The sequence below is a fragment of the Lacerta agilis genome, chromosome 8 (assembly GCF_009819535.1).
Source record: "Lacerta agilis isolate rLacAgi1 chromosome 8, rLacAgi1.pri, whole genome shotgun sequence".
In the NCBI taxonomy this organism is placed as follows: Eukaryota; Metazoa; Chordata; class Lepidosauria; order Squamata; family Lacertidae; genus Lacerta; species Lacerta agilis.
In genome coordinates this window covers 76278570-76349120 of record NC_046319.1, presented here as the reverse complement: position 1 = coordinate 76349120, position 70551 = coordinate 76278570, and the positions used below count along the sequence as shown (strand labels likewise).

Below are 70551 nucleotides of genomic sequence, written 5' to 3'. Positions count from 1 at the left end.
GAGCTTTCTATTGTCCTGACGCAGAAGAAACCTTCAATGTGTATTACACCCACCCTAGATCCATTCACCGGTTCCTGCCATCCTTCCTGTTATGCAAAACTTGTTTTTCCCCTATGCAAATCTTACTGTAACCTCCTCTCTCTCCTCCCATCTCTGACGTTTCTGTGATGTATTTCGCTATGTATTCTGGGCTACCGCGGGAACTTTTAAAAGTCCAGGACACCCTTTGTTCGGGGTTCGGATCCTCCTGAACCTTGTTGCGCAATAAACTCCTTTGCTTTTGCTCCAATCTCCGGCTGGTCTCCATTGCCTCCGCAGCGAACCACGGGCTTCCTCCGTAGGACCGGGAGCTGAGCCTTCTCGACCCGGTAATTTCCGTAACAGTCTTGGTGCCGAAACCCGGGACCTGCGTTCTCCCGTGGTGGCTGGGGACCCCCACCGAGCCTTCAGCCGGCAACGGGACCCTTTTCTCCCGTGGAGACTCGACGGATCCCTGGCCATCCTCCGGGCGGTAATTGCAGGTCTCAAGGGGAGCCAACCGGGGAGCAAAGGCAAAGTTCAGCCGGCTTCGTCTCCAACGATCCAGCGGATCGCGGTGGAAGACGCGTAAGTATAAATCCAGTGCACTGGTGATTGGGGGGAGGGGGGAGGTAAGCCTGGCAACCGCAATCTACTGCTCTCTTGCCTATCATTTCTTGCCTGTCTCTCAGTCTGTCCCGTGGACTGCTGCTCAACTCGAAAGGGGAGTCCTGAGCTCTATCTCTTTTTCTCCAATACCCAGTCAGCCGCCCCGTTAGCTGGTCTAACGAACGCAAGGGACTGGGCTCTTTTTCTACTTTGCCAGCCGCCCCGAGTAGGTGAAAGATCCTAACGAACGCAAGGGGCAAAGGACTTTTCTGCACTATCTTAAACCTCAGCCGCCCCGGTCGGGCCATGTAAAACACGCTGGTCGTGCGTGAGCCCGCTTCCGAACGCAAGGGAGGTTTTTCCGGACCGTTTAACCCTATCAAAAGGGCTGCCCGATCTGGCACTGCTGTGGCAGGCGTCCAGTAGGGCTCCCTTCCTTAGCTGTTAACGATAGGCAGGAGGTTGCCAGGTGGGGGTACCCTGTAATGGGTGGAAATGGGGGTTGATGAATAGGAATAGATGAGAAGAAACGGAAGAGAAAGGAAGAGGAAAAGGGAGCTCCAGAAAAAAGGAAAGGAAGAGGTAGTTTAGAGTAGATCCCCCTGGTCAGCCGCCCCGCTAGCCGAACTAGTGAACGCAAGGGACCAGGCTAGATTATTGGAACGTCGTGTACTGTACTTTGTTTATGTTAAGAAACCCCCTGTCCCACTCCCTTTGTGAGAAAACCCGACTTACTAAGATACCTTTCCCATCCCTCCTTTCCAAAACCCAGGTTCCTCTTAAAACCCCAAGGAACAATGGGTGCCAAGGCTTCGAAGCAGGGTCGCACTTCCACTGGGAAGAAGGCTTCACGGAAGCCTTCTTTTACCCAGCCGGAACCCGACTCTCCCCTCATGCTTGTCATGGATCATTGGAAGATAGTTCCGGACCATGAGACTTTGTCTAGACAGAAGTTGCAAGATCTTTGTAGGAATTCCTGGCCGTCTTTTACTGAAAGAGTACCATCTGAACTCCGCTGGCCACCGGAGGGATCCTTCCATCAGGATCAACTAAATACATTAAGGAAGCTCTTACTGGAGGAAAAGCCTCGTCAGCTTGATTATCTGAAGGCTTTCGAGACTGTGAATCAAGTCCTTAAGACTCTAAAGCCGTCCCTGTCGCTCCAGATGCCCACGATTGAAACCACTAGAAAAGATCTTAAGAAACCGAAGGAAGGTCATGCGCCACCCCCCTATGAGGAACCTTTGAATGAGGACTCCATGGATCAGGCCCCGGCACGTTCTTATAATCGTCCCGGGCCAGCCCCAACTGCTCCTTCAGCCCAGAATAAAATCCTGATGCAGAATCAGCCCCGGGGACTTGAAAACTATGCCAGTCCCAATAACCAAGCGAGGGCTCAGGATGGCCAGGCATTGGTTCACCCCGCCGGCCAGGAAGGGACTGTAGTGTTGCCCGGCGTGCTTATGCATCCCGACTCCACTCCATCTCCTGTCAGCGACCATAGCGCCTACCCCCCATCCGTTCACCGACAGTCCGTCAAAGCAAAGACCAAGAGCAATGGGGGAAACAGTCACCAGGCGACCTCCTTCCAGATGCCACTGAGGGCTTTCCCCATACCACCGACGGTCCCGGATGGGGCCCCACGTATGATCTATGCCCATCAACCCTTCCGTACTGCCGATCTGATTAACTGGGCTAACACGATGCCCTCTCTAAGAGATGACCCTGACAAGTGTCACCGGCAAATTGCTACCATTTTCTCTTCCCATCACCCTTCTTGGACTGATGTCCACGTACTCTTAAATGCCCTATTCAATGAGGCTGAAAAGGCTGACATCCTCAGTAAGGCTGAAGAAGCCCTAAATCAGGAGAATTACCAGGAAGGGAGACCTCAAGGGGTGGAGGCTTTAACACCTAGAGACCTCCGGAGCGAACCCAACCCTGCCTGGGACTATAATACCCCAAATGGTATCTGGTGCCTGAACCTGTTTAAAAGGGCCATCCTAGATGGTATCAAGGCTTCAGGACAGCGCACCATAAATTGGACAAGGGTCCAGACTGTAATACAGGGACCCAATGAACACCCTTCGGACTATTATTCTCGGTTGGTGGCGGCCATAAAAACGTGGGGTGGAATAGACCCTGAAAATCCTCACCACGAGATAATAGTAAAGGGTTTCTTTAAGGACCAAGCAACACCAGACATAAGGAAAACTTTGAATCTCCTAGTGGGTTACGACGGGAAAACCTTTAGTGAGATATTATCAATTGCAAAATCCGTCTTTAACAATCGAGACGAAAAGAAAAGGACGGACACCAGGACAGAGGAAGAGGGAGTGCTTGCCCTCAGTATGGAAACCCCTTGCTTCCCAGCTCCAGGGTTCCCGGCCAGGGGAGGAGGCAGGGGGCGAGAAAGAGGGGGAGGATTGAATGCAAGCCCATCCATGCCACGACCCTGGGGCCCATCCACTGGCCTTTGTCATCTGTGTTTTCAACCAGGGCACCTAAGACGAAACTGCCCATATTTATACCCGGGGAGCCCATGGGTTGAAACCAACTCTTACCCATTCCCCAGAGGAAACTCCCCATACTCCACCTTTCCTTCGCACCCCCCTTGGGCCCAGGGCTATGAGAACCAGCAAATGGTGCCACCTCATCCCCAAGGGAATTGGCCACCCCAAGGCACCCAGGTCTCGGTGGCCCAACCAACCGCAGAGTCACACCCTCCAAATCCTTTCCGTGCCCCTCTGCCAGCTCAAACTGACCCGCAATTCGTTCAAGCCCCTCCTTCCGACTTGAGAACATAAGGAGAGCCCCAACAGGACCTTGAAGCCCTTCCCCTTTGGACTGCGCTCAATTCCCACCCCTCGTATACCCGGGGGTACAGCCCACCGTACCCCAGCACCGCACCCCAGCATCGTACCCCAGTTCCTGTTCCTCGTACCCCAGCAACGCACCCCAGCAACGCACCCCAGTTCCTGTTCACCGCACCCCAGCATCGCACCCCAGTTCCTGGTCGTCGTACCCCAGTTCCTGCTCGTCGCACCCCAGTTCCTGTTCGTCGCACCCCAGTTCCTGTTCGTCGCACCCCAGTTCCTGTTCGTCGTACCCCAGTTCCTGCTCGTCGCACCCCAGTTCCTGCTCGTCGCACCCCAGTTCCTGCTCGTCGCACCCCAGTTCCTGTTCGTCGCACCCCAGTTCCTGTTCGTCGCACCCCAGTTCCTGTTCGTCGCACCCCAGTTCCTGCTCGTCGCACCCCAGTTCCTGCTCGTCGCACCCCAGTTCCTGCTCGTCGCACCCCAGTTCCTGTTCGTTGTACCCCAGATCCTGTCTACCGCGCCCCAGTCCCTGTGTCACCGTTCCCAAGTCTTCAGGCATCGTTCCTGCTTGTGTTTTTGGACTTGCCGCTATTGACAGCTTTTGACAGCTGTTTGACAGCTCTCCGTGTTTTGGACTTGCCGCTATTGACAGCTTTTGACAGCCTTTTGACAGTTCTCCACATTTTCGGACTTACCACTTTGACAGCTTGCCTTATTCTGACTGCTTGCCGTTTGACAGCCTTTTGACAGTTCACCACATTTTCGGACTCACCACTTTGACAGCTGTTTGACAGCTATTTGACAGCACATCCTGTCTCCTCGTTGGCCACCTTTGACAGTTCACCAGTGTGACTACCTGCTACTTTGACAGCCGTGTGACAGCTCATCATACTCTCCGATCAGCTGGCTTTTGACAACCCACCGTGCCTGCACCCGATGTTGGCATCTAACCATGACCGGCCCGCTCTCCCTGAATACGACCAGCCGAGGCGCGTGGGGAAGGTGAGTACCAAGTCTCGAAGGTGTAGGTGTGGAGAAAAGGATTTGTGGTTCTGCGAACCAGATACAAATCTTATCTCCAAATGCGGGACTGTTAGGGAAAAATTCCAGCCACCACCTTCCCCCACCGCGCAGCCTCCTCGCGGGACTCCCGCGCTGCCAAATGCGGGACCTGGAAGCCTCTTTTCTACCTTTCCCCCCCCCGACGATGAGCGGGTACCCCTTCACATAAGTCGCACAAGCACCACACAAGCCCTCGCGATAAAGGGCATCCCCAAAATGTTCCGATCTGCGCCCCGAAAACCCTCCGAGAAGCCTCCTGTCAAGCGCTCCTCGTATCGTCCATTTTCTCAATGAACGGCAAGCCGGCCAATCAGGAGCATGCATTCAGCTCAGCCTGCAAAATGGAACGTTCAGGTCAGCTACTATGATTCAATCATCACCTTCACGCTTGACTGAACACTAAGTGGGTTTTGACAGGCTCCCTGCTGGGAGAACAATGGAATCGAAACTAAAATGTAACCAGTTGAGGAAACTATTAATTATAACTTGCAACAATGTATCAAATGGACAATTTAGACGCTGGGTGGCCCCATTTTGACAGCTCGAAATATTTATTATTGTAAAAATCCACAACTCCTGAACGCAGTGTCCGATTTGCCTGGTTCGGGTGTCTATTTGCTCCTTGTAAAATAACCTTTCTAACCCCTCGGTCCCCGCCATCCTCCGATCATCGGAAGTATATTATTTCGATACTGCATAATTTTTGGACTCTCCACTCAGTGGCTTTCATAATCCCCTAAGCAGCGAGTCACGTCCGCAGGAGGAGATGCCCCCTCCCGATAATCCAGTCAAGCACCCATCCATCAGCTACCATGGCAGCAGACATCCTCCTAGGAGCTTTCTATTGTCCTGACGCAGAAGAAACCTTCAATGTGTATTACACCCACCCTAGATCCATTCACCGGTTCCTGCCATCCTTCCTGTTATGCAAAACTTGTTTTTCCCCTATGCAAATCTTACTGTAACCTCCTCTCTCTCCTCCCATCTCTGACGTTTCTGTGATGTATTTCGCTATGTATTCTGGGCTACCGCGGGAACTTTTAAAAGTCCAGGACACCCTTTGTTCGGGGTTCGGATCCTCCTGAACCTTGTTGCGCAATAAACTCCTTTGCTTTTGCTCCAATCTCCGGCTGGTCTCCATTGCCTCCGCAGCGAACCACGGGCTTCCTCCGTAGGACCGGGAGCTGAGCCTTCTCGACCCGGTAATTTCCGTAACAGAAACCTAGGGAAATAAGATAGCAAACTAAATAAACATTCTCTGATTTGGGAGTCTATTCCAATCGTTCTGTTGCTTTCGTTTTTTTCCCAGAGTTATCTGGAAATGGCTGGTAATTCCAGGGTCAACTACGGCTTGTTCCATACATTTGTATATCTCACCAGGGTTGTTGGAGGTTTATATTATATTATATTATATTATATTATATTAATTTCTTATGCCTCGCCTTACCCCTCAAGGCCCTCAAGGCAGCATAAACTTAAAAATTACAAATTATACAACCAGTGCAATAAAAAAATCCAGGAGATTTATAAGGAGGGATAAGGGAAGCCCTAGGCCAGAGGTAGGCAACCTAAGGCCCGGGGGCCGGATGCGGCCCATTCACCTTCTCAGTCCGGCCCACAGACAGTCCGGAAATCAGCGTGTTTTTACATGAGTAGAATGTGCCCTTTTATTTAAAACGTATATCTGGGTTATTTGTGGGGCATAGGAATTTGTTCATATTCCCCCCCCCCAAAAAAAAAAATATAGTCCGGCCCACCACAAGGTCTGAGGGACAGTGGACCGGCCCACGGCTGAAAAAGGTTGCTGACCCCTGCCCTAGGCAGTGGCGGAGCTAACCGCTCCTGTACCCGGAGTGGCACGGCGGTGCGATACTCCGGGGGGGGGGGAGTCTGATTGTGGTGTGGCGGCGCAATCCGGGGGGGGGGGGGAATTGTCACACCCCTCTGGGATGGCACCCAGATTTTTTTCCTTTATATTTTTTGAGGGCCCCCAAGAGAGTGGGGCCCTAAGCTATAGCTTGTTTGGCTTATACATAAATTCCGTGTTTAGCGGAAACCGCTTACAATCCCTTATCAGAACTTCCCTCTTAGGGTGGGGTGAAGGGGAGAGCACAGGCAATCCTATGCCTCTTTCATGGGCCTGCATTGAGCGCAATTTGTCACAGCATCACCTTCTGTGGTCTATGTGTCGAGCTGAATATTTGCAAATACAGTGGTACCTCGGGTTAAGAACTTAATTCGTTCCGGAGGTCCGTTCTTAACCTGAAACTGTTCTTAACCTGAAGCACCACTTTAGCTAATGGGGCCTCCCGCTGCCGCCATTCTGCTCTCATCCTGAGGTAAAGTTCTTAACCTGAAGCGTTATTTCTGGGTTAGCGGAGTATGTAACCTGAAGCGTATGTAACCTGAGGTACCACTGTATATAAATGAAAGGCTACACAGATCTGGAGCAGAGTCCTTAAGACGGTTGGAATTGGATGGCACCTTGTACGCCTCCTTCCAGAAACTTCTGCAGCCCAGCTGGTGCCAAACGTCTTGCTCTGCTTTCCTTTGGACCACATCTGTGAGGCCGAGGGGGAACGGGTCTTGTCGTGTGAACAGCCCAGCACCTCCATGCGCACCGACCAGGCTTGCACCCCAGAGAAGTCGCTTCAAAACCCAGCAAAAAACAACGCAGGGGGCATTGTCTCTGCAGACAAAGCAGGTGCTGCGATTCTCCGGCGGTCTTTCTTCACCCACAGAGCCGCATCTCTCGAGACAGACGGGTGCCAACAATAATCTATGTGGTGATGCAAGCTGACCGTAAGCAGTTTTGCACTGTGCTTTCTGCTGTGTAGTTCCTACAACTTTCTGCTTTCAACATCAATAAAGCTTTTTTGCTTTTTAATTTTTTTTTTTAAGAAGAGCCTCCGGGCAAAGTTAAGAGCAGAATGCAGCTTCCCTCCTGCACTGATCGGCTTGAGAAATGGGGGTAGCTGCATTCGGGCGGGTGGCACACATGGAAATTTGCTGTTTGCCTGCAGTCCTCCTGCTAATGATCTCTGGAGGACGGGGAGCCTGTTTGTTTCCTGTCCAAAATGGACCTGCCTTCAAACAATTGCTTGCCCTTCATCTCAGCCCGGGAAGGTGAAAAGTCAACAGGGCTTGTTTTCACCCCTGGCGCCATGCAGGGAACTGGCTTCTTCTCAAGTACTTATCCAAGAATAAAGCAAGAAGCAGAGGTGTGTGTGTGTGGCGGGGTGCGTTGTGTGCAAAGGACAGTCAATATTGATGGAGGCACTTGAAGATCTAAGCTCAGTGAGCTCATTACATTCTTCAGGGAGTGCAGAGGTACCCTGAGGTAAGGCCAGGATGAAAAGCCAGCACATTTTTTGTGGCTTCCTGGACACGTAATAGGGGTGACAACAGAAGTGAAGGCCGGCTATTTCAGGGCTGCGGGGTCGTCCGACACACACGCATTTGTATTTAAGGCCACAAGCAATTCTCATTTATGTAGGAACGTTTATATATAATATAGCGGGGTTAAACGTTTCCTCATTTAAATTTACACAGCGGCAAGCGGATTGCTGACTCGTTTTGAGTCCTTTTTAATAATTATTTCTTCTACCTTCCTGCCTTCTTGGTTGTTAATCCCTTTTGTCCCTCTTAAAAGAAAAATACACGTGAATCTGAATGATGACAATATAAACTAGTTTACTTTCAGACTCATTGAGTACATACTTAGGTTACAAAAGATATAATATATATATATTAGATATTAAAGGTAAAGGGACCCCTGAACATTAGGTCCAGTCGTGTCCGACTCTGGGGTTGCGGCACTCATCTCGCGTTACTGGCAGTTGTAAGAGGTGAAGTGTAAAAAAATAGCCAGGTGAGGAGAAAATGTTATATTTGCTTAAATAAATAAAAAACAACCCTCAGTATATTTCGTTATATTTGTTTCAGTTTTACCATTTAAAAGCAGCAAAGAAAACTAATAGAAATATGAAGGCAGACTTGTACCCAGTATTGTTTGGGAAGCCTAAGAAACAACAAAGTCTTGAAATCAGTGGTTAAAATAAGTGATTAGTGGTTAAAACCAGCGTAGCTTTGAGAGGTTCAGTCCGCCATCTTGATTCAAAATGTCACCCAATTCTACCCAAATGTCGACGAAAATCTGCTCCTTTATTTCAGGAACCACGATGCAAAATTCGGGAATGGGATCTTAAAGAGGTGTCCATATGTGTGGTGAGCAGGCAAACAACTTGCCAAAACATATAGTAAATTAGTGTAAATATGGAACACTTGATACAGCAAGCAGAAACTTGTGTGGTTGTGGTTCTATATTACCCACTGAAAAAAAATGTCATTCCTGGGGGGAAAAACCAATTTATTTGCTAAAATTTATGCACCACTTGATTGTAAACAAAAACAAAAACCTCAAAGCAGTATACAAAAGTAAAAGCAAGGAAAAAAATTCACAACTCTTCTTTAAAACATACAAAATTAAAATACTAAAACGGATTAAACCTTTTAAATATCTGAGAAGCACTCAGTCCTGTAGCTTTGATTTGTTATAATCCACACACAAAAAGCATTTTTGGTGGCTTTGGTTTGGCTCCTAGTTTACATACTTGTGCTAGTTATTCGTTAATGATCCTGATGTACTTATTATCAGCAGGGATTAAAGAGATACCAAAATGTGGATTATTCCCAGTTAGGGCTAATGATGCTGAACAAATGGTGACTATAAACGAAAGAGGGAGAGAGGTTCTGGGTCCGAACATTGGTCCTTCTGATTTGGAAGCACTTGCTCCTCAACCCAGATGGAATAGGCCTGGTTGCGATGACCCAGGAAAATGCACTCTGCACGTGTTCAGAAACACCTGCATTGCTTTATGTGTGCTCCGAAGTTGAGTCTGCTCACTGCGAAACAGGCTTCTGAGATGAGCTCTGACTTAAGGTAAGCCCTGCTGGCTTTCACCTTTACAAATGCGAAGAAAAACCTCTGAAATTCTGGCACAACAACATTTAAGGGCAGAGGGTAGCCATCGGCTGCTGCCCTGAGGCGTCGATCAGAGCTTCTGGATGTGAAATACTGTCTCCATTTCCTGCTTGGGTACATATTTGCCCGGAGGTTCAGAACAGCCCAGGTTCAACAAGATCGCTGCCGCAGTGGAGTTCGGAACGGGTATTTGCTAAAAGCTGCCCGTGCCAAATCATTCTAGATGCCATCAAAGAAGGCCGAGTCTTGGAGAGCAGAAGTCGGCTAAATATTTACTAGGCAGCAAAATTCTGGTAGACGCATCAGTCTCTGCTGAGGCGGCTGGTTTCTGAGCTCCTGGGGCTCAGACTTGGATTGCAGGACCCTGCAGGCTGCCTTTTGATCATTTGTCCATGATGATTTATGCAATTGATGGTAGTGGGACTATTATACGTGATCTTTCTTTTCCCCCCCTTTCTTTCTCTCTTTCGATAATAATTTTTATTAGTTTTCAATTGCAATCCAATAATAGCCTCATTATAAAAATGCCAAATTACAATACAATTACTAATACCAATCCTTCAGATACCAAATTATATAATTTAGGTGCGCCCCCCCCCCGCCCCCGCGTGCTATAATTGATGGTTTGATGATTTATTTCATTTCTGCGTTGCAAATTCTTATTAATTTCAATTACACTCTGGTCAAAATAGCAACCCCTTATGCAACAACTGCAATATTAACAACTTCCATCCGTGTTGACGCATTGAATGATTTGTAAAACTACAGGTGAGGCACTCAAACTATACCCTTGTTCTTCCGGTGTGTGGCAGTTATTCTGTCAGTAATGTTTCTTCCTGTCCTTGTAAAATATTATAGCTATATTTTCCCGGTTGTTGCTGCTTGATTCTGCTTTCAATACCGTTTATGCTGGTGTAAGTTTGAGGGCAGACACATTCCCTCGTTTCCAGTTGGCAAATGCCCCGTAATTTCTTGTTGATCGTGGAATCCTAGTGCTGTATAGAGTTGAAAGGGACCTCGAGGGTCATCCAATCCAACCCCCTGCCATGCCCAGCGTGGGACTGGAACCCACAACCCTGGGATTAAGAGTCTCCTGCTCTCCGGACTGAGCTACCCTGTAACTTTTCATTACCACACATGTTCCAGCAGGGCCGTGGCAAACCACAAAATGACCCCTCCCCTGGCAGGGAAGAAGGAGTGAGTGAATACACCGGGAACAAGGGTGGCAGGGGGCAAGCAGTAGCACCTCTTTGCCAAGAGGCTGCTGTTGAGGTGTCATGGGGTGCTGGTGAGGTGGCAGATGCGGCAGCAGGGAGCAATGCCTTCCTTGGAGGCCAGATCTGCTGGATCTTGCCGCCTGAGGCAGCCGCCTCACCTTGCCCCATGGGTGGGCCGGCCCTGTCTTCTAGGGTGTTGTGTTTTTTCATCCCACATCTGTTTGGTGCAAGAGTGCCTTTGGGGTGGCAATAATGGGACGCGGGTGGCACTGTGGTCTAAACCACTGAGCCTCTTGGGCTTGCCGATCAGAAGGTCGGCGGTTCGAATCCCTGCGACGGGGTGAGCTCCTGTTGCTCTGTCCCAGCTCCTGCCAACCTAGCAGTTCGAAAGCACGCCAGTGCAAGTAGATAAATAGGTACCATTGCGGTGGGAAGTCAAAAGGTGTTTCTGTGCGCTCTGGCTTCCGTCGCGGTGTCCCGTTGCGCCAGAAGCGGTTTAGTCATGCTGGCCACATGATCCGGGAAAGCTGTCTGTGGACAAACGCCGGCTCCCTCGGCCTGAAAGTGAGATGAGCGCTGCAACCCCATAGTCGCCTTTGACTGGACTTAACCGCCCAGGAGTCCTTCTCCTTTAAAAAAATCTTTTTAATGGGTATGAGTGGGACCTTCCAGATGGTAAGGCTGCAGAGCTGCTAATAAACTGGAATGGTGTTTGGACAGCATTGTAAACACATTCTACGATTCTAAATCCACCGCTGTTATTGCGTTGGTAGCATGTTGCAGGAAAACACCTGGAAGAACGTTACTCGCCCCAAAATGCAGAAGTACCAGCAAAGGAGGAATGGATACAAGAACTTATGGAATATGCAGAAATGGCGAAACTTACTGGAAGAATAAGAAATCAAGATAACAAACTTTTTATAAAAGAATGGGAACGGTTTATTGAATATTTACATATGAATTGTAAACGGATAAGGACATTTGGCAGGATTATTGTAATAACCTGCCTTTGATAACAGTATATATTTAAAGCAGATGAATAAATGAGCTAATTAAGTTAATTTGGTTATGCAGAAGATATTAAAAATAAATTTAAGGAACCGCAGAAAAGAGGGGCAAAGGACGTCGAGTTTTGAAATGTGAAAATGATTGTAAAATTTGTGAAATGTATAAACCTGAAAAGCATAAATAAAATTTAAAAAAGAAGGACTTCCGGCGGCGACGCAATCGCCGGGTGGTCGAGGGCTGCTTCGGGTCCGAAGCGCCCTGTCCATCCCGGGGGTCAGGAGCCCCGCTACCGCAAAGCGGGGCTCCGGTTGGGGTGCGGGAAGAGCGTCCCGCACCCTGGGCTCCCCGGCAGCGCCCGCGGAGGCTCCGAACCCTTCCCTCGCTCCCCCTGTAAAGGGGGAGTGGGGGTGAAGGGACAACCGGAGCCGGGCTTCGGGGACATGCCCCAACCGGGATGCAAATGCGGCGACAGAGCCCGCGGTGAGCGTCTAAGTTCTACCTGTGAAGAATGGAGCTAAAGGAACCCGGTGGTCGTGAGTAAAGAATTTGAGTAGAAATCGTGCTTTTGGGACGATCCGGGGGGAAGGAGAAGGGCAGCCTGCCTCCCTCCCTTCGAGCTCAAGAATCTAACCAATTTGAGTGATTACTGCTACAGAACTGGTTACAATGTATTTAAAATCGACACATGAGACTGGCAAACTTTTCTTTCGGGAAGTTAACTAGAGGAAAATATCTCCATTTAAAGTTGCGGTATTTGCGCTCCAGCTCAGGAAAATGGCGACGAACAAAGAGGGGAGTAGAAATATGACACCCACTTCCTCCTCCTCTGCCAGTATGTTGGGTTTCGTCCTTGAACTGGTATTGAACTCTGGACTAACGGATGAACAGAGACTCACTGCCTTGAAGGTGGAACTGCTTTGTAGAAAAGTCAAAGTCTTGTGTGGGGGTCTGAAATGGAACCAATTGCCCACAGAGGAGGCTTTTAAAACTTTTGACATTTTGGAAGAATGCCTTGCCAAGGAGCTGAGAGGGTTGATGCAAAGTTGGAGAGAAATGAGTGAGCTACTTCGGAGAAGAAATTCGCTTTCTGGGGGTGGCAGCCCCAAGGCGACGTCAAGATTTCTTATATCCAGTCCCCGAGGTGTGAGCTCGGGGGCCAGGGACAGAGAATTAAGGTATTTACAAGAAGAAAAGAAATGTTACAAAGAACCGAAGAAGCTGAGAGATGATGAGATGGATACCTCTGATCTCGTGGCAAGGAGAGATTTGGACTGTGCCTGGATCTGTGGACGTTTGGAGAGGGAAGCTACATGGAAGTTTAGTGCTGAAGCCACCAGGAGAAGAATAATGGACAGAGGGGGTGTGGGGTGAAGCATTAAGTAAAATTTAAGGTAGCCTGATATGGTAAACTGAAATCGGAGGGTGAATACTGTCAACAATTTTCTGTTATATTTTTTATTTGAACATGAAAGGAGATATTTCAAGTTATCATGTTATTAGCAGCAATCTTAAGGATAGAAGAGATAGATTTGATCGAATGAGTTGTGAAGATCTGTGAGGGGGAGTATAAGTAAAGTGAATTTAAGTGGATTATGTTTATGGATTAAGAGGATTGAGATCAAGATGTAGATTAAGATAAGAAATCGATAAGAATAAATGAAGAAGAATTATGACGAGGTATTATTATGATGATGTATTTTTAGTAAAATGTTGAAGATATAATTGATTGTAATTATACAACTGAATTTAATTTCTTTTTTCTTTTTTAGGAGAAATGGTTATAAAATAGATTAAGGATATAAACTCGAAGGTGAAAAGGCAGGGGAAGTCAATAGTCAAGATATGGAAATAGAATTTTTTTTTTTTTCTAGAAAGATGCAATAAGAAAACTTGACATTGTTTGTATTTGTTTTATTTGTTTTGCATTTGTTTAATTGTAGGTGTGGGTGTGGGTATATGTTGTTATAGAAAAATGCCAATAAATTCTTATAAAAAAAAAAAATTTAAAAAAGAAATCAATCGATTTAGGTTTATTTCTCTAGCCAAAGGTCCAATAAAATAATGCAGATATGAGCCAACATTTGTGATTTAAGCGAAGGGTTACCAGAGACAGCAACTCAAATCCAGTTTGATTTCAAATTATACCTTCGGATCACCAGAATTTATAGTGATTTTATCTAACTCATTTTCCATCCGTCCCCCCCTTCTTTTGCAGCCAGGGCATATAGGGCCGATCTGGGTGTTGTGAAGTTATTATGGTCACCTTTAGCCATGGTTTTCAGAAACTGTTCTGAAACGGACCACTCTTAACGGGAAGAAAATGAAGGTGCTGGGTCCCCGATCCAGAACGCGCTTGCAATATAGATTGGTGCTGTGCCAGTTTTCTTGCTGAAAATATCTCGCTCCATCCCCAGCTGCTGTTTGCTCCCCAGGGTGTTGCTTGCTGTGATTTTCTGAGAAAAGGAGACTTACTATACCAGGTAATAAACGGAAATGGATGTGGAGGAATGGTGAATTTGGATTGCTACCTGCAAATTGGAAGGAGAGCTTCTGAAAAGTACACAGAACCGTAGGCTTGGAAGGGACCCCCAAGGGTCCTCTAGTCCAACCCCCCAGCAATGCAGGAATCTCAGCTAAAGCATCCTTCCAATCTCTGCTTAAAAACCTCCAAGGACAATTCCAGTCATTTGTATTGACTGAAATGCGTTTACAATTTAGCCTGTGGGTATTTGCCATCTAGACATGTGAAGTTGTATCAGGAGTTCTGCTCTTCTCCCCCTCATGCAGAAATATAGGGGACAAATCCTTCACTCGGCCAGAAAAATAACTGGACAGTGAAATGTAGATGATCCAGAACAGGTTTTATTATTTTGTCCTAAAGACAAGTCTATTGTTAACAGGGATCTATCGGGTATCCTACTAAGGAACATCAGCAGTTGCCTAGATTTTTGGTTAACCTACCTGAATATTGTCTACACAGGCTGGCAGCAGTTCTCCAGAGTGTCAGGCAGGGGACACTGCCAGACCTACCTGTAGGTGCTTTCGGGGGGTTCGAACCTGCAATTTTCTCCATGCAAAGTGGATGCTCTTAATCCCTGGGCTGCAGCCCTTCCCTAAACAATAGCAGCAAACATGGATGCTGTCTCAGGGTGGAAAAATGACTCACCATCGATCTTTCATGAGTATTCAGGGGCGTAGCAAGGGGGCCGTAGGGGGCGGTTCGCCCCATGTTCCATAATGGAGGGGGTGACAAATCATCAAGGAACAATTACTGCCCTACTAGGGCGGTTCATAAAAAAGCTTTTTTTTAAAAAAAAATGCCTGCTCCAAACGTTTTATCTTACTATACTAGGGATTATATAGCTATATATGAAATTTCATGCATATCGGTTAAAATCTTGACCCTCCTCCACCAAAATAGCTGTCTACTTGGCTGTTTTCCTATGTCGTGAAGGCTGAAATTGCAGTTCAGTGGAGCACCAGTGTGGTGTAGTGGTTAAGAGTGGTGGACTCGTAATCTGGGGAACCGGGTTCGTGTCTCCACTCCTCCACATGCAGCTGCTGGGTGACCTTGGCCTAGTCACACTTCTTTGAAGTCTCTCAGCTCCACTCACCTCACAGAGGGTTTGTTGTGGGGGAGGAAGGGAAAGGAGAATGTTAGCCGCTTTGAGACTCCTTCGGGTAGTGAAAAGCGGGATATCAAATCCAAACTCTTCTTCTTCACTTACTGTTCCCAACCCTAACCCTGTGGAAAGCCATCTAATTAGACTTTAATTTGATCTTGAGAAGTTTTAAGGAGGTAATTAAATTATTGTTTGATTTTTATACCAATGTTATGTATCTGATGTTAGCCACCCTGAACCCGACTTCGGCCGGGGAGGGCGGGATATAAATAAAAGTTTTTTTTATTATTATTACTTGTTATTATTCCTTTGTAAGAAAATATGAAATAACGTAAAACCATTTTTACAGGAATCAATAGGGGGGGGGACAAGAAATTTTCCGCACCGGGTACCACCTGACCTTCCTACGCCTCTGTGAGTATTTGTTCCAGAAAATTTGAACAACTGCACTAGTGTCTGAATGTGCTTCTTGAGATTTCATTCTCCACTGCAAACAAATTTGTTGAGAAATGGGCAGTGCTCACAGTGTTCCTGGCATAGCATATTCCAGGATGACGTTTGTGCTGCGTATACATTGCGCAGTCTTACAATATCATATAAAAAAACAACATTTGGAGTAATATTTGCCTTTTGTCTCAGCGCGACACTCAGGTTTATGCTGGCGCTGTTTCATCTTTAGCCTTCCTTTTTTAAAAAAGGGCATAACTATTTTTTAAAAACTGCTTTTATGATACAGAGCACACATAACATACACCAAATGCCGTGTGTACAGGTAATGTACTTTACAGCAGGAGCCGGGAATTTCCAGACCTCAGGCTAATCATGGCCTGGCAGGGTAGACAATTCGTAAAACTTGCAGGATGGAGAACACATCTATAGTAAACAAATGTAACAGAATCGGACAATCTTTCTCCTTGCTCATCTAAGGAAGTGGACACTATACCTTTAAAGGACATTTAAAGCTTATTATCTCCCTCAAAGAATTCTGGGGACTGTAGTTTAACATCCCCCCCCCCCCGAGAGAGCTACTGTTCCCAGAATCCCTTAACAAACTACAGCACCCAGAATTCTTTGAGGAAAAGAATGTGTCTAGTCTGCATGTGGTCTACAGTTTCCTCAGGTGTGTACATCGTGAGTACCATATCCGAAGGCAACCTGAGGTGTGTTCTGATGGTGTTTGATCTGAAATAGAGTTCTGCCATAAGGCACCAATGTACCCGGTCTCTCCCGAGTTCTCTTAAATGTTGTGTGCAATTTCTTTCTTCCTGCATCGCAATCGTCGATACTTTTCTGTACCAGAGGACGCAACGACAAGCAGTTTCACATCTGGGCAACTGCTAGACAGGCACCATCCCAAAGGGTCCCTGTTTCCAGGAGGTTTTCAAGCTCAAGCAGTGTTTTGCACAATTAAAGCAGATTAAAGCACTCTTGTCACCACAGCACAACAAGCAAGCCCTGAGCTGTCACCTGCTATTTGCACCACCTAACAACAAATTATCTCCCTCCCCAAAAAAACCCAACAACAACCCTGGTAGTTCAGTCAGAGGCAAATTTATCTCCCATCAGCCCCAGCCAACATGACCAATGGTTTCGAGATGGTGAGAACTGCAGTCCCAGACACCAGGAGGACACCAGGCCAGCAAAAGCTGGTCTAAAGTGAATTGACATTCCACTCCCCCCCCCCCCGCTCACTCTTGCCGTAATCTGTGCTGATTTGCTTTCGACAAAGCAATAAGGGAGCCTGCAGAGAAATCAACCAAAACCATTTGACGGATCTTTCCCTTTCCCCAAGAAAGCTACAGCGATCGATCCTGGAGCACCAATCGATCAGAAGTGCTGGCTGATCTGAAAAGTTGCAGCTGAAGTATATGTGTCTGGTCCAAGCAGCGAACCATTTTTTTTTTTTTTTGCGGGGTTTTAAACGGTTTGGGGCTTGCTGGTTTAAGCCTGTCGGTAGCTTGGCTCCTCCTCGTCTTCCCACCGTGATTTCTCATTATGTTTCAGTCTGGTCTCTTCTGTCTAAAAAGCCAATAAGTGAAGGTCGGTCTGTTAAGAGAAGGGGTGGGGAACCCTCAGCCTGCGGGCCAAATCTGGCCCACCATGTTGTCTTCCCCAGAGCACTCCTACTTGCCCGATATTATTATAGGTGATGTCAGGTGTGGGGCAGGTGGAGACTTGGCTGCTCACCTGTCAATCGACTGCCACCATTAGGGTATCGGATAATTGACAGAGGAGTGGTCCTGCCCACCTATCAAAGTTGGCCCTATCAAAGATCTGGCCTGCTAGATGGAAAAGGCTCCTCACCCCTGCGTTCAGGTGAATGGGGTGCTGCCCTACCAACCTCAGCCTGCCTTCATCCATACTGCCTGCCTTTTTACTTACAACCAAACCAGTGAAGAAGTGGTGGCAGGCACTGGGGGAGGAAGAGGAGTGCGGGGGGAGCGCACCGCCCCCGGCAGCGCGATCCCAGTAGGGTACCATCGCGGCTGTGCCCTGCCTGCACTGGGCGCCCCTCAGGAGGCGCACCCTGCCCCCAGGACGTGCGCCAGTCTCTCCCCCACCTGCTCTCTGCCCCCTGGTGCCGGAGCATGAAGCTTGGCCACTGGTGGGAGGAACCAGCTGGGGAACCCACGTGAGAAGAAGGCTCAGAGCCTGGGGATCGGTGGTGGGGCAAGGATGAGTGGCCCAAAGGAGAAGACTGGGAAGAGGAGGTGTCGGAAACTGAAGGAGTAACAGGGCTTAGTGAGCAGGGAGAGTATCTGTGGCAGAAAGCAGTCCAGAATCAGAGTCCAGAATCAGATCAGAGGCAGAAGAAAAGGCTGGAGAGGAGGGGTGGGCAAGAGGCAGAGATGAGTCAGGCTGGTGAAGAAACCAGGGAGCTTCCCCGCTCCTGCTGTGACAAGCTCCCCTTTCCCCTGAAGCTCCTTGCAGAACCAGGAGAGGCATGCAGAGGGCGGAGATGTTCACTTCACACAGGAGCAGTCTCTGATTGCTTGGGAGAAAACCTAGAGAGGAAGGGACTTAGGCAGCTGTGGGGATGCGGGGATTTTCAGCAACTGCTTTATGGGGGCAAGACCTGCCAGAGATAAGTTGCTTTGCCCACTAGGCCTGAGCAGATCCCATTTTTGTCAATAAAGAGTCCACTCCAACTTGCACGGTGTGATTTAGTGCTGGCTCCCTCCTGACACCAAGCAGGTTTTGCCCTGGCTCCAGTCTTGCCACGTCCAGCCCTGACCTGGTACTGTAGCAGAAAAGCAAATCTTAGCTGGTTTCAGAGCGGCCAGCCTGACGGCACACAAGTCACACCTGATGCCTCCGTCCACTGGGTGCTACCGGTGCAACAAGACAAGGCAGCCCCTTGCGTGGGCTGTCGGGTGCACAGCACAGCCTCTCGTGCCATCAAATGGTCCAATCTCGTTCCTCTTCCATCGGCTACCATGGCTTGCCGAACGCAAGCCTGCTTTCTGCAGCCTTTGCGCCGGGCTGAGAGTCGGCGCTGGAACTGGGGCTGGCGGATAAGCTCTGGCTGCTGGGTGCGAGTCCGGGGAAGGGATAAGGAGGCCCTACCAAGGCCTTCTCCTCCATCAGAGACCCGGCAAAACCGTAGCCCCCTGGGTGTGGTGGAACCACACCGTTGTCGCAGGTTCGGTGTGCTTCCTGCGCCGGGTCGGCCTTCGGGTCCTGTTGCTTGCCTTGCTTCTTCATCTTGTACCGGTGGTTCTGGAACCAGATCTTCACCTGGTTGGGGGTGAGGCGGGTGACGGTGGCTAAGTGCTCACGTTCTGGGGCTGTCAGGTACCTCTGCACCTCGAACCTCTTCTCCAGCTCGTGTACCTGGGCCCGGGTGAACAGCACCCGGCGCTTCCTTTTGGACGGGTTCCCGGTGAAGAACGAGGGCGGCTTGATCACCTCGCCAATGTAGCCCAGGCAGTCGGCTCCGGCTACGCTGAACCCGGATGTCCCCACATACCTGGGGACTGGGGGTGGGGGGTGGGGAGAAGAAAGAATGAGAGCGAGTCAGGCTGTCGTTGAGAATCAAAAATTATCCTGTACAATCGTACCTTGGAAGCCGAAAGGAAGCCGTTCCGGAAGTCCGCTGGACTTCTAAAACGTTCAGAAACCAAATCACAGCTCCTGATTGGCTGCAGGAAGCTTCTGCAGCCAATCAGAAGCTGCGGAAGCCCCGTCAGATGCTCGGGTTCCAAAAGAATGTTCGCAAACCGGAACAACCACTTTCCTGGTTTGTGGCGTTTGGGAGCCAAAACATCCGAGTACCAAGGCGTTCGGGATCCAAGGTACGGCTGTCTTTTTATCTTGTGAACCAACCTGAGATCTTCAGATGAAGGCGGTGTAGAAATCAAATAATAATAATAATAATAATAATAATAATAATAATAATAATAATAATAATAATAAAATGCAGAGTCCCATTTTTTGGGGGGGAGCTCTTCGTAGCTTGTGGATCCTTGCAGATCCACACTATATGTTTAAAGTAGCAATTCCTTGTTTTTTTTCAGACCAAAATCAAAAATTCTTTCCAGTAGCACCTTAGAGACCAACTGAGTTTGTTCCTGGTATGAGCTTTCGTGTGCATGCACACTTCTTCAGATACACTGAAACAGAAGAACTGTGCGTGCACACGAAAGCTCATACCAGGAACAAACTCAGTTGGTCTCTAAGGTGCTACTGGAAAGAATTTTTGATTTTGTTTTGACTATGGCAGACCAACACGGCTACCCACCTGTAACTTTTTTCAGACCGTCACTCTCTTAGTCCCATAAATTCATCTGCAGTGACCCCTGCCCAGTAAAAGCATCGTTCGGAATAGCGGTTTGCATGACTCACCAAGGAAGCACAATAAAATTCAAAACAGCAAGAAGTGATTGTGCAACTTTTCAAAATCTAGTTGAAACTATTTAGTTTGGTTAATTCAACAAAAGTGATGCGCTTTATCCGGCCATCAAAAGCCTGGTCCTCATTTTAGCTCGACTGCTTAGCATGCGGTGCTGATAACGCCATATATTCATTTTCACTGCACCTTAAAAAGCGCACGACTTCTGCCAAATAATCCTGTGGGGTTCAGTAGGTCAAGGAAATCTTAGCTCTATGAGAGGGAAGCTACGGTTGCCAGAATTCTTTGGGGGAACTCGAGTGCTTTAAGCGTTTAATCTGTAAGAATAGGATGCTTGGCTTTCTGCCGGCAAAACTGGCACCATTTTCCAATGCGACGGATACTGGACTTTCACAAGAAGAGCCTGGCTGCAGGATCAGGCCAATGGCCCACCTAGTCCAGCGTCCTGTCCTCACAGCGGCCAAACAGATGACTCCGGGGAACCAGGACAAAAGCTGACATTATTTCCCCGAAATAACCCTGGGAATTGTAGCTTGTTGTGGGTGCTGGGAATTGTAGCTCTACTGGCCCCTTTCTTTGTGGGAAAGAATATGCTTTAAATCATAGAATCGTGGAGTTGGAAGGGACCCCGATGGACATCTGGTCCAACCCCCTGCCATGCAGGAATCTTTTGCCGAACGTGGGGCTCAAACCCACGACCCTGAGGGTAAGAGTCTCGTGCTCTACCAGTTGAGCTATCCAAAGCGAAATACTCCACTCCATTCAGTTTCTTCCCATGTGCAAAACCCACAATCAGCATCCCAAGCCACTGAGCATGCTCAGTTGTCATAGGGCTGGGTTTGGGGGGGCAGGGGGGAGTCCCCCTTAATGTGTTTCCCCACAAATCTGGGGTTCCCCCAAGCCGACTGATACTTCCCTCTTGGGTGGTGGAAGGTGCTGTTCTGACTACATACAAATAGACATAAGAAAGATGAGTTTGATTTTAGTATGTAAGATTCAGTTGCATACAATAATGTGTATTTGTCACCTATCGGGTTGTCCTAACTTTTATTGCAAGGAGCACAGAGTGCTTTCTGTCCTCACAACGGCCCTGCGAGGAAGGCTAGGCCCAGGCAGAGGACAGGCCGTAGATCAGAGTGCAGGCTTTGCAAGCAGGATGTTGCAAGCAGAAACTGTGGAGAGCTGCTGCTGCTGCTGCTGCTGCTGCTGCTGCCAACCTGTGTAGACATTACTGAGCTAGGCCATTGGTCTGTCTCGGTAAAAGGCAGCTTCCTATGTTGTTTCAAGGTCACCCAGTAAGCAACCAGGACTCTTTGGTCTAACAGTCTAACCACTTCACCACACTCCCTTCATCCATAATAACAACTTTCCGACATTAGCTGACCCGTTCCAGTGCAGGGTTCCCCTAACTTCTGATAGCGGGGGGGGGGGGGGTTCAAATTGTAGCTTCAAAAATAGGGGGTTGGCTTTTTGAGTGTGTAAGAGGCATTCCTTGCCACATCGAGCCAAGGCCCCACTCCTGGTTGGAAGGTGGCAAGCCCAGAGCGAACCTGGAAGATTTAGGACAGATAAAAGAAAGCCCTTCTTCATGCAGAGCGTAGTTAAACTGTGGAACTCCCAGCCACAAGAGGCAGGGACGGCCACCAGCGTGGATGGCTTTGAAAAGAGGATTGGACAAATTCATGAAGAAATCTTATCGATGGCTACTAGACCTGATGGCTCTGTTCTCCCTGCACACTCAGATCCACAGGAGGGAAGAGACAGCTGAGGTCCCTCGGGTTTCCCACAGGCATCTGGCTGGCCACTACGAGAACAGGATGCTGGACTAGGTGGGCCATTGGCTGATCCAGCTGCAGGCTCTTCTCACGTTCGTAACTCCTGCAGGGGTGCGACGGGCAGCCTCCTCCGAGAGCGTTTTTCTGCCACGTTTCTGCACTTGGCAGTTCAGAAGCCCGCCGACAGCCCCACGCAAGCTGCCCTACCCAACAGACATTTTGCTTGCAAAAGTTAACAACAGCAACCCATCTGACAGCCAAGAGGGCACATCACTTACATGAAGGGTAGGGTGCGTCCGCGGTGCCAGAGGCGTACCACTCTGCGTGGGCCACCCCGTTCCTGAAGTTCTCCTGCGGGTAGGCGGGCAGCTCTGCTGGGCCTGGGAATGTCCCTGGGTAGCAACCCAGCATGGAGTTCGGAGGCAGGCAGTTGCCAATGGAGAACCTGGAGCCCCCCAAAGCAGGCTGGTGGGTGCCGGGCATAAACTGGGCATAATCTTCCAGTGCCTCTGCAGCAAATGCTTTGAGGTCCTCCATGTGGACGGACCCTCCCCCCAAAAAGATGGAGGATTTAGAGCTGGGCGCTGAGTTATCCCCCCTCCAACTCTTGACCTGCTATTCTTTCCCACCCCTCTCCAGATGGACTCCGCAGCGGTGGTGATTCAAGGGGCCTTCTCCTCCTTTTATCTTAAACTCTGCGCGTTATCAGGGATTTAAGTGCTCCACCTACCGCAATGGAGGTGGAGTGGGTGGGTGCGAAGGAGCCAGCCCCTCCTCTGCAGGAGTCTAACCAAACAGCAGGAGCAAAGAAGCAGACAGTCCAAGTTAATGGAAGCGGTGAATTGGTTTGAAAACTGCCCGCTGGCGAGAGGGGAGGCTCAGTTCCCGAACCTTTAACCTGGGACATCTCGCTGGCATCACCGCAGACAAAGGTAGGGCCTACCTGTCCGCGACGAGGCCTGCTGTCTCCAGGCATACTACCCGGATGGCCGGACATTGGGTGCGGGATTTCGTTTTTGTATTTTTAATCAAGTTTCTAGTCCTCATGGCTGCAAAGTTGGCATAATTGCGAGCGGGCCGTGGCTGCTGAGATCTCGGAAGCCCCAGAGCAAGGGGAGGATGCCCCGTGGTCAGCAAACAAGGCAGTGGTGCCCCATGAACCAAATGACTTGAGCAAAGCTAACTATTGTATAAATTGCGGGACTTTGGATTCCTCCAAGGAGCAGCGATAGATCGGACAATTTCAAATGACGTTCACAATTCTTTAAGCTGTAGCTGTGATGGAATTAGTAGAATCTGCTTCTGATTTTTTTTTTTTAAAGGTGATCATTAAAAAGTAATCGAACACTCATAGAATTAAAACAGTACACAAAGATCTATTTAAGAATGCAGATGCTGTAACTACGACAACAAGAAGGTGGAAATGCATGTATTAACCTGCGCAAAGGCATTGTTTTAGGGAAATGGCATTGCAAAAAGGTGTACATTCGGCAAAATGACATACAGGGTGTGTTTTGTGTTTGTGTGTGTGTGTGTGTGTCTATTGGGGGGAAATGCACTAAGATATTGATCAATTTTCCCAGGGACTTTTTGAAAGTCCACATGGAGCCTGGCAAATAAATATCCTCTCACAGGAGGTGGTGAGGGGGAAAGGGCCCAGCTGGCCCAAAATGTCAGCTGGCCGCCTCTCTCTTGCAAAGATGCCGGTGTCCTAGGTTTGTAGGTAAAAAGAACGGCCACATTTGCCTGTTTCTGGACCACTTTTCTGAAACAGTTCTGAATACCCTCTATTGGTTTAGACATTTCTCTTCATGCCATTCTTCCCTCCCTATTTTTTGAACAACAACTTTTTATTGGTTTTTAAACAAATGCAAAAAAAGGGAACCATTAAACAATTCTTGTCCCTTTTCACTTCAACTATATATTTTTAATTTTTTTTATAAAGAATTTAGTGGTATTTCCACACAAAACAACAAATAAAAACATACATACTACATAAAATACAAACACACTACAAAATACAAATAACAATCAAATAAAACAAATACATACTTAACACCCCACCGGAACACAGGAATACACCAATATAGTTATTTTAACCTTATTTCCAATTCTTACTTAGGGGACTTCCTCACGTTCTCTCTTCTGCGTTCAATTCGAATTTACTTTAGTAACTTTATAACTATTTTAACACTCATTCACCAATATTCTTAATCTTAAACTAACATCTTATCTTATCTCAATCAATTTATTCTTAACCATAACATCTAATATAAAAAATACAATCTTAACTTCTTATACACTATTTTAACCTAACATTGTATAGCTATCACCTATTATATTCACTGATCTCACTTCAAATATCCAACTTTTCACGTTGTTTCAAATAGTCTTTGAATTTCTTCCACTCTTCTTGCACCTTCTCCTCCCTCTGGTCTTGGAGTTTCGCGGTCAGTTCTGCGAGTTACATATAGTCAATTAAATTCATCTGCCAATCTTCTATTGTTGGGAGCTCTTCACCTTTCCAGTTCTTAGCAATCAAAATTCCAGCTCTTCAGGCCAGCCAGGACAGAAGCTAGCTGGACCTGGAGTTCTTCCTGGCTGAAGCCCTCCGGCAAAATGCCACTGAGGAGAGAGAGGAACTGAACTTTAACAAAAGTTTTAGGATGACTAGCAGCTTCTGGGTATCTAACAAAGTTCTTAAATGTCACCTGGTTTTTGCTGAGTGTGTCATTTTAATGGTTTTCTAACAAACTGGTTGTTTATTTATTTATTTTTTTACAATACTCATTGCCCAATCTGAATTGAATATTTTCAATCCCACAGCTTGGGAACAAAGGAATAAAAATAAGCAGGGGAAAAATAGTATTCAAGAACCACCAAATCATATAGACCACAAATTAACAGCATTGTCACCAGTGCTTTTTTCCAGGAAAAGAGATGCTGGTACAAAGACCCACTGGCCCCACAACCCAGACCCCAGACACAAAAGCTGAGGGCTGCTTAAGAGGCCAGGGACCACCTTGGCGCAAGGCTCTGACGGGATCCTGCAGCCTCCCTGCCTCCTTCCCTAAGCTGGGAAGCGCTTGTCCAGAGGACTGCCGGACTCTGCCATCGCTGTGGGACAGAGAGCGAAGTGGACGAGCTCGCTCTGCCTACCCACTTCACGAGAAGCAGCGGCGGTAGCAGCCCCAAGGAAGGTAAATGCAGCGCCTTCTTTCTTTCTCTAGGCAGGGAGGAAGCCCATTCGCGCCACTAGCCCTTTGGTGAATGAGGAAAGCGACAAACCGAGAAGGCGGCTGCTGGCTGGGGTGTGTGTGGGGAGGAGGTCTACTTGCACCCCTCGCAGTGTGCATAGGAATTAGGTGCGGGTGGCGCTGTGGGTTAAAGCACTGAGCCTAGGGCTTGCCGATCAGAAGGTCGGCGGTTCAAATCCCCGTGACGGGGTGAGCTCCCGTTGCTCGGTCCCAGCTCCTGTCAACCTAGCAGTTTGAAAGCATGGGTATGTTTAGCCTGGAGAAGAGAAGGTTAAGGGGTGATATGATAGCCATGTTCAACAATATAAAAGGATGTCATATAGAGGAGGGAGAAAGGTTGTTTTCTGCTGCTCCAGAGAAGCGGACATGGGGGAATGGATTCAAACTACAAGAAAGAAGATTCCACCTAAACATTAGGAAGAACTTCCTGACAGTGAGAGCTGTTCGACAGTGGAATTTGCTGCCAAGGAGTGTGGTGGAGTCTCCTTCTTTGGAGGTCTTTAAGCAGAGGCTTGACAGCCATCTGTCAGGAATGCTTTGATGGTGTTTCCTGCTTGGCAGGGGGTTGGACTGGATGGCCGTTGTGGTCTCTTCCAACTCTATGATTCTATGATTCACGTCAAAGTGCAAGTAGATTAATAGGTACCGCTCCGCCGGGAAGGTAAATGGTGTTTCCGTGCGCTGCTCTGGTTCGCCAGAAGCTGCTTAGTCATGCTGGCCGCATGACCCGGAAGCTGTATGCCAGCTCCCTCAGCCAATAAAGCGAGATGAGCGCCGCACCCCCAGAGTCATCCGTGACTGGACCGAATAGTCAGGGGTCCCTTTACCTTTAATAGATAGATAGATAGATAGATAGATAGATAGATAGTCCGGCCCTCCACAAGGTCCGAGGGACAGTGGACTGGCCTCCTGCAGAAAAAGTTTGCTGATTCCGGGTTTAGGATGAGATTTTTCCTAGTTACCTAGACGGGGCTGATGAGCCCCATCTGCTCCCCACTTCCCTCTACAACCTGTGCAGAAACCGCCTTCTTGACCGTTGGACCCACCCTTAGTCTCATCCACTCCATCTGCCAGAGCCTGTCTCCACATGCAGGGGAAGTCCATAACTCATGGAGAGTTTGAGACCCATCGGCTACCCTCACGTGGTTTAACCGGCCAGTCGGAGTTGTTTCCTGGGCTGTGGCTGCTGTCGCACACTGACTGCTTCTATAATATCGAATTTGCTAAATGGATAAGACTTTGGAACATCAGTATGAAATTTACGGCGTGCACATCACTGAAGGAAAACTTGTATAAAATGATGTACCGTTGGCATCTCACTCCAATTAAATTAATGAAATTATATAAAATAGGAAGTAAATATTGTTGGAAATGTGAGGTGAAGGACGGGGAGTTTTTCCATTTGTGGTGGACATGTGATTTAGTAAAGCAGTATTGGGAAAATATCTACAATGAACTCAAAAAAATATTTAAATATACTTTTAAAAAATTACCAGAGGCATTCCTCCTAGGAATGGTAGGACCAGAGATTAAGAACTCTGATCAAAAGTTCTTTTTGTATGCCACAACAGGGGCGAGACTACTGCTGGCACAGGTCTGGAAACAAAAGGCAATACCAACTGTGCAGCAATGGCAACAGAAAATCACAGAATATATGGAAATTGCAAAAATGACAATGAGAGTCAGACAGCAGGGGGATGAAATGTTTAGAAAAGAATGGGGAAAGTTTACTGAATATTTGGATAAGGTATGCAAGACGTGAATATTGATATATAACTCACGGCGTATAAGAATGAAGAAGGTATTATAAATAAATGTCAGAAGGCGAAAATATGTAACATGGGAGGATATATAATTTGGAAGTGGGATTGGTATAATAATGAGAATGGTGTAGAGGGGGAAATTTAAATGTGTGGTAAGCAATTTGACGTGCGAAGTATAGATGTAAGATATAAGGAAGACATAATATGAAAGAAGGGAAGTGCATGGAATTGAAATTTAAATGTTTTGTGTGATTTAATTTTTATTATTCTATAATTTTTATTTGTAAATCTATTGTAACAACTTATGGTTTGTACTTAGTTAAAATAAAATAAAAACTATTTACATGGAGAGCTGACTGCAGGGTGGGGCCCAAGGGGGACAAACTACCCCAGAAGGAGCATGATGTGTCACCCACCAGGTGCACTACCCCTCCCTTAACACCCCATTGTCTCTGGAGGGCATCAGCTTAGGAAAAAAGGTGTCAAAGGGGAGCCATGTTATTTTCTGTGGGTCCACTAGGAGGGGGTAGAAACCCATTTCCTGGTTTCTGATTCCTGCTGGCATTGACTTTACAGACTCTCTGGACATAAATGGCTTGCTTATATACTGTATACTTGAAGAGTTTTACCAGGGCAGTCAGGCCTGGTAACAACTGGCCTGGCATCCAGGATTGCGCTTTGATCTCATGATCCTGGCTTGCAAATGAAAGATGACATAGCCCCTCGTTTGTGGTCTGCCTCTGCTTTTGATTCACAGAACTGTCACGCAAGACACGCATACCTTGTAGGACAACAGCCGCTTCTGCTTCTGCTGTTCGACTTTGATGTGCCACAATAAATCAGCCACACCCCAGCACAACTAATCGGGTAACATCTGTGCATAAGGGAAATGCCAAGCTGATTTTATGCAACAAACTCGGCTTTCAATCACAGATCTAGAGCAAATCATAGCCCTGCCCTGACCTGTTATGGATAAAGGCACATTATGCCCTTTTGCACGTACATGAGTGCAATGCTCAATTCTCCACCCTCTTCCCACATAACCAGAAAGGGGGAAACAACTGACACAGCTATGGTAATGTTCTCTGCTCATTTCTGTCTTTCCTTGGGGGTTTTTAAGCAAGGTTGGGTGGCCGTCTGCCATGGATGCTTTAGCTGAGATTCTTGTATTGCAAGGGGTGGACTAGAGCAGTGTTTTTCAACCTTTTTTGGGCAAAGGCACACTTGTTTCATGAACAAAATCACGAGGCACACCACCATTAGAAAATGTTAAAAAATGTTTAAAAAATTAACTCTGTGCCTATATTGACTATATATAAAGTAATTTTTCAATTTTTCCCATGGCACACCAGGCAACATCTCGCGGCACACTAGTGTGCCGCGGAACAGTGGTTGAAAAACACTGGACTAGAGGACCTTTGGGGTCCCTTCCAACTCTACAAATCTATGTGTAAGGTTCACGTGATGGTGCTTACGAGTAACGAAGCAGGAACCCAAAAAGTCTTTTGGCAGTTTATTGATGCTTTTGAATTATGGTGCTGGAGGAGACCCTTGAGAGTCCCATGGACTGCAAGAAGATCAAACCTATCCATTCTTAAAGAAATCAGCCCTGAGTGCTCACTAGAAGGACAGATCCTGAAGTTGAGGCTCCAGTACTTTGGCCACCTCATGAGAAGAGAAGACTCCCTAGAAAAGACCCTGATGTTGGGAAAGATGGAGGGCACAAGGAGAAGGGGACGAGAGAGGATGAGATGGTTGGACAGTGTTCTCGAAGCTACTAACATGAGTTTGGCCAAACTGCAAGAGGCAGTGAAGGATAGGCGTGCCTGGTGTGCTCTGGTCCATGGGGTCACGAAGAGTCGGACACGACTGAACGACTGAACAACAAAAATTTACAGTGCAGAGCTACAAAAAGCATGTCTGTCTCAGTCGCTGGCAGAATCCGGGAGTGGCCCCTTCTGGCTCCTTCCCCAACATAAGAGCCTCAGCACCCCAAATCTCCTCCTACCCTCCTTGCGTTTCATCCCTCTGCGCAACTAGGGTGCCGGAACTGGTGTGCTTCCCTCCTGACCAGCAGAGCGAGGTGAGGTGTTGGGGCTCTCAGCAGCATCCCCGAGCCCTCTCCTCTCCCAGCTGGCCCCTTCCCCTTCCTCCCCACTGGAGGTGCGGCTGATCAAAACGCATTGCATTTAGTTCCCCGACACTATTGATTCTATGAATATAGTGTGTTGGGGGAACTGAAAATAATGTCGATATATTTCACATGTGGCAACCAGTGGGCCCCTTTGGTTTCAGATGGGTGAAATTGAGTGTATACTGACCAAACTAACCTTCCCCGTGTATAATTTGATCAAGGAGGCTTAGTTTGGTGAGAATCCATTATCCATTTCCAGAGAGCTAAATCCATTACTTCTGGCCAATGAGCTGCCATAGCTGCTAGAGGGCTGTGAAAATTTGTGTTCCATGTACTTTCTGAAATATTTTTCAGCTCTTCCACCCGACTAACCTCTCCTGCAAACCAGGTGCGTATTCTGTGTGGTGCAAACAAAACGCTTGTTTCCACTAACAGGCTGGGCGAAAGCACGGCACTATCTGTTCCAGTGATTCAGGGTGGAAACTCTGCGCTTTCGCTAAAGGACAACACAGGCATGAAGAAATCAAGAAAACCATGTGTGAATTAAAGATGTCAGCTGAATCTGGCCGAATATGGGAACTGCGAGGTTCAGTGCTAACAGCCAAGACAGCACGGAAAAGTACAAGTTTGTTCCCTCGGGCCTGAGCAACAAGTGGTGTGTGCTTGATGTTGTTTTCTGCCATTTCTCATGCTGTTAAGACTTCACATCTGTGATCTGGCATGAAGTGGGATTGATGGGATGTCATTTGTCCCAGCAAATTTCCCTAGTAACTTCCAGTTACTTAGGTTTTCTGATTTCTTGAGAAGATCTTCCTCCAGCATGTGCAGAAAACACCCCTCTTGACTGTTGGATCCACTCTTGGTCTCATCTGCTCAATCTGTCAGAGCCTGTCTGGCTACCTGTTTTGGGCAGCCAGTTGAAGCCATTCCTGGAGTGCGGCTGACACAGCTTCTTGGAACCATGGGTGAGAGCTGAGTGCAGGGTGGGGACCAATGGTAGACAAACCACCCCAGAAGGAGCACATGCCCCCCACCAGAGGTGCTACCCCTCCCCTAACACACCCCCATAAACCCCAAACCTATTTGCCAAAACCTGGGTGGTGTACATGAAAATATAAGACAGCAGTAATCACAGCAGTAAAAGCATCAATGGAATTTACTTCTAAGAAATTTATTCTAAGTATGCAAACCTAGACAGCATCTTAAAAAGCAGAGACATCACCTTGCCGACAAAGGTCCATATAGTTAAAGCTATGGTTTCCCCAGTAGTGATGTATGGAAGTGAGAGCTGGACCATAAAGAAGGCTGATCACCGAAGAATTGATGCTTTTGAATTACGGTGCTGGAGGAGACTCTTGAGAGTCCCATGGACTGCAAGAAGATCAAACCTATCCATTCTGAAGGAAATCAGGCCTGAGTGCTCACTGGAAGGACAGATCCGGAAGTTGAGGCTCCAGTACTTTGGCCACATCATGAGAAGAGAAGACTCCCTGGGAAAGACCCTGGTGTTGGGAAAGATGGAGGGCACAAGGAGAAGGGGACGAGAGAGGATGAGATGGTTGGACAGTGTTCTTGAAGCGACTGGCATGAGTTTGGCCAAACTGCGGGAGGCAGTGGAGGATAGGGGTGCCTGGGGTGCCCTTGTCCATGGGGTCACGAAGAGTCAGACACGACTGAACGACGACAACAACAACAACAACAAGTATGCATAGGATTGGGCTAAAGGATCATAGCCTTGCTTGTAAGTATGTTCCACTGGAATTAACAGGCCAAGCCCATAAAATTTGATTATTTCTGCAGAGGGCTGTGAAAAATCAGATGTTACAGGCTGCCCTTCCTACCATTCCTGAGCATTGCCCATGCAATGTCAGATCAACATCTGGAGAACCACAGACTGTGCCATTTTTGCTCTCTGCGTATCCCTCGCTCCAAGTTCAAGCATGGTTGGCTTTTAACACGCGTTCGGGTTATTTAGGAGCCGCCTCTCACCACTCAACTGCTTAATGTTGCAGAGCCAAAGTCTTTCCTTCCTTCCAGAATGTTCCCGCTAGTTGCTAACCAGGCGCTTTTAATAAAATAACAGGCCGTATTGTAACCCTGTCGATTTTCCAAGCTCTTTTTTCCTTTGCGGGCCCGGCGACACGTGAAACCCTCGCTTTGCACCTGCGAGCCGCGGCCTCCTAGTGTCTGGTCGCGGCGGGGTTGGGACGATACCATAACAAGAGAAGGGGGGGAGGAAAGAGAGGTGGTATTCTTCTGCTCCTTTTTCTAGTTAATGGTCTCGAGCGGCCGGCACAATTGTGTCTGCGCGCTGGTGCCTGTTATATGGAGGAGGTGGGGGCGGGGGAGGGAGATGCGGAAAAGAGAAGATGGAAAAGAGGGTGGTTTCCCCATTTCCCGCCTCCCCTACTTTCGCGGTCACAGTGGTGTCGTCCGAACGTCGAGATAAAATACTCCTTGCAGCAAGGTTCCGAAGTAGAACGTTGGAGGCCTGAACTGCGCATCTCCTGCTGCTGGTAGAGCCACAGTGTCCACCGTCGCCATGCATGTCAAAATCAAGGTGGTGTATTGGTAAGAAGCCATTGCAAGAATATATATATATATATATTTGCTATTGTTGCTGCTGCGGTTATTGTGCTCCTCTCCGCCTTCATTTTATTTGATTGCTGGGAACGCTGTTCGTCTGAACGGGCCATTCCTTAAAAGGCGAACAGATTTTTCTACTATTTTCTACTATTTTACTATTGTATAAGCTTTATGCTACTGCATCATCCATTTGCCTCGTGCATGTGGCGAAGGAGACTCGAGCCCTCCGATGCTCAATATTAACCCCGCAAGGTTCCGCGTTGGGGTTTGCTGCCGAGCAGGCTGATGGCGCCACGCCTCTCGAAGTCGTTTCCTTCGTTGCTGCGGTGGTGGTCTTGCTGTTACTTCTAGAGCAAGATCTCTCCGTAGACGACAGTGAAAATGGCAAAGGAAGGCCTCAGACAAGCCGGTTTCTCTGCCTGTGGGTGTTTGGGTAACCTGGGGAGGGAGATTCCTATGGCACCTCTTGATTGAAGGTTGGTCGTTTCGTGGACTAGGGACCTCTTGAGTATGGCGACTCAGAAGCCCAAAGTCACTTGGTATGGGTGACCCATCGGTTTATTGCAACATGAATTCTGGATCTTGGTACTTTGGCAGCTCTGTTTCATGCATTTTAATTGCATTTATAACTTGTTATATAATCCAGACTGAAGTGTACTAAATGCCCCTATTAATGTGCAGCTTTGTTGAAATATTTATAGTACTTACAAAGTTTTTCAGGATTATATATATTTCTTAAGGGAACACATGGTATCTGATTGCAGAAGAACAGTAATTGCTGGAAAGCGTGTCTCTCTAAGATTTGTGCTACCAAAGGGTAGTAGCAGTAAACTCAGGATATTCAGTGGTAACTGGGTAAAGTAGGTAACATGAAGCCAAGATTTGGGTAGCCTCACTTCCAGAAATGTAACATCGAGGATCCCTATCACAGGACAGTTCAATGTGGTGTCCTTTTTGCACAGAGAGAGCATTCAGTGGCGTTGCTCAAACTTCTGTTTCTTCAGCAGGAAAGTAGCGGACAAATTTTGACTAAGCAAACTTCGGAGCACAGTTGGCTAATCCTGGCACCAGATCTGGCAACAGTTCATTAGTTTTGAGTGACGGTTACAGGTTGCCTCTGATGCGCAGGCAGCTCAGTCAAAACAACTCCCTGTATGAGCACCAGATCACTGGATCTTCTGCTAGAGAGCAAGTCCCAAGTGTTTAAATGTAAGCCTCAAGCCTCTCTGTGTTGCAAGTGTCAACACAGCCAGGAAAGCAAAATTGGAAGAGGTATCTCTCTCTACACGAGTTAAGGATTAAAAGCAATAATTATTTTGGGTTTATTTGTAATGCCCAATGACCCACTTGCACAGGCTTTAGGCCCCACTTGTGAGTCGTGACCCACAAGTTGGGGAAATGTTGGACTAGCAGAGTCCACTTCTTTAGATTGATGCGAGCAGTTTTGTACGGTGCTTGACATGAATCCGCCGTTGATGTCCACATTCCCACAGATAGACAAATGAAGGCCCCCATGTTAAGCTGTGCATGGTGTGTCACTGGCCGGTTGTCTTCATAAATGTAGCTGTCAGTGGTCATATGGTAATTCAAGAAATTCTTTGCTCACCATAAAAAAGAAAACCCAAGCAATGGAAATGTTTATTAGAAACTTGGAGAATTACAAAAGTGAAAATGGATCCCCAAACCTTCCTTGTTTTTAGTGGCTTCCTCTTCTTTACAAAACTTCAAATGATGCTTTGAACTTGAGGTCTGCAGATGTACTTGGTCATAACTTTTGAAAAAGTCGGGCTCTAGCCAGCTAGGCACCTGTTTAATGGTCCTATTCAGTGGCATGAAAGAGAGAGTTTTGGATCCGACACCTGATCTCGCTGACATATAAACTGTCTTCTACCTCCTGCTTCTGAGAGTCTTCCTGAATATGCCTGTTTGAAGGGCTGTGGGCATTGTCTGGTTTAAGTTACCAAGGCTGTCTGTGATGTTTCACCTCTTGGAAGTGAGTAAGCAGAACACAGGGCTCTTAACTTTGCCCTTGGATTCAGTATCAAGAAAAGCTATTCTGTACTGTTACAAAAAAAGACTAACATCATGGCCACTGGTCCCATCACCTCCTGGCAAATAGAAGGGGAAGAAATGGAGGCAGTGAGAGATTTTACTTTCTTGGGCTCCATGATCACTGCAGATGGTGACAGCAGTCATGAAATTAAAAGACGCCTGCTTCTTGGGAGGAAAGCAATGACAAACCTAGACAGCATCTTAAAAAGCAGAGACATTGCCTTGCCGACAAAGGTCCATATAGTTAAAGCTACTATGGTTTTCCCAGTAGTAATGTACGGAAGTGAGAGCTGGACCATAAAGAAGACTGATCGCTGAAGAATTGATGCTTTTGAATTATGGTGCTGGAGGAGACTTTTGAGAGTCCCATGGACTGCTAGAGGATCAAACTTATCCATCCTTAAAAAAATCAGCCCTGAGTGCTCACTGGAAGGGCAGATCCTGAAGTTGAGGCTCCAGTACTTTGGCCACCTCATGAGAAGAGAAGACTCCCTAGAAAAGACCCTGATGTTGGGAAAGATGGAGGGCACAAGGAGAAGGGGACGACAGAGGATGAGATGGCTGGACAGTGTTCTCGAAGCAACTAGCCTGAGTTTGGCCAAACTGCGGGAGGCAGTGAAGGATAGGCGTGCCTGGCGTGCTCTGGTCCATGGGGTCACGAAGAGTCGGACACGACTGAACGACTGAACAACAACACTGTTACAATCTGTTAGTCGACCTTGTAAATGAGTCCATAAATGTTAGCTCGCCTGCTCTTTCATGCTAGCCATGGAGGGCATCTGGAAAAGTGGATTGAAACTTTAATGGGATCAAAAGTTGTAGGGACCCATAGAAGTTATTTTCCTGGCTCCATTTGATTGCTAGACAGAAGGGGAGCTGGTTAAGGGATCTGACTAGTTGCAGGTGGCCTGGTGACTACAGAACCCAGTTCATGGCCGGTGAGTGGAGATTATGGGAGTTGTAGTGCAGCCACAATTTCCATCTTTGCTTGGTGCTCAATGTGATGTTGCAGTAATGCTTGCTTTTTTTTTTACTTTTCTTGTAGTGGGGCCTGAGGATACAGTCCCAAGGTGAGTAGATCCTTCTGCCTGATTTGTAGCAAAAACACATCTGGTCTGCAGCCTGGCTGAAAGAACCAAAAGTAACTGCTGGTTGGATATGGTGCAGCAGTTATTGCAGGACCCAAGCAATATTTGCTAGCACAGTAGAGTCATGCCTGTATTAGTGCACCACATATTTCGGTTCCAGGGTTTCTAATTTTGGGCTGGGCTATGACGGTTCCGCTGGTAGAGAACAGAAAACGCCAGCATCTGGAGGAAAGGCGGTTGGGAGGGAAGGTCCCCTCAAATTGATCTGGATCTTTCTGCATCCTACAGAACATGGGAAGCTGCCTTATACTCAGTATTCTTGACACTGACCGGCAGTGATTCTCCAGGGTTATGGATAGTGTTTCTCTTCCAGCCGTACCTGGAGATTTCCGGGATTGATCCTTGGACCTTTAGCACTCAAAGATGTGCTCTGCTGCAGAACCACAGCCTTTCTCATGGCTTGCATGTGCTAATTGAGCACAGGGGTTGAGTCTGAGCTGTTGGCAATGCAAAGCATAGGCCTCCCTCCTCTCCTGATTCTGATTCTGGACTACTTTCTGCCACAGATTCTCCCTGCTCACTAAGCCCTGTTACCTCTTCAGCTTCTGACACCTCCTTTTCCCGGGCTTCTCCCTCTGACCACTCATCATCATCCCACCACCACACCCCTGGCTCTGAGCCTTCTTCCCTTGGGGTTCCCCAGCTGGTGCCTCCCAGCATCTCTCTGTGTCCAACCAGTCCATGAGTGCTTAGGGAGGGCTTTAACTTTCTCTGATAACCACAGCTGTGAGTCGATGTTTCTGAACTCTTAAACAACTTCTCCCTCCTCCTCTTGCTTGTAGTATCAGCAGCTCAAGAAGGAACTCGAAAAGGAGTTTCCGGGCAAGCTGGAAATGGTGAGTGGATCCAGGTGCTGCTACCACAAGTCGTCTTGCTGACCTGCGACCCATGCAATTTATGGCGATTCGTGGTGATTTAAGCAGCAGGAGGGAAGGAATTGGGCATTTCGGTTGCCTCTTAGCGTGGAATGCAAGATACACTTTAACTCAAGGCCCTCCGGGGCCCTGACACACACACACACCCTCAACAAAAGCACCTGGTATGGACTGAAAACCTGCGGCATTGCATGTCCTGACTTGTTTTGCAGAAACCACTGTAAACCAGTGGCTACCTTTGGCAAAGATCTCCATGCTCCAGATCGTCCCCTTCAACTTCAATACCCAGGATGGTGTTGACTGTGTTCTAGGCTGATGATTCAGCTGGCTAGGTCATTAATTCTGTAAACAGAACTAATAAAGGTAAAGGTACCCCTGACCGTTATGTCCAGTCGCGGACGACTCTGGGGTTGCGGCGCTCATCTCGCTCTATAGGCCTAGGGAGCCGGCGTTTGTCTGGAGACAGCTTCCGGGTCATGTGGCCAGCATGACTAAGCCGCTTCTGGCGAACCAGAGCAGCGCACAGAAACGCCGTTTACCTTCCCGCCAGAGCAGTACCTATTTATCTATTTGCACTTTGACGTGCTTTCGAACTGCTAGGTGGGCAGGAGCTGGGACCGAACAACATGAGCTCACCCCATCACGGGGATTCGAACCGCTGACCTTCTGATCGGCAAGCCCTAGGCTCTCTGGTTTAACCCACAGCGCCACCCGCGTCCCTAAACAGAACTGAGGCAACACCGGATTCCTCCATCTACACCCAGTACTGTCTGCTGAGTACATTTTACGTGCAACTCTGGTTCTCCCTGCCCCCAAACTCCTATCCCTCCCTAAAAAGCACCTAGAGCTTTCTTCCTTGGTAAAGTTCAGTGGGAAAAGATCCCACGCATAGCCATGCTTAGCAACCTTATATCAAACGTTCAGCTTGGCTGCCGTTCTTGGCAGCTTGGGAAATAAGATGTTGTGATCTGAGAACTAAATAATGACCAACTAATTGTTGGGTTTGTACTCTCCCTAAAGAAAAGGAACCCATCTTCTTGCCTCCAGCATGCCCCAGTCGTCTTCTGAGGTGCACAGGAGATGTCGCAGTAGATGGTCTGGCGACATCCTGCACGTGGGAGGGCTGGGTGAATGGGGAGGCAATGCTGCTAGGCGACTCCTGTCGCTGTCCAGAAACGCTTGAAGAAATTGTGGCGTGCTTGCATCTAATGATTATCCAAGACGCGCAATGGCTCCTTAAGGTGGTTTCATCCCCTCCCACCGCTTTCTACCTAGATTGGCGAAGGGACTCGTGAGGTCACAGGATGGTTTGAAGTCATGGTGGCTGGGAAGCTTGTGCATTCCAAAAAGGTGAGCCGTTCTGGGAGCCCTGCTTGGGAAGACAGTGGAAGGCCAATTCTTGAGCACATAGCTATGCAAGGTGGGGAGTGGTTGCAGGTTACTCTCCGACACTAGAAAACACAATTTGGCAACCTTACAATATTTTGCCTCTCTCTCTCTGAACTGTAGAATAAAAAAAATCCTTCTAGTAGCACCTTAGAGACCAACTAAATTTGTTATTGGTATGAGCTTTCGTGTGTGCTACTAGAAGGAATTTTTTTTTTTATTTTGTTTTGCCTATGGCAGACCAACACAGCGACCTACCTGTAACTTGAACTGTAGAGGTTTTAGATTATTTGCTGGGTTGGTGGGTTTCTCTCTTCAAGATGGGGGAATTTTCAGAGAGGTGTGTGCATGTTTTAAATTTGCTATCTTAAATACCATCTTAAGCCAATTTATTAGCTTGTAGCCCTTCGGGTATTGTTGGTCTGCAGCTTCAGGCAGAAGCTGGTACTTAAATGCCCTCATAGTCCTTTGTTATTCCCCCCCCAGAAAAAAAAACACAAGCAGGCAAAGTGGAGGTGTTTATCTAATCCATATGGGCCTAAACATTTTATTTATATAAGTTTTTTATTGTTAAATTGCTTTGGGATGCTTCCTGGCAAGGGATTTCTAGATGAAGTGGATGAAAATAAAGAACAAATTATCAAGCAGGCAAGAATGCAGCTTGTCCTATAATAAAAAAAAACTAAGCTAAAATAATATTATTTGTACCCTGCTCATCTTTTCAGCGCATACTAAAACTTAATAAAGCACTAAACATTAAAAACTTCCCTATACAGGGCTTTGGGCAAGTGCAAATCTAAGAGTTCAAAAAGGAAAAAAGAACTTCTGCGCTGAGAAGCCAAATTCTGCGAGTGGCATAAATAAACTCTACAGTTGCATCGTAATGTAGCACCCAAAGACCAGTGTGTACCAACTCTGTGTCCTCGTGGCATCGATCTGACCCTACACTGTAAAGGAGCCCTAGGCGGACAATGATCAAGCTGGTAGCTTCTGAAACTTTTTTAGACAGGTGGGATGGGGACTTCCTTTTCTGACCTTTCTTTTTCTTTCTTTCTTTCTGCCAGAATGGAGATGGCTTTGTAGATGATAGTGCCAAGCTGAAGAAGATAATCATGGCCATCAAAGCCGCCTTGGCATAAGGACGGCTAGAAGAATGCACCAACAGCTTAATGCTTAGCAGAGGTAAAAACAACAACCCGTAAATATTTCTGCCTGTAATACATGTGCTGTCAAAAGTCTTGGCTCCACGGTGGGGTCTGTACTAGGATCAAACTGCTCTTTCACCCTAGTGCTTGCAATATTGTTCAGTTGGGCTAGGCTTTCTCAAAAACTGTAGTAGGCACACTCCCATTATGATCAGGTCTCTCTACTGCTGGGCCTGCTTAATACCCTAGTTAGGGGGGTGTATCTACGTGATGATGCCAAATTACTTTGTCTGATACTGATTTGAAGCCTACATTTGGCTAGAATGTATACTTCTAAATGGTTTTGTCCTGTCTTGCTAATAGCGTGAACCAAAAACAGCTATGTGAGTCAGTGGCAGCTCAAAATCAAGTGATCTTTTGATTTTGCTGATCAGCATCCTTGGGGCATGTCTCTGAGCATGTGCAGAGTTCTAATCCACACCTACATATGGGGAATGCAGTCTTTTGTCAGGCTGCATACAATAGCATCTTCTGCCCTCTTTACGTGCCACGCTTGAAGCATTTAGCATAGCTGGCGGGGCAAGTGGGTGGCAGCTTGGGGGAGCAGTTGCTCATGTGCACTTCCAGCAGCAAAATCACATAACCGCATTGTCTTTCTCTTCCTTGCTCAGAAGCTCAAAGAAAAATCCGTTTTGTTCACCTTGGCCGAGCGCTTGATGACGGGAGCTGCTGAAACGTCACCCGACACCTGGCAGTTGCCTGAAAACCCTTGCGTAGGATGCCAGCTTGAGCAAAGCCTGATGGGAGAATTTGAGCTCTGAATAAGATGCACTTTTGACACCTGTGTGCTGGCCTGGGCGGGGCCCAGCAACTACAGTGCCTAACACCGTGGTGTTGTGTATTCAGTGTGTGCTTTCTCTGTAGTTCTTGTTTTAATCAGATATACTAATGGTGGAAACTCTGATTCTGGATCTCAGTGGAGGGTAGGCATTGTAGAGCCCTCTCAACAAACAACTTGTTCTGGCTTCTTAGATCACGGAATGCTCTTGGGTGCGTTTGCCTTCTGTGAGTTGGCAACTTAAAATACGCTTACACAGTGCTTACACAACATGGTGGAATCCGATTCCTTTTCCACCCCCCAAAATTTACCTTTTCATTTAACCGACTCTGTAGGCCGAAAACATGCAACTTGAGTATTCTTTCTTGTTCCTTTCCCACCCCACTCCCGATTTTCACGTTGCAAGATGGAAAAAAAAGTTGAATCCATTTGCCATCCAATAAAATACATTTCAAGTTGTAACCTGTGTGGAAACAATTTATTCTCTTGCATATTTGTGCTTAACTACACAAAGGTGAGGCATAAGATATCTACATTTTTACACCAATATTTTAACCTTTTATAATTTACCTCCACCCCCGTCGTTCAGCCCGGGAACGGAGATCCAGCACCAAGGGCCTTCTTGGTAGTGGCACCCACCCTGTGGAACGCCCTCCCATCAGATGTCGAGGAGATAAGAAACTATACAACCTCTGGAAGACCTCTGAAGGCAGCCCTGTATAGGGAAGCTTTTTAAGGTTTAATGTTTTATTACGTTATGTATGTTGGAAGCTGCTCAGAGTGGCTGGGGCAACCCAGTCAGATGGGCAGGGTACAAATAATAAATTAATATCATTATTTCCAGATTAAGGTCTTAAGCCACCGTAGATCAAAGCTGAGCTTATATGAGTGACATGGATGAATGGCTGCCTTGTATTCCATGCCCATTTCATCCTGTGATTGAGGTTTTGTAGTTTATCTTCTCCCATCCCCGTAAAGTGAAAGCGTAACTTCTTGTAGCCTGTATACCCTCTTCTGAAAAGAGATCCAAGTGCTAAAGACCACCATAGGGTTATTGGGATGAATAAAACTCTGCAAATAAATACTTATCTCTTCCTCCCCTTAAGGCATGTGTGAAATTTGATTTCGAATCTTCATAAATGTGTGACGTCTGCTGTAATCAGAAAAACATTGAATTGTATTTATAAATAGTAACATGACCTCTTTTTCCATAGTTGGAAGAAACATTGAGAAGCATTGTAAGTAAAATCAGGAGTATGGAGTGCTGCTGGAGCAAGAGGGGCTCTACCTTAAATTATCTATATCTTGCTTGGTATATTGAAGCTTCCCACTGATTTTGCCAGTGCATGTTTCGTCCAAAATTTCATTTTAAAGGGCACTAATCAGCTTGGTGCACGTTTTGGCTCACAATTTGTACCTATTATAGAATGCTTAAGGGCTAAATCTCAAATTTAAATACTGAGCAAGAGCTCTTAGGTCCCCGACTGTGAGGCTTACGTGAAGCTCTGGTCTGCCGTTGCTGTGCCAACAGAATGCCATCACTTGGGTACTAAGCTGCTTACAAAGCAGGAATTAAGTGGTTCCTTCAGAGCCTAGCAAAATGAAATTGCTCTTGGTTTTTGTCATAACAAGAGAGCTGGGAATGGAGCTGAGGAGGTGGTGGCTCTCCTCAGTTACGTAGTACCATTATGGTATGGTACGGTACTGTATGCATAGGACTGTGTGCACCCTGCTGCTTAAAAGCAGGAAAAATCCCATTCCTAAATTGCTTAACCAAACTAAAATTCCCGAGAAGCAGGGTACTTGGTTTGAGCACTTTGACTTCCTCACAAATTAACAGTTTCAAGTGCAGTCCTTTGTAGTGTGTTGGGGGCAATGATAAACTACAGTGGTACCTCTGGTTAAGTACTTAATTCATTCCGGAGGTCTGTTCTTGACCTGAAGCTGTTCTTAACCTGAAGCACCACTTTAGGTAATGGGGCCTCCCGCTACTGCTGCACCGCCAGAGCATAATTTCTGTTCTTATCCTGAAGCAAAGTTCTTAACCTGAAGCGTTATTTCTGGGTTAGCGGAGTCTGTAACCTGAGGTACCACTGTATTGCCAAGAAGTGTAGGGGAATTGTGGAGAGCTTTTGTGGACTATTGCAAGCAGGATTAGCAATAAAAGCTGCAGAAGAAAAATGATAAAATAGTAAGAGAAACATTTTGTAATAAAGAGATATCACAGTAGAAAAGGTTTGAGTAAAAACACGAGGTGGGGTGGGAAGTCGATTTATGAAACAATTTAATTGTTATGAAGATTATTGTGAAAATGTTTGAAACATGTAATAAAAAATATACTGGGGAAAAAGAAATGAGGAATCTGGCCCTCCAGGTGCCGTTGAATTCCAGCTCCCATCTGTCCCAGCCAGCATGCCCAATGAAAAGATGGAAACTGTTGATAAACCTACAGCCTTCCAGATTTTGTTGGAAACCTCTAGCTTACTGTTCTCTGTACAGGCATGGCTGCTGTGCAGAGGGCACTGAACTTCAACAGGAAGTCATGGGATGAGAGAATTGCAAGGGGGGCCAGACTTGATAAGGCATGTGGGAAAAGTTCCAGGACCCAACAAGACACAGCATAGAAATGGGAAACAAAGCATAGCATTTAGTTTTAAAAATAGTAGCTGTTACGAGAGCGCAATGGACTATATAGTTCAGGGGCGTTTCAATAGATGTGCACGGTCTTTTCACAGTGATCTGTAGAGAGCTGTGTGTCATAAACTTGAGATAGTGGTCACAGGGGTGAGAGAGCAAGCTGTTATTATTAAATTTGTATAGTGCCCTTCATCTGTAAATCTCAGGATAGTTCATAGTTTAAAACATTGACACAAGCAATCCGTACCAAACATTCTCAGGCCAACGTCAGGCAAAAGCAGGAAACTAGTCAGCTTTGTTGCTTATGTAGAATTCTGTACTGAAAAAAGCAGTTATTGGGCTCATTTAGAATAGTTTGCACTGATCAATAGGGGCTTGGGTGGATATCTTATGAAAATAGTGGCACTGTATAATTCCATCCCTACTGCTGCTGTTGGCCCACAGTGGCTTTTGATAGTTTTGGTTTTGCTCACTGTTTACAGCTAACATCCACCAGGGATCATCCAAGTATCTGTTACACATTGAGACATTTGGCAGGGGTCCAACATTGCTCCTCGCAACCCTCAAATTAGATGAAAAATATTTGAACCAGACATTGCAAATGTTGAGGCGGAGAACTGCCTTGGGCAGTTGCCAAGTCTTTCCTCTCTCGTCTAAAAAAGAATCCTCTACACAGTAGCTAGCCCTTTTTTACAAGTTAATTTCCTTGCTCTGTGTGAAGCATGCAACAAGTAGCAATAAATTTAAGAAGGATGTTGGCAAGGTGGAACATGTGCAGAGGAAGGGACCAAGATGATCAAGGGTCTGGAAACCCAAGCCTTAGGAGGAATGGTTGAATGAGCTGGGTATGTTTAGTCCAGAAAAGAGGAGACATGATAACCATCCATCTCAAGGGCTATTACATGGAAGAGGGAACAAGCATATTTTCTGCTGCTCCAGAGAGTAGGGCCTGAATTGAAGGATACAAGCGATAAGGAGATTCCAACTAAACATCAGGAAAAAACTTTCTGACATTAAGAGCTACAGTGAGGGGGGGGGAAGTATTTGATCCCCTGCTAAATTTGCCTGTTTGCCCTCTGACGAAGAAATGACCAGTCCATAATTTTAATGGTAGGTTTGTTGCAGCTGTGAGAGGCATCCTCTGTAGGCAATGTCAGCAATGGGTACCCGCATGGCCCCACAGTATGCCAACATCTTCATGGCAGATTTAGAACAATGTTTCCTAAACAACTACCCTCTCAAACCTCTCTTGTACCTGCGATACATTGACAATATTTTTATTATCGACTGGACACATGGTCAACAGACCCTGGACACCTTCCACCAGACATTCAATGACTTTCACCCCACCATCAACCTAACAATGAACCAATTATGCAAGAAATACATTTTTTGGACACTACTATAAAAATACAGGATGGACACATAGACACCACCTTATACTGTAAACCAACTGACCGACAAACATCTACATGCCTCTAGCTACCATCCCAAACATACCAAACAATCCATTGTATATAGCCAGGCCCTATGTTACAACCGCATCTGTTCCAACTCTACAGACAGAGACTCTCACCTAAGAGATCTACAGCAAACCTTTTAGAACTAAAATATCCGCCTGATGAAGTTAAACAGATCAACAGAGCCAGACTGATACCCAGAGAGAACTTGCTGCAAGACAGACCCAAAAAAGAAAATAACAGAACACCACTAGTAATCACATACAGTTCGCAAGTTAAAACAGTACAACGCATCATCAGAGATCTACAACCTCTCCTAGACAATGACAGTTCTCTTTCTCAACCTCTGGGAGGAAGACCTTTCATCGCCTACAGACAGCCACCCAATCTTAAACAACTCCTCACCCACAATAATACAACAGGACTTAAAATGGACACTGGTACCAGAGCCTGCAATAAACCCAGATGCCAGCTTTGCTGCCACATACACCCGGACAACACCATTACTGGGCCCAACAACATCAAACACCATCTCAGGACTATTTAATTGTTCATATTGTGTATACCATCAAATGCCAACAGTGCCCTTCAGCTCTCTATATTGGACAAACAGGCCAAACCCTACGCCAAAGGATAAATGGACATAAATGTGGTATCAGGAATCACAAGACAGAGAAACCAGTAGGAGAACACTTCAATCTCCCAGGACATTCTATACAAGATCTCAAAGTAGCTGTCTTATTAAAAAGGAATTTCAGAAATAGACTGGAAAGAGAAGTTGCTGAATTGCAACTCATTACCACACTTAAAACCATGGAGAGACCTGGTCTGAACAAAGACATTGGATTCTTATCTCATTATACCTGACAGCCTTCTCACCCCTTGCCAATCACCCATTCCCACCACCCTTCTGAGTAATAACCCTCCCCACTCTCTCACTATATACTGTATAAGGGTCTTTCTAGTAGCACCTTAGAGACCAACTGAGTTTGTTCCTGGTATGAGCTTTCGTGTGCATGCACACTTCTTCAGATACACTGAAACGGAAGTCACCAGATCCTTAAATATAGTGGGGGAGTGGGGAGGGGTATTACTCAGAAGGGTGGTGGGAATGGGTGATAGGCTGATAAGTGTGGAAAACCTGTTGACGACTCTAAACGGCTGCAATTAGTCTTGCAGGGAAAGGCAAGGGGTGAGATGGCTAAAGATGGCTTTGTTATGTATATTTTGTTTTTTATTTTTATTTTGTTTTGACTATGGCGGACCAGCACAGCTACCTACCTGTAACAAAGGCTAGAACGGACAGCAACAAAAGATTTGAATTGCCTAAAAGCACAAAGTTTATTCCTGAGGAAACATGCATGATGTCCAATTACATATGGTAAGTTCACTAGTGTACAGTTTTAGTCTCTCTTTCCACATGGCACAGAATCCATTTAGGATTCCATGGAGTCTGTGGTGAGGATCCTATGGAAATCAAATTATGATTTGAGATCACGATGACAATTGTGAACAATGAGTGATCACTTAGCCATGCTGCAACAAAAAATATTTTAAGTTGCTGTTAACGTGATTCACGTAGGCCTAATTCTGCACAACTGAAGTTCGCATTCCTTTGATGTTATTAGAGGGGTGCTGATTTTTTGTTACAAAACGCGTTGAGGCGATTATTTCAGAACCACGTGCAAGAGAGACTCAGTTTGACTCGCATGTAAACCAGCCATTCTGTAAGAACGGAGCATGGGCACAGCTCCATTAAAACACATTGCTTTTGGCACAATTTAGTCCTGTCTATAGTCTGCACCAGAGCAGCTTCTTTCAAACGACGGCTAGATATTTGCGATATGTGTAATGTGAAAGAAAACCCTGGCGTTTCATGGCTTTCACTTTCTGGGGCTCTCCGTGCGGCAGCAGAGGCGGAGAGGGCCTCACTGAGGCGTTGGCAAGGTGCGCAAGATGGCTCCCAAGGAGCCTCGTTCACCTCAGCCGACCCGCCGCTTCTTCTACCCGTTTCCTCCCCCTCCCCCACCCCGCTCCAGCCCCGTTGCATGATGGTTAAATAGCCTGGCCCTGGAACCCGCCATTTTCTGTTGGGGCTGGCGGGAAAAGCGGGAAGGGAGCGGAGAGCAGCGCGAGCGCCGCCGCGGGACGACCAAACGGCACCAACGGCCGCTGAAGCGCGAGGCGTACAGCTCAGGTAACGAAAACGCCGCGAGGGGCCGCCGGCCGACCCCCGCTTCCCGCGCGCTCTTGTCCTGCTGGGTGGGGGAGGGAATAAAAGGGGGGCAACTGGAAACCGAGGTCGTCTGAGGCGATGCCTTCGCTCCTTCATTTCTCTCCCCCCCACACACACGCCAACGCTTATACGCCAAGTCCCGCCTTCCGTCTGCATCTCGCCGCCTATTGGCTGAAAGAGCGAGGGTGACGGCCGCTTCGCTGATAGGCCCGAAAACTCTGAGGGAGCTCGGGGTGGGATTGGTCGGCACCCGGTGTCAATCGCCGAGGAGCATTTTTCGGAGATTCTGTGCCCTCCCCCTCCCCCTTTTGCTCTCCCGGGTTACAAACCAATTGGCCGGCCGCGCGCTGGCCAGTCGGGAAGAAAGGCTTCTGCGGCCTGGGGGCGGGGGGAGTGCTTTTGTGCCACCTGACTCCGGGCAGCCAATACGAGGAAGCGTTCTCCGCAAAGGCTCCTGGGGCGTATAGTCCATTTGCGGTGTGGCTCATAGGTGTTCCCCAGGTGTCCTGGCTATGTAGCCGCCCCAATGCTTCCTGTTCCCAAAGGTCATGGCAGCCCCTCCCCGTGAACAAACAACCCCCCCTCCCCTTTCCTAATGATATTGCACGTGCTCCCCACCCACCACTACGAGGTGTGGGGGGCTGTGGTTACCATGACAACTGCCTCTTCTGTTTGCCAGGACCACCTAATGATGACAGGCGTTTCCTTTTCTTTGGCCTTGCTGCTAACTCTGGTTTTCTAAAGTTAGGTTTTACAGAATCAGCTGTGGAGACTGGTCCATTTAGGGTGAATGGGGAACTGCCCCAACAACCTCAGTCTGCCCTCATCCAGGCCAGGGGGTGACTGTTCCACTGTCAAACTGCTCTTACTGCCAGAAAGTTTTTTTCTGATGTTTAGTTGAAATCTCCTTTCTTATTTAACTTGATGCCATTGGTTGGAGTCCTGCCATCCAAAGCAGGATATAGCAAGCTTGCTTCATCTTCCATGTTGCAGCCCTTAATATATTTGAAGATGGCTATAGAATCTCTTCTCAGTCTCCTCTTTTCCAGGATTCCTCATAAGGCTTGGTCTCTAGATGCAGTATGTGTCTAGGATTTTAAAGCTGTTTGTAAGTTGTAATGGAAGTTACGGATATAGTGCAATCCTGAGCAAGTTTACATAGAAGCAAGCCTTCCACTTTGAGCCAGGTGCAGTGTTCTCTCACTACTGTTCACACAATACTGTACACTCTCTCTCTCACACACACACACATACACTTGAAGGCGAAACAGTTGGTTTTGCTAGGTTCTCCACCCCTCAGGTATTTTAGAAATTAAAAAATTATAAATTTGCTTTTGCATTTTGATAGATTTTTTCACCCCAGAGAATGTTGAATTATAAAAATAATATTGTAACATTGGTTGTTGTTAAGGTTTTTATGTTGTTTTGTGGTCTTTACTTATATTTGTGAGATTGCTTTACAAATACTAGAGAGAGTTTAGGAAGCTCTTTGAATTCAGCATGTTTGATGTTACTTTTTATTGCTAGCAGTGAAGGTAGAGTTTTGAATCCAGAATAGAACTGAGATATGAGCAAGGAAGCATGGCTTCTACAAAACATCCACATTCTCACACCCAGTAATTGTTCATTGTGGAATAGTGAATGCCAGCAATGTTACAGAACCAGATTCTGATTCAGAGGCATTACTGTGGACTAGAATAACACCTGCCATTTGATTAGTCTGATCATACAGTGTTTCCCTCTCCAATACTGCATCCTTGCTAGTTTTTACTCTCTCCCAGAATTAGGAAGCTAGGAAGTGTTGTCTTAAGTTGTTTTTCTGCTGACTTTTCTCTCACCTTTTCCTACTGGGAAAAGTTACTGCATCCAATAAAGTGAATTCTAATGCCATGAAAGTTTCTGCCATAATAATTTCTAAGAGTTGTATCCAACTAAGTTCCACCCAGAGTAGACCGATTAAAATTCATTATTATTATAGTTTATTACCCGCCCTTCACTCTCAGGTCCTAGGGCAGGTTACACCAATTAAAACACAACATTAAAAACAATTTGAAACAGCTTGCAATCACATAAATAAGGTACCTTAAGAAATAATAAACCCATGTTAGTCATATCCATTAATTTCATTGAGCCTACTCTGAGTAGGACTAGCAATACCTGCAACCATAAGCCTTTAGGGTGCCACAAGATTATTGTTTTGCTGCAACAGACCCCTGGAAATTAATAACTCTGGAAATTAATGCTCTGTATTAAAGTAATTCTCTGTATTAAAATATGGCACATGCATTTCTTGGGCCTTCTGGTTTTTACCGTGTAAGCCTATCTGTGCATTCTCAGAAGTAAGATTGGTTGAGTTCCATGAGACTTACTTCCAAGTATAGGATTGCAGTCTTATGTTAGCTGGTGCCTGCTTGATTTTTTTTAAGGAGGAGGAGCAGAGAGAAAAGTCTGTGGAGCAGTGTGTATGGACAGAAAGGGTGAAACGGAGGGAATATATCAGGGGTCACCAACCTAAGGCCCTTGGGCCAGAAGTGGCCCGTGGAGGTCGTTTGACTGGCCCACGAGCCGCCCCTGAACTGATTTGCCCGCTCGCACGCTGCGCTAAACTGGCGCGGCGCAGGGACTCACTTCTGTGGTGCCAGAAAACGTGTCTGTGCATGTACAGACGCTGGAAATCTCAGGCTCACATGTGCACATGATCTGGCCCACGGTACAGATACAAGTAAACAGGAGTAGTTCACTTCCTACTGTGGTGTCGGTGTAGACAGCAAGAACTACTTTACTGCTAGTGTAAAACTTTATATTTGTCGCACACTTCATCTTTCTATGCAAGTGAACTTTAGGCTCCTGCTCTTTAAACTGTTAAATGCAGATGTGTCTCAGATGAAATGACAAAAAAGTAGATATAGGTAATGCATCATGTAAATATTTTAATTTTAGGACTTTATCAGGTGTTGAAATAAGTTTCCAGAGAAAGTGGGGCTCGGCATGTCGTGTCCATCTGCTAAAGCTTCAGCAGTTCTCTTGATGCTGTCTACTGTGCCGGCTTGATAGCCAAACTGAATTGGTTCAGACAGCTGAATATGGCAGCTGAATTGCTTAAAGAAGCTATGCATGAAGATGATGTATCAAGCTTTTGGACAAAATTGAGGAGTCATATATACAGCAGGTGGTTGTTCTGGGGTGCTGCTATGGATAACCCATTAGGTTCCTTCCAAAACCTAGCTTCTGTTATTGACAGGGTTGTGCTTTCTGGTTTCGGGGAATGTTCATTGAAAATCTAGAGCCCCCCTTTTATAAATATATTCTGTTCATAGATGTTTTTACCATGAAATGGGGTTTGTAAACTGAGCCCAAGGCCCCAGAGTTGCTAGTGTGTAGTTCCTTACAGTGCAAATTGGACACAGAGCTATCAAAAGTGTCCCCATTTCCCCATAAACTGAGCTGCACTCCATTCCCTTAGCAGGTTTCTTGCAGCTTAAGGACCACCCAGGATGGCCCGTACTAAGCAGACTGCCCGTAAATCCACTGGCGGGAAAGCTCCTCGAAAGCAGCTGGCCACCAAAGCCGCCCGGAAAAGTGCACCGTCCACTGGTGGAGTGAAGAAACCTCACCGTTACAGGTATTTGGAACAGGCACTTGATAGCAGCTCAGTTTTTTGGCTAGTACGGGGTGGGGTGGGGGGCACAGAGAAGCCAGGCAACTGCTCTCAAGCCTACAATCTGGTCAGCCCCCAGCATCAAGTAAAACTGCTCTCCAAAGTTGTCATGGTGCTGGGGATTTGGGAAGGAGGGGTCGCTGCTCAGTTTCTGTACCCTGTTTCCCTCCATCCTCATGACTTCTGGCTGTGTTAGCAAGGTTGGAGGGAGATGACAACTATTTCCCTATAATTTCTCCCAGGCCTGGCACTGTGGCACTGCGAGAGATCCGGCGGTACCAGAAATCCACAGAATTGCTGATCCGCAAGTTGCCATTCCAGCGTCTGGTTCGTGAAATCGCTCAGGACTTCAAGACAGACCTGCGGTTCCAGAGTGCTGCCATCGGAGCTCTGCAGGTTTGTGCCCCGTCTCCTTGTTGCCTCTCCCTTCTTCGTCCTGAAGGCAAGGTCTGGTTCCAGAGGGCTGCTCCTTTCTGGGAGTTGTTTAAAGGCCAAAAAGAACCCCTTGCTTGCTTTTTGCAGCACAAGCTGTGTCACGTGCCCTCAGACTATTCTCTTGAGCTGCTTGATATTTATTGAAGTTCCCTCAGACACTTCCACCATTGTCACCTTCTGAATTCATAAGCTGCATCCATTGGACATGTTAGCTGTGAGCTGGAGACTTGTGCCCTAGCAGAGTTGTTGTAGGGGATGTGTTGTGCTTCTCTCTGCTGTGCTGGAGTTTTGGAAAGGTGCTTTCTGCCTCAGTTGATAAAGAGGGGGTGGGGAACCTGTGCTGATTCAGATTCTCTTGGACACCCAGCTCCCCTCAGCTGCAGCCAATGTGGCCAAGGATGTTGGGAGTTGTAGTTCAGCAACATCTGGGGAGCCACAGGTTCCCCGCCACTGTTGAAACTATTACATGGGCTGAGGCAGGATTGGAGAAGAGAAATGAGCAGGAGCTGTCACACCCTCCCTTCCAGTCTTCTTCCTCCTCCTCCTTTGGAGGTCATGCTTGTTCTGGCAGCAACCATCTGTGGTTGAAAGTAAGTGAGGAACAGCTTCTGCCGTAGCAAGTGAGGTACTTCCACTTCTTTAAAAAGAAGGTAAGTGTTGCTGTCAACGATGAAATTGAGACAAGAGTGTGGCAGCGCCTCCTCCTCCTGAGAGCTTTGGGTGTGAATAAGATGTTCTCAATATTTCTCTCCCGCCCCTTTTGCCTGTTCCATCTGGCGATGCTCCTTTCTCCAGGGTTCCAAAAATTCCAAGGGAATTGAATTGCATGTATCCCTTCAGCACGCAAGTAATGTCTGTGATCGGAGCATTTTGCTAGCATTTTGAAATCCATGAGTATGTCAACACACACAGAGAGCAGTATAATCTGTTGCAAGACCTTGATGCTTGTGTTTTGTATCCGCCCCCCTCCTCCATGCTTGTGCACTTCAGAACTGTTCCCTACAAAGCAGTTCCATTATTTTTACTCTGTTTTTGAATTTCCTTGTCTCGATAGGAAGCCAGCGAGGCGTATCTTGTGGGTCTGTTTGAGGACACCAACCTGTGTGCCATCCATGCCAAGCGGGTCACCATCATGCCAAAAGACATACAGCTGGCTCGCCGCATCCGTGGCGAAAGGGCTTAAGTTCTCCTCCCCCTCCCCCTTCTAACATTTATGCCCCTCCTCAGGCAGCCCCACCCCTGCTTGTGCAGTGTACTTAGAATACACTCCAGGTTTTATTCCCCCCCCCACTCCTGTTTGTAGTGGCTAGGACATGTGAGAAAATGTTAGATAATCTATTGTAGTATCTCTCCAAGACTTGATTCCTATTCATCATGTACGAGCAAAAAAAAAAAAAAGTCCTTTGAAACCTGCAAAACTTCTGGATGTTGTTTTTTGTATTTTTTTTTCAGAATTGCAAAAAAAATTAAATAAAAACCCAACAGGGGACACTTTTGAAATATCTGGTTTTGTACACACAACTTTAAGTAGATAATAGGCATTTCAATGATAAAGAGCTTTTGGTCTCCGGTCTGTAAAATATCTGCAAAGAGCACTACACTCTTTTTCTTTTGTTAGTCTTTTTTATTTTCATCTAGGCAAGGATTGCTTTCTAAATCCCTCCCCCCTTATTTTCCATGTGTCTTGTGTCTGTGACTCTGACCTTTGTACCAATAGGGACTACTCATCTTGAGACAGTAAAGGAAAAAAATAAAATAAATGTTGAATGACAACATATTTTGCTTCCTTAATTTTTGCTTAATGGTGGTTTGTGGAATACCTCGCCAGATCCCACTTTCACAGAAAGCAAGACCACCCTGTGGTTTGCAATGCTGTTGAAATTTTTTAAAAGCCCAAAAGTGCCAGCGTATCGGTTGTCAGTAATATTCATACAGCACCTCTTTGAGTGTACATAGCACTTCACATACCTTGTCTTGGTAATCTCTTTGTAGGATAGGCCATCATTACCGTATAAAGTGGTACCTCGGTTTAAGAACAGCCCTGTTTACAAACTGTTCGGTTTACGAACTCCGCAATACTGGAAGTAGTGTCCCAGTTTGCGAACTTTACCTCGGTCTAAGAACGGGAGCTGAATGGTGGAAGGGTACCAGCGACAGGAGGCCTCATTAAGGAAAGCACGCCTCAGTTTAAGAACGGTTTCGGTTTAAGAGCAGACTTCCGTAACGGATTAAGTTTGTAAACCGAGGTACCACTGTACTTGTATTGCAGGTCTAAGGGAAGAGTGGCTTGCCTAAGTCTTATCCAGTGCATTCGTAGCAGTGGTGACGTTTGAACCATGAACACTTGGCTCATAGCTTACAGCACCATTCCTAACCATGCCTAGTGAGAAGCAAGTCCTACTGCGTGCAATGGGGCTTACTCTCAGGCAAACGGGGATAGGATTGCAGCCTCGGTCCCTTACTCTAGTGCTCTCTGCAAATGACATCTGTTTTATACAACTGGATGTTTGGAGATAACAGCGTTGAATTAACTTGGCAAGTGGAAATTTGGGAACCCTTGACACATCAAAAAGAGTAATTTAGGAAGCGAACCTTTTCCTGGCATGAAGATCATTGTTGGGGGGGGGGGAATCTGTTTAGCTGCTGTTAACAGGCCCAGATCTAATGACATTAGAAACAGTTTATAATGCTATCCTGAATACAAACATACCTCGTGTTTGGGGTTAAATTGCAGTCTAAAGTCAATTCATTAAAATCCTTTTCATTGAGTTAACCTTACTTAACAGAAACTAATCAATTCGCAAAGGATTTTTGGGGGGGCAGAGGCACTTTGCTACCCTGATACATCTGTGTATCTCAGGGTAGAAGGATGTCCTAAACCAAGCTGTGTGTGTTGAATCGGAAGAGAAGGGCATTTTAACCTGCTTCCCTTGATCTATAGAATCATAGAATTGTAGAGCCGGAAGGGACCCCTTGGGTCATCTAGTCCAACCCCCTGCAAGGCAGGAAACTCAGCTAAAGCCTCAATGTGTCCCAGAGTGGTGTAGTGGTTAAGAGCGGCAGACTCGTAATCTGGTGAACTGGGTTCGCGTCTCCGCTCCTCCACATGCAGCTGCTGGGTGACCTTGGGCTAGTCACACTTCTCTGAAGTCTCTCAGCCCCACTCACCTCACAGTGTGAAAAGGAGAATGTTAGCCGCTTTGAGACTCCTTCGGGTAGTGATAAAGCGGGATATCAAATCCAAACTCTTCTTCATGACAGATGGCCATCCAACCTTTGCTTAAAATCCTCCAAGGAAGGTTTGTTTGTTTGTTTGAAAAAGAAATTGCATGAGGGTTTTTTTTTTATTCCATTGGGTGTGATTTAAAAAAAAACCTCCCTAATGGTAAAAATGAATAGTTGTGGGGTTTTTTTGAATGTTCATTCTCTCAGGTGCTTCTTTAACAAATAAAATCTCTAGTGTAAACAGTGGCAGAAATGCCGGGACATTGTTTACGACTGTGAAGTTGACAATGTATTTGAAGAACTACCAGTGTGTAGTATGTCTACTTCTGTATAAACTCTGCAATGAAAAGCGGACCTGGGTGATTTTGCCTGCATGCTGGAAGGTGCTTTTAACAAGGTGAGTGTCTCTGGTCAATCGAGCAGCAGGTTTTTGTAGAAACCGCCCATTAGTTTAGTTGCCGCTCTTCATCTGAATGACACCGGAGCAGGTCACAAAATGCAGTAAGATAAAATCCTGCCCGTGAGAAGGAGAAGTGTATATTCTAAGCTTGCTAATAAAGCCTACAAAAACAGGCCTTAAGCAGGTGACTGAGATGTATCACAGGGACCAGGTGGCGCTGTGGGTTAAACCACAGAGCCTAGGGCTTGCTGATCAGAAAGTCGGTGGTTCGAATCCCCGCGACGGGGTGAGCTCCCGTTGCTCGGTCCCAGCTCCTGCCCACTTAGCAGTTCGAAAGCACGTCAAAGTGCAAGTAGATAAATAGGTACCGCTCTGGCGGGAAGGTAAACAGCGTTTCCGTGCGCTGCTCTGGTTCGCCAAAAGCGGCTTTGTCATGCTGGCCACATGACCCGAAAGCTGTACGCCGGCTCCCTCGGCCAATAAAGCAAGATGAGCGCCGCAACCCCAGAGTCATCCGCGACTGGACCTAATGGCCAGGGGTCCCTTTACTGTACAAAGGAAACGCCCTGCCTAGATTTGGTGGCTGGAGGGTGCCATCCTGTGGCTACTCTCTCCACTTGTGGCAGATTGCTGTGAGTTCAAGAGGCAGGTGTGGATCGGGGGAAAGAAGCTGTCTGGAAAGTATATACAGCCCAAACCATCCTGTATTTTTATCTTCAAACCACCACTTTGAATTGTGCCTGGAAAGTAATATACATTCTAGTGCAGCCTTTCTCAAGCTTAGGCCCATGTATGATGTTGGGACTACAACTCTCATCAGCCCTGACCACTGGCCATGCTGGCTAGGAATGATGGGAGTTGTAGTCCAACAACATCCAGGAACCTAAGGCTGAGAAGACCGCTATAGTGGCTCGTCCTGAGAAACTGCTGGAGAGCTTTCCACTAGATTCCTGAGAAATTCTCCCTGCTTGGCATCTCTTAAACGAGTCGCCCTATCTCCACAAGCTTCTAATTGTCCTTTGTCTGGAGGCTATTAATGTGCAGTTCCTCCACTCCATAGGCTACAGGTGTGTGACCAGCTGCTGGCCCCCAGCCTCGCTTTATGTGGCCCCTGACACCTCAAGCAGCCCCCACTTCATCAGAGTTCCCTTTCTCCTGCTAATTTCCTCTTAGTTTTTCTTTTTTTCTGGGCTTTAAAATATGTCCCTGCTCTCATCAGCCCATGCAGTTTCAGAGCAATATCTTAGTTCTTCCTTGTTGTACAGTTGGGGGAGCAAAGTCTTCTCTGTTGGCTATCTGTGAACAAATCAGTAGGCTTCTGTAGAGCACACTAAAGTCAGAAAGGAATTGCTTTCACTTGCTTTCCAGCAGCTGTTACCGGGGTCTGCTGCACACAGACGCACAAAATCATCTTACTTGAGAGTAACCCCATAAAACTCAGAAGGGATTATTTCCGAGTACTCCGGAAGAGGTTTGGGAATTCTAATTTTAGGTTGCCGCCAGGGCAAGGCTTGCTGCAGAGCTGTCTTTATTCCAAATGAGCTAATTTGTCTCTCTGACTCTACCTCCGCTAGCTCAGTCCTCCACCTGGCATGTGGCCCTCAACAGATTACCCCCGAGCGAATGCGGCCCTTGACAAAAAGGTTATCCCTCCCTGCCCTAGGCCTTGTAATGCAGTAAGCCAGAGATCTTTGCTTTTCAAGCCTTCTCTCCCTATGGTTTTCCCCTTATGACCCTGTTTCCTGCCTACCCAACAAGCAATCTAGCCAGCCTCTCCTTAACAGCAAAATCCTAGACATGTCTACCGAGAAGCAAGTCCTATTGAATTTCATGGGGCTTGCTCCAAGGTAAGTGAAGCTAGGATCGCAGTCTTGGACTCTAAGGTTTTCCCCACAGTTTCTCTTCCAGTTAGCCCAGCTTTAACCATTGGTTAACACTGCTTTTGCTCCAGCTCCAACCAAGATTCGAGGCTGTATTTTCGGAGTGGAAAGCCAACCTGTCCTTGGATGTGCCCACCCGCCTGTCAAAATTAACCCTGCTTGAGATGCCAGACGACTAATGCTTATTAAGGCAGCTAAAATTGGTCAGCGCAGGGCTGGGCCCATGTGGCAACCATGCTAAATTTAATGCGAACCTGTCAGAGGCCATCAAGTCAAGATAATCCTCACTTAGTTCCCATGATTCTCTGGGAGAAGTCATGACTGGTTTGTCCCCCCCCCCCCAAAAAAATCTATTTTAATTTCCAAAAAAGCCATGGATGCTTAAGTGGCATAAGATGTATTCTGTGGGTGTGACCTCAAGAGAATTGGCACGACGACCACAGAAAGTCGTGTCGGTTTCTGTGGAAGAGGAAGGCCTTGAGGCATATTTTATTTTTTATTTAATTGAGTGATGCAGCAATAAAAACGCTATCACGTTTACAAAGCTAAGCAGGGTCCAGTTTGATTTCAAAATGGATCGAAAACCATGTTTTGAAATTCACGCATTGGCAATGGCTTGGACTAGATGACTCTCGGGATCCCCTCTAATACTCTTGATTCTGTGGAAGCCAGCAGCAAAAATGTTTGCAGGCTCGCCCCGCCCCCCAATTATTTTTTTCCTTCTTAAGGCAACTTAAAAGGTAATTAAAAGAAAATAAATATTGACACTGGGTGGGGAGAGAGAACATTCCCCCCCCCCTCAGAATCCCAGAGCTATCCGAAGGTAGATTATAGTTAAAACCAAAAAGTGAATTGAGCGGGTGCAAAATCCTTTGAAAAAAATAAAATTATATTTTCCATCAATAGAGGGCAGCAGTGTTTCACTGAAACAGCACCTTAAATTGTCCAAGCCACAGCCTGTTTTGCACATTAAATGTGCTTGTGCGTAAAGGCAGGTCAGAGCTAGTGATTTGGCTGTGGTGGGTAGAAGGGGATTGGGACCAGTGGGTTCTGAGAAGGGGTCAAAGAGCCCCTCTGCCATGGTCCCTCTTCCGGCTCCCAGATTTAGGGAGGACATACTCTCCAATACTGGAAGGACAGATCCTGGAGCTGGGGCTCCAATACTTTGGCCACCTCACGAGGAGAGAAGACTCCCTGGAAAAGACCCTGATGTTGGGGAAGATTGAGGGGAGAAGGGGGTGACAGAGGACAAGATGGTTGGACAGTGTTCTCGAAGCTACCAACATGAGTCTGACCAAACTGCGGGAGGCTGTGGACGATAGGAGTGCCTGGCGTGCTCTGGTCCATGGGATCAAGAAGAGTTGGACACGACTAAACAACAACACTCTCCAACATTTCTACAACAAAAATAGGGACGTCCCATTCCATAAGGATAATTTTACTCTTTATACCACACACATCTTACTGGGTTGCCTGAGCCACTCTGGGCAGCTTTCAACATATATAAAAGACAGAATAAAACATTAAAGGTTTTAAAAGACCTTCCCAACAGGATTGCCTTCAGACGGCTCGGGGTCGGATAACGCCATACCCTCCAACGTTTCTCCAGTGAAAACAGGGACACCCTAAGGAAAAGCGGAACATTCTGGCATCAAATCAGAAACCGGGACGGCTTCTCTAAATCGGGGACACCCTTGGAAAATAGGACACTTGGAGGGTCTGGAACAGGCATAGGCAACCTTCGGCTCTCCAGATGTTTCGGACTACAATTCCCATCATCCCTGACCACTGGTCCTGTTAGCTAGGGATCATGGGAGTTGTAGGCCAAAACATCTGGAGAGCCGAAGGTTGCCTATGCCTGGTCTGGAAAGAACAACCATTTTGCAGGCATCCTAGGATTCTATGATCCATCTGTCTCGAGAGGCAATGGAGTACGCCTCTAAGGGTGAAGTGAAACCACTGTGTTAGCCAGTCACGGCCTCTCAGCCTAACCTACCTCACAGGGTCGTTGTGGGGATTAAATGAGGAGAGGGAGAACCACGTATAACACCTTGGAGTTCCTTGGAAGAAAAAAGTGGGATATAAGTAAATAATAACATTTCTCTTAGCATTTTGCTCTGGGGTTTATTTGACAAGATGGCGGCTCCTCGCCATTCCAGATACAGAAACCAGGCGGATTGGGGGCCGAAACTTAATTTGATATTGGTGGTGGGAGAGAGTTCACCGCCACACCTAAGGCAGCAGGCTAGATTGTAGGGGGGACATGTTCAGGGGGTTCAGAAGCAACAGCCAGGATGCTACCGTATTGCTGATGCTCCCCCTGAGGCAATCCCTTCATATTGCCTAATGGTAGAGCCGGCCCTGGAAAACAACTGGATTTCTGTTTCTCCCTCAGTGGAAAAGAGAAAGGCTCACGATATATTAAAATAGGTTTTGTAGCAAAATATTGATTGCTGCAAGGAAGACTAAAGTGGGGGAGACTAGGGTTGTCATATGTCTTGAAATTTCCCGGACATATGCAGAATATGTCTGTTGGAAGCAGTGTCTGGGTAGAAATTGCTGAAATGTCTGGGGAAATCTGGGTGTGTGCTTAAAAAGCAGGAAGATTTTGCAAAACTAAAAAAAAAAACCTTAAAAAAACACCTCAACAACTTTTGTGCCCGGGTTTTCACCTTTTGAAATATGGCAACTCTAGGGAGACCCGTTAATTTTAAGAAAATCCACCTCTGCTGTATTTCAGGCGCCGTTCCTGTCTGCCTTCCACAAGGCACAAGATGCAAACAAGTGAGGCGATTAAGTATCAGCTGGGCTAGAAAAATGCTCCACCTGTAGTGCTTTCATTTATCACACATCCATTAAAATGTGCAGCAGCCCTGAAAGAAAGAAAAAGCTGCAGTTCTGGTTATGGGAATTAACTGAGGTAAATATTATTCAGTGATTTGCACACAGGAGGGAAAGCTATACATCTGTCGGAGTGCGATACAGATGTGGCTACAAAACCTACATGGGTTTAACTGTTACTCCTGCACCCTCCAGGAACTGGACAGTGAGAAGGGTCACTCACAGAGCCCTACTACCAGTGCTGCAATTCCCAGCATTTGTTTGTTCTTTCTAGGAAAAATAATAATACCGGAATTAATGATTTTTAAAGGATTTAACATAAAACGTTTGCAGTGCTGGGGTGATGCAGGGGTACGCATACTGTTGGAACATGCCTGGGGGGGCACCCACAGCCCCTGGAATGAGACAAACCTCTCCGGGCATCTTCCTTATGAAGCGCAGCCTGGGGTGTTCATAAATCTTCAGACCCTGTGCGCAACAGCGACACATATCCTCAGATATGTGCACACTCACACAGCAGAGTATAGAAGAAACGATGTGGAGATGAGGTGTGTGTAAGTAATTTATTAAGCAATATATACAGGACAAAGGGACACGGGTGGCACTGTGGTCTAAACCACTGAGCCTAGGGCTTGCCGATCAGAAGGTTGGCGGTTCGAATCCCCGCGATGGGGTGAGCTCCCGTCGCTCGGTCCCAGCTCCAGTCAACCTAGTAGTTCGAAAGCATGTCAAAGTGCAAGTAGATAAATAGGCGGGAAGGTAAATGGCCTTTCCGTGTGCTGCTCTGGTTCGCCAGAAGCGGCTTAGTCGTGCTGGCCACATGACCCGGAAGCTGTATGTCGGCTCCCTCAGCCAATAAAGCAAGATGAGCGCCCCAACCCCAGAGTCATCCACGACTGGATCTAATGGTCAGGGGTCCCTTTACCTTTACCTTTATACAGGACAAAGCAATCATGGCGTCCTCTCACATCTTCTCCAAGAGAGAGAAAGTACAAAAGTACAATACAGTGGAAAAGATAAGTCTGGCTTCCGTTCTCACACTGGCGCAGAGAACAACAACAACAACAACAACAGAATATGACATCCCTATCTTCATGAGAGAAATGTTGGTGGGTATACATGATCTGTAGCTGATGAATTCATAACGTGGGTCTTTTAAGTTACTTGGTACAATCTGCTAGGGTTGCCAGGTGTCCACTATTTGAGTGGACAGTCCACTTTTTTCACATTATGTTCACTATTTCCCCCCCACAAAATAGTGGACATTTTTTTTATTCAAAAGGTTTATGATGAGATGGTATTTTAATACGTGTTAAAATGTTTGTAAGAAAATATATAAGTTAATTTAATTTAACCCCCCCCCCCGCTTGCCCGCTATTTTTTGGAAGCAGACCTGCTGGCAACCCTAATCTGCGCAAAAGGAAATTATCATTGGACAAAAATGGTACACGAGAAAACAGCGAGGAACATCAGAGGATGGCCGATGCCTTGTCGCCAAGTGTTAATCCTCTTTGAACAGCACAATCTCTCACCCGCCACCCACCCCTTTGTCCGGCGTGTATTCCCAACTTGGATAAGGGCAATGCCTGCGGTTGTTGGTTTTGTGTGTGTGTGTGTGTGTGTGTGTGTGTGTGTGTGTGTCAGGGGGGTCGAGTCAGAAGCTTCATGGCTATCATCTCTTTCTGGAGAGAAGTTGCAACACACACATCTCATGCTCAGCTCGAGAGGCAGTACTGCCCTTGCTTTTGGAGAGCATTCAAGAACGGCTTTCCTTGCAGCTTGCTCTCATTTATATAATGAACAGGAGGGAGGCCGTGCCAGGTTCTGCCACTAGGAAGAGACCGTGCCGTTCAGAAAAATTATGATCGGATTCCATGTGTGCGTGTCATGTGCAAAACTCACTTAAGGCTGCTGCCGTTCTTTCCAGCACAGCCCCTGCAACACAATGGCCACCTTTTCTTCAAGCTGCTCTTATCATATACCATTAGCAATAAACAGCCTGAGAGACACAGAAATTTAACAGGTGGAACTTTGGGTCATGTCGATTAGGAAAATCTTTGCGCTAAATGCCTGCATGCGAGGCTGTTGTCTTAGACCCAGGCTAGTAAGGGAAATTGCCAATGCTTTTTTTGCTAAAAAAAACTATTTACTCTCATTTTGACTCAAGAAAATCACCATTTTATAGTTCAAATCGGGGAAAATAAATACAGTAAATGAACAAAAGTACAAAGATTCACAAAATGTTCAGGGGATATGCGTACCCCTGTGTACCCCCAGGAAAAAAAGCACTGGAAAGAAATATCCTATGCCTAGAGTGGCCAAAAAAATATCAGTAAAAGGAACTCAGCCTGCGCTGAAGGCTGTTGTTCAGTCGTTCAGTCGTGTCCGACTCTTCATGATCCCATGGACCAGAGCACGCCAGGCACCCCTATCCTCCACTGCCTCCCGCAGTTTGGCCAAACTCATGCGCTGAAGGCTACAGACATGCAATGCATTGGAAGCATGTGACTTCCTCCGAGGAATTCTGGAAAACTTCGGTTTGTTAATGGGAATTATAGTTCTGCAGGGGATAAACTACAATTCCCACGTGGTGGTGTTTTTTTTTTTTTTTAAGGGAAGCCATGTACTTTAAGTGTATGGTGTATGCAGGTGACTTGAAAAGCTGGGCGCAACGGTTTTCTCCAGTATTGAATCGTTTCCCATCAGCTGTGGCTTTACTTCACACGTTGCCAGGTAGGCAGTTGAGCTACAGAACAAGACATTCCTGGAGGCAAAATATTCCTGCAACACGGGGTTGGACTAGATGACCCTTGTGGTCCCTTCCAACTCTGCAATTCTATTATCTTCATGTAGTATTCCAGCGTGTTTGTGTGTGTGTGTGTGTGTGCGTGTGCCCCCTACAGGAGAAGAGGGCACATCTACATTCGGTGTTCTGCCTCTGAGCTATGGAGCTTTTGCTGTGTGATCAAGAGTGCTGCCGTCCAGCACTGCCCCTTTTTGGGGGAGACAAGCTCCAGTGCATACTGTAAATTAAGGTTTGCACAATTAAATTGGTTTCAGGGGCTCCATTTGCTTTAGCGCAACCCGTGTCCACTTTAAGAGACACAGACTTTTAGCATAGTTAGGGAAGAGATGGGGGAAACGCATTGAAAAGTGTGCGGTGGACAAAAGGTGAACGGGGAGTTGTATAAACGCCATGCAATCAAATCAGTAGGAACGCTCATTGTCTTAGAACAGGGGTCAGCAAACTTTTTCAGCAGGGGGTCAGTCCACTGTCCCTCAGACCTTGTGGGGGGCCGGACTATATTTTTTGGGAGGAAATGAACAAATTCCTATGCCCCACAAATAACCCAGAAATGCATTTTAAATAAAAGCACACATTCTACTCATGTAAAAACACCAGGCAGGCCCCACAAATAACCCATAGATGCATTTTAAATAAAAGGACATTCTACTCATGTAAAAACACGCTGATTCCCAGACCGTCCGCAGGCTGGATTGAGAAGGCGATTGGGCCAGATCCAGCCCCTGGGCCTTATGTTGCCTACCCCTGTCTTAGAACAAACTTGCAAGCAAAGCAGAACAGAAGCTCAGTAAGAACTCAAATGCAATCTAACCTCTGCATGAGCTTTGTGGAAGTAAAATCTATAAATGTTCTATAAACAGGTCATCTGGAGGAACCTTGACAGGTATGCACTGGGATGGCATTTATCTATATTTTCGAAGGGTGGGCATTTCCACCGGAAAGGCGCCGTTCTTAGTCTGCTGCAGGAAAACCAGCGGTGCATCTAGAAAAACAGGTGCCGGATACTCACCGCAAAGTTGTTACAGTAAGTGCCACACTTTTTAAACAACAAAAAGAGGTGCTGGTACTGCATACCGCTGAGTACTCCCGGGGGAGCACTGTGGCACCTTAAAGCAGCCTTAAGCTTTCAAGGAAGAATAGTTGCTTTTGAATGAAGAATTGATGCTTTTGAATTATGGTGCTGGAGGAGACTCTTGAGAGTCCCATAAACTGCAAGAAGATCAAACCTATCTATTCTGAAGCAAATCAGCCCTGAGCGCTCACTAGAAGGACAGATCCTGAAGTTGAGGCTCCAGTACTTTGGCCACCTCATGAGAAGAGGACTCCCTGGGAAAGACCCTGATGTTGGGAAAGATGGAGGGCACAAGAAGGGGACGACAGAGGACGAGATGGTTGGACAGTGTTCTCGAAGCCACCCACATGAGTCTGACCAAACTGCGGGAGGCAGTGGAAGACAAGAGTGCCTGGCATGCTCTGGTCCATGAGGTCACGAAGAGTCGGACACGACTGAACGACTGAACAACAACAACCACTGTATTTTATTGGGGAAGCGTGCCTTAACAAATTTATTGCGGTGTGAGCTTCCATGGACGGCAGCCCGCTTCGTTCTCCTTATTTGTGCCCGCTTTCTCCCCTCCCTGTCCCGTGCCCCCCCCCTTTCACTGAAGCCCAGTCGCATATGGGGTTCCATCACACTGAACGGATTAAGGTTAATCAGCCACAAATCCCTGCGTCTAAAAAACAAACTAATCATCAAGATTTCCACACTCTCCGCCCAGCTGCTCCCTGGCGGCCTGGCCTCAGAAGCCTGAGGAGCCAGAGATGGGGAGGGGCAGTTTGGGGAGGCTGGGGGGGGGGGAAGTTAGGGTGTCTCTGGGTTAAACCTCTAAAAATCCCTTCCCTGTTTCTTTCTGGCGTGGAACGCTAGCAATAGGTGCTCTGGAGAGATTGTCTTCTGGAGGTGGTACTCCAAAGAATCATAGAACGGTAGAGTTGGAAGGGACCCCCAGAGCCATCTGGTCCGGGGGTTGGCAACCTAAGGCCCAGGGGCCAGATGCGGCCCAATCGCCTTCTCAATCCGGCCCACGGACGGTCTGGGAATCAGTGTGTTTTTACACGAGTAGAATGTGTCCTTTTATTTAAAATGCACCTCTGGGTTATTTGTGAGGCATAGGAATTCGTTTATTTACGCCCCCCCCCCAAATTATAGTCTGGCCCCCCACATGGTCTGAGGGACGGTAGACCAGCCAACGGCTGAAAAAGGTTGCTGACCCCTGATCTAGTCAAACCCCCTGCAATGCAGGAATCTCAACTAAAGCATCCGTGGCAGGTGGCCACCCAACCTCTGCTGAAAATTATCCAAGGAAAGAGAGTCTACAACCTCCCGATGGAGTCCATTCCACTGTTTTTACTGTCAGGAAGTTCTTCCTGATCAGCACCAGATTTAGGGCAGTGTGGGAAGTTCCCCCACACAGAGCACTGGGTCAAGGGGGTGCAAAATTGAGAAGTTCCATCATTGAGAAGATTCATTTGGGGGCACCAAATTTGGGCCTCGCTCAGGGTGCCATACTACCAAAACCTGCCCCTGTTCTGATGTTTAGTCGGAATCTCATTTCTTGTAACTTGTATCTCCTCTCAATCACCTCTGTCTCTTCTTTTTCCAGGCAAAACATACCTAGCTCCTTCAACCGTTCCTCATCAGGCTTGGTTTCCAGTCCCACTGAGGTCCAGCACCGAGGGCCTTCTGGGGGGTTCCCTCACTGCGAGAAGTGAGGTTGCAGGGAACCAGGCAGAGGGCCTTCTCAGTAGTGGCGCCCGCCCTGTGGAACGCCCTCCCGTCAGATGTCAAGGAAATAAACAACTATCTGACTTTTAGAAGACATCTGAAGGCAGCCCTGTTTAGGGAAGTGGCTGGGGAATAAAATCATCATCATCATCATCATCATCATAATCTTGGTCGCCTTCCTCTTCAAACATTCCAGCTTGTCAATGTCCTTCTCAAATTGTGGCACCCAGAACTGGACACAGGACTCCAGGTGTGGTCTGACCAAGGCAGAATAGAAAATGACTTCGACTGCCCTTTATCTGGGAAGTAGGAAGAGGTGTTTTGTTGTTTTGGTTTAATTATGTGCTTTGTGTTTTATCTTGTATTTTATTTTGTGAACCACCCTAAGGTATTTTGGTATATAAATTTAATAAATAAATAAATAAATAATTCGAAAAGGAGTCGAGCTTAAAAAAAAGTAAATATATTGTCATGTAAGGTAATCTGTAACGTTTGCAGACAAATTGGAATAATTGGGGTGGGGATGGGGTGATACTATGCAGCAGTCAGGAGAACCACCGACACATCTCGGAGGAGGGCGTGCGGGATGTCAGATTTGGAAGGAAATAAATATTGGATTTGTTTTAATTGGGGAACAATTTGTAAACAATTGAAAATCAATGAAAAGAATAAAAGATTTAAGGGGAGAAAATATTTGCTGCATAAAGAAGTACATAGTCTGCCCAGAATCTCCCAATGTTCAGATGCCCACAAATTCTAGTGTTATGAGAGAAAAACGTTTCTCTACTTTCTCCATTCCACGAATATATATATATATATTAATAAACTTCCATCCTGTGGCCCCTTAACCGCTTTTTCTCTAAACTAAAAATTTCCAAACGCTGCAACCTCTGTTCAATAGGGGAGTGCCAAACCCTGGCTAAGATTTGTGTGCGTGTGTGGGCACCAAGGTGAAATCTTTGCTTCTGCAGGTGAAATCTCCAATTCCCTTTTTTTTCAAAGACACAACCGGGCTACAAAAAAAACAAAAAACACCCAACCCCCCCAGTACATTTATTAGCAGGGGCGTTTTTTTTAACCCAACTATAAGTTGCTTTGCAGAAATTGCACCTTTTCACAAACCGATCTCCCTTGTCCTTGTCGGCTTCTATGAACACAACCAGTCCGCCCCCCCCCCCGAAGTTTTTGCTCCAACCCAGGAAAGGGAGGGACTGGACTACAACTCCCATCATCCCTTGCCATGGGTCACGCTGGTTGGGTCTGATGGAAATGGGGAATCAACAAATTTGAGGCCCTAAGCTGCTGAAGGTAAATGGGGCCCTTTATATGTCCAGCTATCCTTTGTCAACAACAAATTGTCTCTGTTTTTTTGTGTTGAATATATGCTATATGGTAATTTACGGACCTAATAGGTATCTCAAGCCATTTGCACATAATAAAATATGTCTTTTATCAAAGTAATTGTTGAACTGAAATACATACAGTTAAGAAGTACTGTACGTATATCAGTAGTGAAATACAATTAAGAAGAAGTATATTAATAGTGAAATAATTATTATGCTCTAACTTAAAATGATTTTAGTTACAGGTAGGTAGCCGTGATGGTCTGCCATAGTCAAAACAAAATAAAAAATAAAAAATTCCTTCCAGTAGCACCTTAGAGACCAACTAAATTTTTGAAGAAGTGTGCATGCACACGAAAGCTCATACCAAGAACAAACTTAGTTGGTCTCTAAGGTGCTACTGGAAGGAATTCTTTTATTTTTTATTTTGTTTTAAAATGATTTTTTTATTGATAACAAACTTCATAATGCAAACACATTGGCATTTAGCAATAGCAAAAGTTCCTTTAGAAACACAATTTACAAAGACTCATACTCTAGTCTCTAGAAACTTGCTATACATGAAATAATAATAGGTGTAAATATATGATGCAAATTACTAATAATTATAAATAGCAGAATGTAGGCACCCTGTATATAGAAATGAGCAAACCAGTGATATTTTAGGGAGCAGGCTAGCAGGCAGGGCCCATGACTTACATCATAGGAACCTACACAACACAACACACACAAAACACTGTTGCTGTATGTAGGTTTTATTTTATTTGTTTTTTTATCTTATATTTTGGAAATGTACATCCAGTTTCTTTTTCCTTTTCCAAGAGAGTGGGGCCCTAAACTATAGCTTGTTTAGATTATACGTAATTCCGGCACTGACTATCCTGGTTTGTAAAATAATGATGACTTCCTCTTTCTGGTGGAAGTGGCTGCAGGTGACATCAATGCTGTTTGCCTCTTTCTGCTTCTGGGCTGAGGGAGACATTACAATTGCCACCTCGTTCTCTCCTTGCAAAGGAATGGGGCTAAGATTGAATCGTAAAGTTGGAAGGTACCCTTAGGGGGTCATCTAGTCCAACCCCCTGCAAGGCAGGAATCTGCCCAGTGTGGTGCCGAAATCTACAACCTCAGTCTCTTGCTCTGCCAACTGAGTTAGCCTGCAGGCGCTTAGGATAATATCTTACTCTCTTTTAAATTATGCTGATTTAAATGTGCATTTTGCATTTGACTTCCTTCAGTCGTGTTTTCTTTGGAAATGTTTTAAGTTTTGTTGTTGTTAACTTTGCTGCGTTAAAGGTGCGTACTGTAAGTTGGCCTCCTTTGTAATGTTCCATTTTGAAATCTTTACAAGGTAATATTTTAGTTTCCTGCTAATTATGTTGCTTTGAGAGAAAAAAATGTTTCTGGACCAGCTATCTTCTTTTTTCCCCATTTTTAAAAATTAATTTTGACAATTTTAAGCACTTTACATAATTGTTAATTTTTTTCCTCCTCCCCCCCCCCCTCACTGGAGGGAGCAAATTTTTACTCCCCTCTCTCACAGGGAAAAAAAACTTTAAGCATTTAAAATTTAACATGTTTAACATACAAGAATCATTGCTTAGGTCTGGCCCGCTATCTTCACCCGTTGAGTAATTTTATAGATGGACTAATGGTAAGGCAACTTTCTGTGCTTCTCTGTCCACCCCGTTTCCAGTCTCTGTGCCTTTAACGGAAGCAGCTATTCCTGTCTTTGGGAAAGCTCCATCTGTTGAATTACTGCCTGTCCTGCAGCTGTTGCAATGCACACAGCTTCTGTCATGGGCAAAAAGAGTGGCACTGCAAGAATGGGCTAATATAAAGCACTGATCTGATTAAGAGAGTGAATTTATAGCCTTGAGATGTTTGGATCTTCACTGTGCCATGGAAGGGGGCTAATGATTTGTTACTTTGGGTTGTCCAAGACCAGGAAGGGCGTCTTGGAGAAGGGAGAAAGCCCATGGCTGCTTGCAGCTTTCGTGGTTGTTTAATTTTACTCTTAAATTTAATGTGAATGATTTATGTGCAGTTAACATGCCCAAATCACATTGTGGCTGCAGAGAACGGTAACTCGTAGCTGCTGCCTCCTGCATTGTTTCTGCTGCATTGTTGTTGTTGTTGTTGTTGTTGTTGAGTCGTTCAGTCGTGTCCGACTCTTCGTGACCCCATGGACCAGAGCACGCCAGGCACGCCTATCCTTCACTGCCTCTCGCAGTTTGGCCAAACTCATGTTAGTAGCTTCGAGAACACTGTCCAACCATCTCATCCTCTGTCGTCCCCTTCTCCTTGTGCCCTCCATCTTTCCCAACATCAGGGTCTTTTCCAGGGAGTCTTCTCTTCTCATGAGGTGGCCAAAGTACTGGAGCCTCAGCTTCAGGATCTGTCCTTCCAGTGAGCACTCAGGGCTGATTTCTTTGAGAATGGATAGGTTTGATCTTCTAGCAGTCCATGGGACTCTCAAGAGTCTCCTCCAGCACCATAATTCAAAAGCATCAATTCTTCGGCGATCGGCCTTCTTTATGGTCCAGCTCTCACTTCCGTACATTACTACTGGGAAAACCATAGCTTTAACTATACGGACCTTTGTCGGCAGGGTGATGTCTTTGCTTTTTAAGATGCTGTCTAGGTTTGTCATTGCTTTTCTCCCAAGAAGCAGGTGTCTTCTAATTTCGTGACTGCTGTCACCATCTGCAGTGATCATGGAACCCAAGAAAGTGAAATCTCTCACTGCCTCCATTTCTTCCCCTTCTATTTGCCAGGAGGTGATGGGACCAGTGGCCATGATCTTAGTTTTTTTGATGTTGAGCTTCAGACCATATTTTGCGCTCTCCTCTTTCACCCTCATTAAAAGCTTCTTTAATTCCTCCCCACTTTCTGCCATCAAGGTTGTGTCATCAGCATATCTGAGGTTGCTGATATTTTTTCCAGCAATCTTAATTCCGGTTTGCATTAGCAGCACCAAAGTGACCTCCCCGGGGCGCAAGCCTGCGCAGTGTGCATGGAGGTCCTGGGCTGCCCATTTGACAAGACCCCCCTCTCGGGCTCGCTGATGTGGTCCAAAGGAAAGCAGAGGAATCTGTTTGGCACCAGCTTGGCTGCAGGAGTTGCCAGAAGGAGGCATGCAGGGTGCCATCCCAACTCTTTTAGGGATTCCACTCCGGATTTGTGTAGGGTTTGCTCCTTTTCTTCTCCCGAAGATATCCCACAAGGCAGCAGAGGTTGAGGATCTGAGTTTTCCTTCTCCTAGATGGGCTCCCTTCCCAGGTGGACGAGCCCCATCTGCCCCACATTTCCCTCTATAGCACTTGCAGAAATCACCTTTTTGACTGTTGGACCCACTATTGGCTCAATCCATCGGTTCCTGCCTTTGCATTCGGGAGAAGTCCCTAATTCACCAGGGTTTGAGACCCATCAGGTACCCTCACCTGGTTTAGGCAGCCAGTCAAAGCCGTTCCTGGGGTGTGGCCGCTGTCGCCTGCTGACAGCTTCTAGGAGCCCCAGGTGAGAGCTGAGTGCAGGGTGGGGACCAAAGGTGGACAAACTACCCCAGAAGGAACATGGTCTGTCCCCCACCAGTGGTACTACCCCTCCCCTAACACCCCATACTCTTTGTACTCCATGTCAATTAACTTGCAAGGATCTGCCACCCCTGATTCTGAACTCTCAGTCCCAGCTAAAGTGGATTAGAATCCCTGAGTGAGAACAGTCATGTCTTGCAAGAGAGCACTGCTTGCAAATTCAGCAAAGTGATCAAAGCACCATTGAGTAGTAACTGATTTGCATTAAGTGAGCTATATAAGCCAGTTGTGTAAATTAATCCTGTCTATTTTTTAAAAAGCAAAACAACAACGAAACCAGAATGCCAGGAAATGTCTTCCTTCAAGGAAGCAAAGAATTGCAAAGTGCTGGGGAAGGGTTAGGAAGCCTTTTTTTTCCGGACCCAAGGGCCGCATTCCCTTCTGGGCAGCCTCCTGGGGGCCACATGCTAGTGGTAGGTGGAGCCAGAGGCAAATGTGGGCGGAGCAACAAATGTAAACACTACCTTTGTGCTGTGGACTTCTTGGAATGTGCCTCTCTCTGTCAGGAAAGCAAGAATTGTTTTTAGCCAGGCAAAAACACTCAAGGAGGGTGCAAGGCAGGGTGCATGAGGGGAGTGGCTGGGGAAGAGAGGGTGTGGCCTTGAGGCATCCCCAGGGCCACATGAAACGGCCTGCAGGTTCCTCACTCCTCAGCTGGAAGCACACTGCCCCAGGCTCACCAACTGTCAGGAGCGAGCCGGCAGTAAATCACACGACGTAAGTGAAGTTAACTCTTTATTAGAATAAAAGCAGGATCTGTACGGCAGTGTCAGGCCTAATGAGCACAGTGGCTCTTCTTCAGTAGGTCTTGCCCCTGGGACCCAGTTGCAGAGATTGATTTGCATTAAGACTGATTTGCAGCCTTCCTCAGCTGCCTAAGTCCCTTCCTGTCCAGGGTTTTCCTCAAGCAATCAGAGACTGTGCCTGCATGAAGCTAACTTCCCCTCTGCCCTCTTCATGCCTCTTCTGGTTCTGGGAGACCAGGAGGGAGGGGAGCTTGTCGCAGAAGGAGGGGGAGACACCTGTGACTCTTCACCAGCCGGGTTCATCTCTGCCTCTTGGCCTCCTTCCTCCCCAATTTTCTTGCTTCCTAAACTTTGGAACTCCCTGCCTGTTGACATCAGTCCCTGCTGGACACTTTTCAGTGCCTGCTAAAAGCATTTTTGTTTAGGGAAGCATGCCCAGATATGTAGAATGCCAACACATAGCTTTAATCTGTTTTTAGTTTTAACAATTCATATAGTTGTTCTTAACTGTTTGCTGCCGGTGGTTTTATTCTCTTCGCAAACTGCTTTGAGATGGTTTTTTTTCCAACAATCAAGGCGGTGCATAAGTTTTTTGAAACAAAATACATAGAATTTCAGGGAGGCGGTAGGAGCTGGAACCCCCCGCCCCGCCCCGCCGCTGCTGTCAGATTGCCAGGCGGTTATTTTTATTTAACGCATTAAATTAATGTCGACTTCTCTGCGCTGAAAGAAGCCTAATTTTCTGCCAGCCGCGCGCCCGCGCGAAGAACGAGGAGGCTTGCTTTGGCAGGGAGAATAGGGCCTGTTGGTATGCCGCAAGCCCAGAATTATATCGCCATGCACTCCCACCCACCCCCAACAGCCCACCCTCCGGACACCGGTGGCTGCCTCCGAGTCCACCTTCTGCACATTTCCAAAGGTATTAACAAGAGCTTGGAATTCCTGGCTGGATTTGTGCACAGTGTTGCCTTTGTCCTGTCTCTCCTGTTTGAAGCCCCCCTCCGGCAAGCCACGTGTCCCCCTTGGGTCTGCGGTGTTGCCCTTCCAATTCAACGTTTGGGTCAGATGCTCGCTGACAGGGCCAGGGGCTTGCTGTCAGGTCGCTTGTGGGACCCTCTCAAACACTTAAAGGGTATAAATGTGCCAAGCGTTTAGTTATTTTTTAAAGTCATGGGTAGGCAAACTAAGGCCCGGGGGCCGGATGAGGCCCAATCGCCTTCTCAATCCTGTGGGATGTAAAAGGACAGGGGCAGTCAAACCCAACTTCCTTATATGGAACTCTACAGTTGGGAGCTTCCAACTATAGTATATGCCGAGTCTCCATGTCGCTGGTCAGTTGTCGTATTGATCTCTAA

General features: G+C 46.7%; 3 protein-coding genes across 5 annotated transcripts; 2 read left to right on the top strand and 1 right to left on the bottom strand.

Moving 5' to 3' along the window:
* Window positions 1–18572: 18572 nt before the first annotated feature.
* LOC117052437 (homeobox protein Nkx-2.4-like) lies at window positions 18573–22507 on the bottom strand. Its single transcript, XM_033159359.1, has 2 exons — window positions 22246–22507; window positions 18573–19317 (listed from the first exon to the last, which is right to left on the bottom strand). The coding sequence occupies exons 1-2, from the start codon at window positions 22502–22504 to the stop codon at window positions 18773–18775; spliced, it is 804 nt and encodes a 267-aa protein (XP_033015250.1). The 5' UTR covers window positions 22505–22507; the 3' UTR covers window positions 18573–18772.
* Window positions 22508–31608: 9101 nt separating this feature from the next.
* SELENOW (selenoprotein W) lies at window positions 31609–39450 on the top strand. Of its 2 annotated transcripts, none has more exons than XM_033158412.1 (6): window positions 31609–31692; window positions 34805–34829; window positions 35690–35743; window positions 37058–37132; window positions 38233–38350; window positions 38988–39450. In XM_033158412.1, exons 1-5 carry the CDS (start codon window positions 31664–31666, stop codon window positions 38305–38307), a joined length of 258 nt encoding a protein of 85 aa, XP_033014303.1. In that variant the 5' UTR covers window positions 31609–31663; the 3' UTR covers window positions 38308–38350; window positions 38988–39450. The 2 variants fall into 2 exon arrangements, with proteins under 2 accessions (XP_033014303.1, XP_033014302.1); XM_033158411.1 differs by having other exon boundaries at window positions 38985–39450.
* A 5841-nt stretch (window positions 39451–45291) lies between these two features.
* On the top strand, window positions 45292–50763 carry LOC117051760 (histone H3.3A). Of its 2 annotated transcripts, none has more exons than XM_033158410.1 (4): window positions 45292–45445; window positions 48951–49106; window positions 49385–49538; window positions 50632–50763. In XM_033158410.1, the coding sequence occupies exons 2-4, from the start codon at window positions 48979–48981 to the stop codon at window positions 50758–50760; spliced, it is 411 nt and encodes a 136-aa protein (XP_033014301.1). In that variant the 5' UTR covers window positions 45292–45445; window positions 48951–48978; the 3' UTR covers window positions 50761–50763. The 2 variants fall into 2 exon arrangements, with proteins under 2 accessions (XP_033014301.1, XP_033014300.1); XM_033158409.1 differs by having other exon boundaries at window positions 45306–45445; window positions 48948–49106.
* The last annotated feature ends 19788 nt before the right edge of the window (window positions 50764–70551 follow it).

Excerpts from the sequence above, each read along its gene's own strand:
- LOC117052437 (XM_033159359.1), bottom strand. The coding sequence starts at position 22,504 with ATGGAGGACCTCAAAGCATTTGCTGCAGAGGCACTGGAAGATTATGCC. Across the intron at positions 19,318-22,245 it reads GGACGCACCCTACCCTTCAT|TCCCCAGGTATGTGGGGACA; the intron begins GTAAGTGATGTG and ends CCCCACCCCCAG.
- LOC117051760 (XM_033158410.1), top strand. The coding sequence starts at position 48,979 with ATGGCCCGTACTAAGCAGACTGCCCGTAAATCCACTGGCGGGAAAGCT. Across the intron at positions 49,107-49,384 it reads AAGAAACCTCACCGTTACAG|GCCTGGCACTGTGGCACTGC; the intron begins GTATTTGGAACA and ends AATTTCTCCCAG. Across the intron at positions 49,539-50,631 it reads CTGCCATCGGAGCTCTGCAG|GAAGCCAGCGAGGCGTATCT; the intron begins GTTTGTGCCCCG and ends TTGTCTCGATAG.